The sequence below is a fragment of the Heloderma suspectum genome, chromosome 10 (assembly GCF_057233095.1).
Source record: "Heloderma suspectum isolate Gila_16-S chromosome 10, 16-S_ref, whole genome shotgun sequence".
Lineage (NCBI taxonomy): Eukaryota > Metazoa > Chordata > Lepidosauria > Squamata > Helodermatidae > Heloderma > Heloderma suspectum.
This window is the reverse complement of record NC_139467.1, coordinates 18,063,049-18,126,503: the sequence shown is the minus strand read 5'-3', so window position 1 is coordinate 18,126,503 and position 63,455 is coordinate 18,063,049. Positions and strand designations below refer to the sequence as shown.

General features: G+C 45.9%; 1 protein-coding gene and 1 pseudogene across 1 annotated transcript; both read left to right on the top strand.

The window, feature by feature from the left end:
- The first annotated feature begins 5,504 nt into the window (after nucleotides 1-5,504).
- Nucleotides 5,505-6,218, top strand: LOC146337852 (eukaryotic translation initiation factor 4 gamma 2 pseudogene; annotated as a pseudogene).
- A 7,269-nt stretch (nucleotides 6,219-13,487) lies between these two features.
- Nucleotides 13,488-58,236, top strand: LOC146337851 (B-cell receptor CD22-like). The gene is made up of 12 exons (XM_084815354.1): nucleotides 13,488-13,586; nucleotides 17,351-17,764; nucleotides 22,224-22,520; nucleotides 24,225-24,497; nucleotides 25,562-25,831; nucleotides 27,536-27,946; nucleotides 36,505-36,795; nucleotides 42,371-42,643; nucleotides 43,362-43,625; nucleotides 53,711-53,987; nucleotides 56,106-56,163; nucleotides 57,824-58,236. The coding sequence occupies exons 2-11, from the start codon at nucleotides 17,647-17,649 to the stop codon at nucleotides 56,155-56,157; spliced, it is 2,526 nt and encodes an 841-aa protein (XP_084671480.1). The 5' UTR covers nucleotides 13,488-13,586; nucleotides 17,351-17,646; the 3' UTR covers nucleotides 56,158-56,163; nucleotides 57,824-58,236.
- Nucleotides 58,237-63,455: the final 5,219 nt, after the last annotated feature.

Below are 63,455 nucleotides of genomic sequence, written 5' to 3'. Positions count from 1 at the left end.
GGCACAGATAGAGGTGGTGGTAAGAAAGAGGAACAGTAGATTCTTATTTGCTCATTGGCTCTCATCCTGGCAAGCAAGCAATTGTACAATGTACAAGCAAGCAAATGTAGCAATGATGAGAAAAAAGGATGAGGAGCAATAGCAGCTGATGACAATGGTGGTGAGAAGGAGGACTTACTGAGGGAGGGGGCCTATTGAGGGGGCCTTGCCCAAGGGCCCTCCAAAACTTGGAGCTGGTATTGTATGTCCAAGCTGGAGTTCTCACCTGAGAAAGGACAGCAGCCTAATACTGATGTGAAAGGATTACAATTCCAGCACCTCATTCCCTGGTAAGCACTGCAGAAATGATTAACCAAGAGGTGATGTTCCCTATTGTATATTTTTATTTTAAAACCTTATATCACATTTTATTTCCAGGAGGAACTCAAGATGGCTAACATGTTTTTTTTAATCATTTAATATATAAAAGCATATCTAGCACTCTCCATTCCTAATCAGAACAATCATAAAGCCACAACATTAATATGAAAGACAGAGACCAATAATAATTCAATTGCCAAAAAGAGGACAAAGAGGGTGCCAATTTGCATAACATTTGCCTCTGCTCCTTTATATGTTTAGATGCAAATTTAGAAATAATAAATATGATTTCAATAGAAATATGACACATCTCACCATAGTGGGAAAGACTGTGCCCAGGTGACCTTTGAGACTGCTCAGTCTGCCATCCAGGTGCTAATTGCTAAAGGGCAAACTCAAGACCACCTCTCGTGCTCTCCCTCCTTTTGACTTTAAACTGCATTTGGGTTGGACAGGTCATCAAACAGAGGACAGCATCAAATGGAGGGCTGTCCTCTATAAAGTATGACATCTGGCCACCCTAGGTCACATGACATCCAACATTCTATGCTCCTTGGGGTGGAGATGATGTTGAGCATACATGGGGTCGTGACATCATACTGCATAAATAAAGACGCTCTGGGATTCCCTGATGTAAGCTGTGCTACAGGCGACAAAGGCAGGGGCATCCCAGAAGCATCCCCCTGCTGGCCCAGAAAGCATAGTCACCAATAAACTGGTTCTGTCCTTATCCACTTTCAATCACAAAGCACAATATATTGAAGGAAAGTTCTCTCTCTCTCTCTCTCTCTCTCTCAATCATTTGTCTACCAGAATGCGTTAATGTAACACTTATTCCTAGAGATCTACTAGACCGATTTTGCTCATTTTTTAAAAACTGACATTTGAGCAGTGTAGACGTGCAGAAAATTCTGAAACTTCAAAAAACTGTATGTTTATTTGCTCTATGCCAAGCAGTCTCCTATTTCTCTATGGTTCAGTGCCAGTTTATTTGCTCCGTGCCAAACAGTGTCTGATCTGACATCACGTGTTTGTCGCAAAGGAAACGGACAGTTGTATGTTGCTTTCTCGAGAGTTCGTCATCTCTCCGACATCAAAGTTCAAGTTATTGACCCTAACACCAAGGATGAAATAAACATGGCTTCACATTTACCCCCAACGTTGTCTTCCCAGAAGTATTATAGTGGATTTATTTTAAAATTGTATTTTCAGATTAATAAGTCAGTTTATTAAAAAAAAATTACACCTGCAGATCCCATGTAAAGTTGTTCCAGTTGCAAGGGAAATGGTCAAACATATTTTCATCCAATCATTCTCAGACTAGTAGCCCAGTGGCAACACTGGGTTTACACTGATGTATGTGTGTGTGCATTTAAATACCAATATCTCACACAAAATTAAAACAATTCATGAGCAGTCAAAAAATGTCCATCTACACATCACATACATATAGGCTGTGATAGTCACAATACTAATGTCCAAATCCCAGGTTGGACAAGTACACAATACCAATATCCCAAATGCGTTTTGACCAATCTGATCCTCTTCAGCAGAGAAAATAGAAACAATCATTACAGCCCTTACTGAAACAAAATTACCACGATGTTTGAATTCCTACATGGAACCCCCAAAACAAAATAGACAAGCTTAGAGATACCGGAGATAATATGTCACACCCACATAATCAGATAAATATAGACTAATAAAAAAAATCAATTTACCAGTAATTGTTATATATCCAAAATCTGAGATCCACACCATGTGACTGATAACTGGGGATGCAGGAGACATTTGAGATGGACTAAAATGTGCTTGGAGTTCTAAGAATCTAACCTGTGGAATCAGCTGTGGAGCGACCCTCTCAGGCTAGGGATGTTAGAGAAATGTTAGCTGGGAGACCTAATGTTTTGTGGCAGAGCCCTTCTTTGATCCAGGCCAGGATTTCAGAATGCCTTCCTAAGTTAACAGTAGTCCACCCCAGGACTTCCACTAGACTAGAGAGGCAAGGAGGCTTTGGGAAGGAAGAATCAGAGTCTGCTTGTGGCTGTATGCAAAGAAGGAAATGTAAAATGAAACCCTAAAGCTTAGCCTGAACCTAGGTTCTTATTCCTAAGAGTCCCAGGCCTCTGCACACAACATTTGCTTGCAATTGCAAGGAGGATGCCCATCCATTTATTCTGGGAGCTCGCTGAGAGGATACACGATGTCTCTTCTGTGTTAATTCTGGAAAAGAACAACAAATGAGATCATTGTGCCCCAGGTATCAAAAGTCCAGGATACGCTGGGTAACAAAAGTCCAGGATACTGCGTCATGCAGCTTTCCCCCGAATGCCCTTATTAGGTGCTGCTGGAATGCAAATAGCGCCACCTATTGTGCAACATATGGAAAGGAAGACCAGCAGCAGAGGCAGCAGCTAATGGAGGTTCATGGTTTTCATAGGATCTACAAGAAGAGCAGACCCATCTTCTTAAACCTGAGGATATATTTTTCTTCTGCTTTTCCAGAGGAGCTGTTTGGCAAAGTGCTTGTTGAGACCAGGGCTGGGCATTGTTAGGCTCTTGCCAAGGCCCACAAACCTGCAGGGGGCCAACTGTCACGCCCTGGAGCCGCCTGTTCCTCCTTTTCATCATCCTCTTCCTTGCTGTCATTGCTTGTTCACCAGCCCTCCCTGAGCATCTGACCAATGACAATAATTAGGAGATGAAGCAGCAGCCTGCCTTCTGGGCAGTGGTGTGGATTGATCCCAAAGGGAGAGGGCAAGAGAGTGGGCAGCAGTGCCCTGGAGAGGAGGGCCCCCACTGAGGGCATCTTGCCCAAGGGCCTCTCAAAAACTGGATCTGGCACTAGTCAGGATTCAAGCTTGCTTGGGATACTGAACCTGAGGAACTAACTAAGGGATATGAGACGGGCTCTTGGCCTATGTGTCACCACTAGGGATGTCGGAGAAATCTGCAATGGAACCAAATGAGTTCAGATTTTTATGAATCTGACCTGTGGATTCTGCAGCAGACCGGCTTTTCCTCTGCTGGGCAGATCCCACAGACTTGTGGGCCATTTTGTAATCTTTGGGAATTTTGAGCAAATTTCATTCTAGAAAAATAAGCAAAAATAACAAAAAAATGCCCCCCCCCCGGCTAAAGTGTGAAAATGTGCATTTTGGGAAGAATTTCCACATTTGGGGGAATTTGCGCATTTTTGCACATGCGGATTTGTGCAAATTCAGAAACTAAAAAACCCAGATTCCATCAATGGGCAGACGTTGGAACGAAAGGTGCCTGACAACCTGTGAAACACAGATGGAGCTGATTTTACAAAAGCTGTACATCCCTAGTCACCACCACCCACCAAAAGGCTACACAGAAACATGTCAGTACATCAAGGAAACACTTTACCAATGATGTGCCATAGCAGGCCATGTCCCTATGAAAGCTTCAGGCTTGCTGATGAAACTGAGGAACAAGAAACTGAGGTGGGCTGTGGGAGAGGACACAGCTCTGTTCCTTCCCAGTGAGAGAAACACTCTGATCTGCCCTTGTCCCCATGGGAGACTCCAGAAAAAAACCAAGTCTGCTGGAGTGAACGGGCAGCCAAAGCCATTTTTAGGGAAGCAAAGGTTTCACCCATGGCTTATGGGACCTTAAATAGGCTGTGTGAGGAAACTGGGGGATCAAATGGACCAGTAGGAAATATTGGGGTGGTGGTGGGCAGCATCTGCTACCCCTTGTGACTAGTGGCACCATCAGGGCTGGACTTAGGGGCAGAGGTTCAGGGGCTCTTTTTGAGTAGAGCGAGAAGAATGCTCTTCCCAAGCTGGCCAAGCAATGGTTGCATGTAGCTGAATTAGCGGTACCACCATGGAAGCCTTTGGGCACAATCCCATGCATGTTTAGCTAGAAAAAAAAGTGGTTAGAAGCAGTGACGAGTCAGTCTGATCTCTATGGAGGTGACAAAGGGAAGTGTTAGGTGGCTGCTGTGGTGATTCGGAGACCTGTCCTGCCATTCACGCATTCCCCTGCTCCGTACCCCAGCCCCGATCCCCAGCTCCCTCTCCCCCTCCCTTTTCCCCCTCTCCCCAACTTTCACCTGGGGATGTATGAAAGTCACTTACCTTTTCGACGGGGTGATTCGCGGTGGGGGGGAGGCGCTCCGCACCTCCTCCCGAAATCCTAATCTGGCTGGCTTCGCTCCGCAGAGATTCCACGGGGCTGCCGGCCAGGGCCGCCCGCAGCCAGACATCCGGCCGCTGGGCAGCCTGCAGGAAAAACAAACGAACAGCGTACGCAAGTGGCGACGGCTACGGCGGCACCATTTGCGTTCCTTTTTTCCGCTGTTTTAGCCTACGTATATATTTTCATAAGCTATTACGGTGAAAAAAAGGGGAACGCAAATAGCGTAGTGGGTGCTATTTGCATTCCTTCTTTTCCCCGCCGTTTTTGCCTACGTAAATATTTACGTAAGCTATTACAGCAAAAAAAAAGGAACGGAAATAGCGCCCACTACGCTATTTGCGTTCCCTTTTTTTTCCCACCGTAATAGCTTACGTAAATATTTACGTAGGCTAAAACGGCAGGAAAAAAAAGGAACGCAAGTGGCAGCCGCCATAGCCACCGCCATTTGCGTATGCTTTTTTTTTTAGCTTGCTGTGACAGGCTATGTAATTATTTACATAGCCTATCACAGCTATGATGAGGAAGCGAATGGCGGCCGCAGTGCGGCCGCCATTCGCAAGTCAGCGTGTACGGCAGCAGGTAAGTGCTCCGTTTCACGCGCCTTTCGTGGGGTGGGGGGCGGGGGCTTCGTTCCTCCACGGATTACAGGGGGCCGAATGCACTGGCTTTCAGCCTCACTGAGATCCATGGCAGAATTCTCTGACATCCCTACTCTCACCACTGCTGGTCCTGAGGATGCTGACGAGGCTCTAGGGAAAGTGTTGTTTCCCCCTATCCTGTCAATTTATTATTCTTTTGAGGATTCTTCACTGTCAAGCTGCCAAAGTGGAGAGTGCGATTGCAGAAGGGGGTGCTTCTCATTTCAGTGCTTCTTCAGGTGGTGGAAGAGGTAAGGGTGAACCTCAGCACTGTCGCAAGACTGCCAGCAGCAACAGGAAGTTCCTGGGGAAAACCCCAGGGCAAAATGATCAGAAATGGATTCACAAAGCACTAGACGAGATGACAACTCTGCAAATGACAAAGAACAACATGATGCAATCTTCAGGAAAGTGAGAGGCATATTAAATAAGCTTCCTCCTGAAAAGTTTAACAAGCTATGCCTTGAGCTCCTCGATGTGGGTGTAAGCTCATCCTAAAGGGGATCATACTGCTGATTGTAGATAAAGCCCCTGAAGAGCCAAAATATATATGCTCAACTATGTCTGCAACTGGTGGAAGATGCACCCAACTTTGATGGCCCATCAGCAGAGTGTCATCCAGGACAGAAGCAAAGCACAGCATTCAGATACCTTTTAATTTCTAAACTTCAAGATGAATTTGAAAACCGCACCAGAAATGTTGATATCTATGATAAGCATGACAGCCCCCTCCTCCCCGAGGAGGAGGACCAGAGAGCCATTGCTAAGATCAAGATGCTGGGAAACATCAAATTCATTGGAGAACTTGGCATGCTTGATCTTATTCATGAATCTGTCCTTCATAAGTGCATCAAAATACTTTTGGAAAAGAAGAACAGAGTCCAACTTAAGGATATGGGAGAGGATTTGGAGTGCCTCTGTCAGATAATGAGGACAGTAGGACCTAGACTAGACCGTGCAAAAGCCAAGTCCTTAATAGATCAGTAGTTTGCCTGTATGCACTCCTTGGTGATGAGTAAGGAATTGCCAGCAAGGACAAAAAAAGCCTGACAACTCTCAGCATTCCCCAGCCAACAAGTAGGACTTTTTTCTGTCTAAGCATGCACAGGATTGTACCCTTATTCCAACAAATGTTTGACACGGAGAGCTCTTGCTGCACCTCAACATTGTTCTTCTCACCCAGCTGAAGACTCCTTGCCTCTTCTCCTCTCCTCTTGTGTCCTCCTGCAGGGTTGAGATGAGCATTTGTTTGGCCTCCAACCAAATCATTGCCATATTCATGTAATGGTGCTGCATCCAAAGCTAAACAAATGCTCAGCTTACGCCTGGAAAAGGAAGACTTAAGAGGAGATGAGTACTCAGTTTCAGCAGCACAGGCATAATGTTGGTGTTCTCATCCATCTACTTCAAGGCTGCTGCAGCTTTTGCTGGGGATGTATGAGAATTTCAGTTTTGCTCGCAAAACATAGAATCATAGAATCATAGAATAGTAGGGTTGGAAGGCGCCTACAAGGCCATCGAGTCCAACCCCCTGCTCAATGCAGGAATCCAAGTCAGAGCATCTCTGACAGATGGCTGTCCAGCCTCGTCTTGAACGCCTCCAGTGTGGGAGAGCCCACCACCTCCCTAGGTAATAGGTTCCATTGTCATATTGCTCTAACAGTCAGGACGTTTTTCCTGATGTTCAGCTGGAATCTGGTTTCCTGTAACTTGAACCCATGATTCCGTGTCCTGCACTCTGGGATGATTGAGAAGAGATTCTGGCCTTCCTCTCTGTGACAACCTTTCAAGTCCTTGAAGAGTGCTATCCTATCTCCCCTCAGTCTTCTCTTCTCAAGGCTAAACATGCCCAGTTCTTTCAGTTTCTCCTCATAGGGCTTTGTTTCCAGTGTGTCCTGTTCAAAGCCCTGAATGAGATTGCAAGTTCATGCACGTGCCCACCAAAAATGTTCGCAAATTGCTGGCATTTGCTCACATTCAATCTGCATAAATTTCCCAGTTTGATTTTGTGCAAATTTCCTGATTTCCCCAAATTTCCCTGTCCACTGAACTGGCCCCGCTTTAGCCTATGTAAGAAAGCTGTGCAAGTTAGGACATTTGAATAAATTTGGAGAAATTTGTGCAAATTCCACATTTGATCGCTGCACGATGTGTGCAATTTTCCTGTTCGTGCAAAGTGAGCAGCCATCGCAAACACGAACACAAAACCGCCATGAGACAAGTGGCAAGACGATGTTTGGAGAATCATAGCAATCTCGAATGTTGCGCATTCACCTAACCCTAGCTTTCCCCTCTTGTGGTTATTTATCTTAAAACTGGACTGGGACTGGACAGTCCTTCAAACAGGGGTTGCCTTCCGATAGAAGACTGTCCTCTGATAGCCTTTCAAATAGAGCAGGAGTGGGGAACCTTTGGGGTCAGGAGGCTACATTGCCCCCCAGAACCCACTGCAGGGGTGCACCCCTCTGCCACTGCTGAAATGGTCACCACTGAATTTGCTGCTGGATGGCAAGCTCCCTGGCATTTTTGCAAGAAAACATGGCACACAGGGAGAGCGTGCCTTGTTTACAAGCAGATTCGCTCTCCTGGGAAGCTTCAGGGAGCATGATTCTGCTTCAGAAAACCACTGTTTCCTTTTCTTGCAAAATGGCTGCTTTTTTTTTTTTGCCACCACTGCCCTGGCAAATTCGGCGGCGGTGACAGGGAACAGGGTTGTGCAAAAATGGCCATGTGCAGCTGCATCTGGGCTGTGAGCCACATGTTGCCCATCCCTAAAATAGAGGACCATCATCTGTAAAGTAGGACATACAACCACCCTAAAAAGGACTGAAGGTCCTGTAAGATCTCCTTGGAAAACCTAAGAGATGAGCTTTCCAGGACCTCAGGTTGAATGAAGTGCATCTTAATTTGAAATGGAGTTTTGCCAGGAGCTCTGTGTTCATTAAGGCTCCATCAATTCACGTCTTGGAAAACTGAGTTTCAATCCAGTGCTCCTGGGAAGCAGCATGCAAAGAGGAGGACCTTGATGGCTGTGGCAGTGACGGCAGCAGCTGCTTCCTTCGATACAGCGAAGGGGGGCAGCCAGCCACTAGTATTCCAGGTTTTCCAAGTTCAGTGGCAGTGGATCAGTCTTATGCTCAAACCTTATGCAGGCACAGTAAAATCGAAAGCATGGAGACAAGATTGCCCACACTGGGGACATGGAGACACAGAGACCTCTGTATGGATGCATGAGAATTTTGTTTCTGCTCACAAAACATAAACACGTGAGCACAGCCTGTTCAAAGCCCTGAATGCAATTGCGAGTGCAAGCACGTGTCCACTGAAAATATTCATAAATCTCTGAACACATGCGCACGTTCGATTTGTGCGACTTTCTCAGTTTGATTTGCACAAATCTCCTAAGTTGTGCAAATTTCTCCAATAATCAGCCCCACTTTGGTCTATGGGGGAAAGTTGCGCAAATTAGGAAAAGTGCACAAATTTGGGGGAACTTGGGGACATCTTCCATTGGATCACTGGTCGATTTCCACAGTTTCCCTTTTCATGCAGAGGGAGCAGCAATCGTGAACGTGAACAGGAATCGGGCACAAGAGGAGGTGTGGGATTATATTCAGAGCATGCTGGCCATCTCAAACAGCTGTTGTTCGCCCATCCCTGGGCTGCTCCCTCCACTCCTTCCCTCTTTGTGTTGACTAGGAGAGACTGTAACCATGTTTGGCTGAATGCGGTTACAGTTTTCCGTGTGATCGGGAATCCTGATTGCACGTAGTATCTGCATTAGTCTTCAGTCAGACCAACGATCTGCTACGGTATTGCCTATCCTGGTTAGTGACAGAGATATGTCAGGAGATGATTGCAATGAGCATTCTGGGCTGGGCGCCCCCTCCCCCCCGTCTGGGTTCTCCTGGTGCCCGCCAAGCCCCTGCCTGCGTAACTTTGCATATATTGGCCGTTCGCAGCACCATTTTTCAGAAGAGCCCCATATCTGCACCTGCCATTTTTTCCCCACAAAATGGCGGGTGCAGAGATGGCAAGATGGGCCCAGGATGGGTGTGGATGACTCGGCGAGTGAGGGCAGGGTAGTTGGGCAGGGCAAGGGGCTTGGCCGGCATGGTTTGGGACAGCAGGCAGAGGTGTATGTGCTGGATTCCTGGACACGATTGGGCACCCACACCATCCTTAATTCTGAGAGAGGGTGGCACGGTACCTCTACTGTCTTAACTGAAGATGCCAAAGATGGAGGCCACTGTGTTATATGGGCAAGGCTCCCATTCTTACCACTGAGATATACTGCCTCCCCCAGAATTGTCTTGCTCTTACCATCCTCTACTACACCTCAACGCTGCGCCAACTAAAGACCATAATCAAAACCGTAATCTTTGTAAACAGCCCAGAGAGCTTTGGCTATTGGGCAGTATAGAAATGTAATAAAACAACAACAACAACAACAACAATTTGTCCACAGATGCATGCCCTGTCACCAGCCTCACAAGGCCAGTGTATAAGCATATACGTACACACACACAAAAGTACACACCAGTCAGCAACTGAACCTCATGCTGGCCATTTGAGGTCAACCTCTGCCCATCTGACTCTAGATTTTGTTAATGATAAGTTCTTCGTTTGCTTTGTCAGGAATCCAAAGAGTTTTGTACTGAACGAGGGAGGGATTGCTGCAGGGTTGGTGGGTGGCAAGATGGCAGATGAAGTTCTGGGAGGAAGTGGTGACGATTAAAGTTGGCTGTGGAAGCTAAACTTAGGCCATGGTGAATATGAATAGCAGTGATAGGTGCAAGGTAGACCATGGCACATCAGTGAACCTCTGGCCAATTTCCGGTGGACTAGCTGCAGGTTTCTGGGATTCTTGCAAGGAATTTGGGCCTATTTCAAACTTTCTCTTATCTTTTTCTTAAGTAAGAGCACATATCCCTGATTGCTTAACCAGGATTAGGTATGCCTTAAAGGGGTGTTGAACCTCAGGCCTGCAGGCCCCGACTGGCTGACCTGCAGTCCCAGGCAAGCCCTCTGAAGTTCCTCAGAAGGTCCCACCCCTTTCCCCTGGCTCGCTCCACTGACTGACAATCACTTGATGGTTTCCCAGTCTTTGCACAGTTTTCTTCCCCAGTTTAAAAAGGTGGAAATGCCTCTCCCAAGGCTTAATTAGTTACTGGCAGGAAGAGCTTTAAGCAAAAATATGCTTATTGCTTTGTTATTTCTAGCCGCATCCCCTTTTGTCATCATTGCTGCCCACCACTGAAATATGGCCCCCAGGAGCTTCTCTGGAATTGAACTGAAATTGAACTGAAATTGAACTGAAATTGAACTGGAATTGAACTGGAATTGAACTTGGACTGAAATATGGCCCCCAGGAGCTTCTCTGGAATTGAATTCACCCCTTGGGTTGAAAGTGGTTCAACACCCTTACCTGGCTAAGAGACCCAAAGCATGCAGATGGAGCTTTCATTTTCATGGGCAGTGTGCCCATATGTGCGAAACAGTATGGGGTGGGCCACCAGCATAGGGCACAATCCTATGCTGGCTGGGGAACGCTGGGAGTTGTAGGACATTTGTCTATCTAAATATGCGTAGGATTGTGCCCTTAAAGGGCTTTTGAAACAGGAGTTTAGATGCATTTGCAGGATGCATCATGGTGGAGAGTGAGAGAGGGGGACTACACAAACAGAGTGTAGACCTGATGGTGCCATGATGACTTCAACAAGTTTAAAAAGTGGAACTCTGAACATGGTCAGAGGCTTTCTTTTTTATCAAGTTTGCTGTTGGTTTTGACCTAATGCATCAGGAACGTAGCAGTTGTAAAGCATGTTGTAAAGCACAGGATGGTGGTGGTGGGAAGATTAGCAATCCTACTGTTGAATATTCATTGTGCAGGTTACATTTAAAGTAAAGTAAGTAGTACACATAACCGTCTAAAGCAGCCTTCCCCAACCTGGTGCCCTACAGAAGTTTTTGGACTTTGACTCCCATCAACCTCAGCCAGCATGGCCAATGGCCAGGAATGCTGGGAGCCATAGTCCAAAACACGGGGAGTGCACCAGGTTGGGGGAAGACTGATCTTATGGGTAAGACCGTCTCTGCTTGTATCCCTCCTGTGAGGTGCTGGGCCACATAGCAGTTTGCGTTATTCCCACCAGTTCAGCTCTTGGAAAGCTTTTTTGCACTGTCAATTAAAGCCAAGGAAGCCTTGGAAAAATTGTGTGGGTAGCCAAATCAAAAGCAAATTTGGTACATTCCGAGTGGCCATGCTCAGGGAAGGCTGGTGACTCCTATTTCAGTGGGGCAGTGAATCCACTCTGGGTTTCAGACAGAACCAGTCAGCTACCCAAGGTATTTGGATACTCATTTCAGAGATAGGGTGCAGCACTTTGGACATCTCCTTTAGAGTTCTGACTGGTTCTGACTGAAACCCAGAGTGAATTTACCACCCCACTGAAATAGAAGCCACCAGCCATCCCCACACTATGCTCACAATATGACCTCTTTCCCCACCTGGGAAAGATCATCTGCCCTTTATCACCAACATCCTTTTTGCTGTTAAAATAACCCATCCTGGCCTGTATATTATTGGGGCAGATCCATGTTTAAAACACATAAACACCTCCTTCCAGTACATCTGCTTTGGCCATACGTGTGAAATTTTTACTTAATCTTCGTCAGTTCTTCTTAACATAATGTCTCCCAGAGAACATCTTATTTTATTCATTCCTCTTGTCTTAGGTCTCACAATGATCCTTTGGCTTGTCCTCTCATAACCATCAATGGCAGAGTTTCATGTTCCGTTTGCCATTTACCAAGTTAGATGGTTTGCTGGCATCTAACATGAACCTACCCATATGCTACGCTCAACATCTAAGGCCCTCCTCCAGCTGCCTACTCCGAGGGAAGCTTGGAAGACGGTGACAAGGGAGAGGGCCTTCTTGGTGGTGGCCCCCCAATTGTGGAATGATCTCCCCAATGAGGCCCACCTGGCACCAACATTGTTATCTTTTGGGCGCCAGGTTAAGACCTTTCTTCTTCCAGGCATTTGGCAGCATATGATAAGTTTTAATTGATCCTGGAATGGGTTATGGTAAGGGTTTTCTGTTTAGAGATTGCTTGTTTGAAGTTTTTTTAGATGTATGTTCTTGTGTATATTGTCTGTTCATGTGTTTTTTTTTAATGGAATTGGCTTTAAAATCTGTATATTGTATTTTTATAAAATAATTTAACAACATATTTTAAATGTTTTTAGTCTTTGTAAACTTCCCAGAGAGGTTTGACCATTGGGCAGTATAGAAATGTAATAAATGAATAAATAAAATAAACTCAAGCAAAATACGGTTTCGCTACTGGGTGGTGTCACTCTGGATGGGAGGATATTCTGTGCATTCAGAGCAAGTGTTTGTGTAACTTTCTCCAACACAATTGGGAAACAAACAACATTTCTGCAAATCAGATTCATTCATTCATTCATTCATTCATTCATTCATTCAAAGTATTTTTATTCTGCCCCTCAGCCCAAAGGGTTCCCAAAGTGGCTTACATGCCATCAGTTAAACAAGACTGCCCCTGCCTGCAGGCTACAACCCAACACACAAGGAAAAGGGGATGGGGAGGGAAGAGGAAAAACATCCCCTCCCCGGTAGTCTTTCAGCAGGGCTGGTGGAATAGCAGGCAGTAGGTATCTGCAAACAGAAAGCCAAAGCACCTGGCTATTCTCTCTGTAGCTGCTGTAGTGTCAAGGCAGAGCTTTAGGCAGCTGACAGACGGGAACCAGGAGCTATGCTAGGGGACCAGAGCCGGAAAGAACATTGTTGATCAGGTGAAGTCCTGGCCCAAACAGAATCCACGCTGTCTAGAAGGGCCCAATGGCCAGCCACAGTAGGTGGGGGGCCAATCAAATGCCTGGGAATATTACACTATCAGGAGGAGGCTCCAAACTGCAGTTCTGTCAGTTCACCACATGGGGGCAGCTCTACAGAGAGCTGAAAGTTCCCGGTGGTTCCACGTCCCAACACAGAGATCAGGGGCAGGACAGGCAGCTCCTTGCCATATGTAGCTTAAATCTCCAAAACTGTACATAATCTTTGTCCCTTGGCTCTCCAGTTCCTTGTCGCACCCCATAAATCAAGTGCGATCCTACAGGTGTGGATGTTGCTTGTTACAGAAGGGGAAAATAAGAATGTTTGGCCATGCAATTAATGCAAACTATTCCGGTGCCAATAACCGTCCTTGACCTCCTCCTGTGCCAGTTGTAACTCCCCCCACCCCCACCCCAGACATATACAAACATTTGGTCTGGGGAATAAAATACCAAAGGGACAAACGGCTTTTCCCTCCATCTGAGGCACCTCAAATTAGCAGCGTCTTCAGTTCCAGAAAAGAAGAGCTGTCAGATCTGAAATCCCACATTGGCAGGTGAGTGTGCCACCCCCGACTGATCTAGATGGCTGGTTTTCCTCCTCTCAACTTCATTCTGAGCCCCTAGAGATGAAACAGTGATGATAGGAATAACACATTGCTTTTTAAGGACTAAGTTTATCTCAATTTCCGGAATGTGGCTGCCAACTTATTTTTACTGGCCCTGCTCCTATGCCTTTATCAGCAACTTGATCGGTAGGCTTCAGCAGATGATCATGCTTCTCTCCATGCTGTGAAAAGCTTTATATCCTGGTTCCTGCAAAACAAGCTGCTGATAAAAATGCAGGAGCAGGTTAAGCTGCGTTTCTCTGGTTCGTTAGCAAGCCCCATTTGGAATGGATGTACAGATAACACATGGAAGGCACAATCCTATAGCTGGCTGGGGAATGCTGGGAGTTGTATGGTTTTTTTCTGTCTAAACATGCATAGCATGATGCCTTCAACTAACCAGGACCTTCACCCCAGACTGCACAGTTAGGAAAATGCCTGGCTTATTCCTAGGAAACAATTCACTCAAAAGAGCTTCTGTTTTTTGTTTGTATTAGATTCTAAAAAGAATTCACAGGGTCATGTGACACTGGCTTTTGTAAATCTGGTGTCCCAACAGCTTATCCATGTTCCTCCCCCATTGAACTGCCTACCTTTCTGCACTATCAATAACATACTCTGTTCTATTTTTTTAAAATCATCTTCCTTTTCTTTCTTTTCAATTTTTATTGTAGGACCTTTTCCTGTCTAAATATGTGTAGGATGGTGCCATTAATTTGTTATCCATTCACTCATTCTAGATGAGGGGTTCCCCTCTTTCTTTCTCTCTCTCTCTCTCCCCCCCTTCCTTCCTTCCTTCCTTCCTTCCTTCCTTCCTTCCTTCCTTCCTTCAATACCACACCATAATAGGCAAATTAGCTGATGTGAAAGTGACAATTGTAAATGGTTTGATATGTAAGGGGGATTTAAACTTTCTCCCCTCCTATATTCATGCCAAACTCTCCTCCCAGGCATCTCTGAAGCCCTATCAAACAGGCCATGCAGAAACCACGCTGCTGGGTTCTCATGTCACAACAAGCTACCCTGAAAACAAGCCAGCTTGAACAACCCAACAACAAGCTATGGGTTCTCATGGGGGCTTATGCATGATTAACAATTCACTTATGCCATTGTGCTGGGTTTGGACACAACATGACAAGCCACTCTGAAACAAGCAAGGGGGACAACCCACCATGGGTTGTATTGTGATAACTAGGTCATAGGCTGATTTATCCATTCCTAAGTGTGGAGTGCTCCTATTCAATGTTCCAGCCATGTTCTCCTCCAGTGTGAAATCCATTCCATCTGTGTTTCACAGGTTGTCAGGTGCATTTCATGTTGTCATCTGCCCATTGATGGAATTGGATTCATTTTAGCTTCCAAATTTATGCAAATTTGCATGTGCAAAAATGCACAAATTCTCACAAAATGTGCAAACACCCCCCCATGCACATTTTCACGCATCAGCCTATGGGACAAATGTGCATTTTTTGCCGTTTTTTTTAAAAAAATCTTTTTGTGTATTCGTCTACAACAAAATTTGAACAACTTTCCTGCAGGTTAGAAAAATGGTCCAGAAGTCTGTGGAATTTGCCCAACAGGGGGAAAGCCAGTCCGCTGCAGAATCCATGGGTCGGATTCATAAAAATCCGAACTCATTTGGTTCCACTGTAGATTTCTCTGACATCCTTAGTCCTTATAAGTACATATGAGGTGAAGGCTCAAAACTATGAACCACTTTTTTCTTTCCTAGATTGGGCAATTGCATTGCCCCACAATGAGGCATTACGTTTGGCTGCTCTTCCTTCAGGGTAATATATGCACAAAACAGGTTTGGTTTGTGTCAGTCAAGGTGTGCACTCTTTGATCTATGGTGGTGGTGGGGGGAATCAATGTCACATCCTGCAGACCGCAACTTCCATCAGCCCTAGCTGGCATAGCCAATGGTGAAGTATGGCAGGACTACCCATCCAACAATGTCTGGAGGGCTACATGTTCCTTATCCCTGATCTATCGGTAAACATGGGGAGGAGGGATCTAAGATCATCAGTGTTAGGCAAGCTAGCACCCTCCAGATGTTTTGGACTACAACCCCCATAAACCTCAGCCAGCAATATCCCATGGCCAGGGTTTATGGGAGTTATAGTCTAAAAAACTAGAGGGCACCACTTTACCTACCTCTGCTCTATGTCTTATGGAACAAAGACCTGCAATCCTCCCATGCATTTACTCTGGAGTAATTCAGAAATTAGAGCTGTGTGCAAACAGCTTCTTAAAATTCTCCTGCCTATTGTAGGCAGGAAAACTGCCTACAATAGAGTCATAAAGGAATAAAGGAATAAAGCCTTGGAGAGAATCCTCATCGTCTGTGTCCTGAGTTGGCTATTGGAGGGGACTGCAAGAGGCAGCTAGGGCTCTCCTGACAACAGTCTGGTAGGGATGTCAGAGAATTCCGCCACGGATCTTGGTGAGGCCGAATGCCAGTGCATTCGGCCCCCCAAAATCTGTGGCGGAACGGCCTGCCACCCCCCACCCCCCCGCGGATGCCCCCCGGGACGAAACATACCTGGGGCGGATGTTCTGGGCAGCGGCGGCTACAGCGGCGGCTTCGGCGGTGGCGGCTATGGCGGCTGGTCTTCCGACCGGCTGCCGCCACCGCCATTTGCAGTCTGGAGGTTTTTTTTTATTTTTTACAGAGACGTGATAGGCTATGTAAAGATTTACGTAGCCTATCACGGCTGGGTTAAAAACAACAACACCACGTACGCAAATGGCGGCGGCTATGGCCGCCACCATTTGCATTCCTTATTTTTCGCCGTCTTAGTCTACGTAAATATTTACGTAGACGATTATGGTGAAAATAAAGGGGAACGCAAATAGCATAGCGGGCGCTATTTGCGCCCTTTTTGATTTGCCATTTTAGCCTACGTAAATATTTATTTGTGCTTGTGAGAGATGAGCGAGCTCCTCTCCCACGGATTGCTGTTCCTCCTCAGAATCAGAACTGCTCTGGGGCTCTATGGGCTCAGTTTCCACCCTGACAGTTGTTTGCTTCCCTGTGAGCTGGCCTGACTCAATCTACATTGAGTTGGGCCAGTTTGTGGATTTTCCTCCCCGCCCCATTAACAGAAAGTTGTGCAAATTGCAGCTACACAATTTGCATAAGTTTACAAATTCTAGCTGGAATTTGCTCAAATACTCAATTTGCAGCTGCAATTTTGAAACCTTCTATTTATGACCCCCCCATTCCCAGATTTCCAGAAAAAAATGCGGCTCAGCTTGTGAATGAAAGTCAAGCCGAGTGGGCAGCGGGAATCGGGTGGGCTCCCAAAGGGCCAGATTTGCAAATGACAGACATCCCTGATGTCATATTATTACAAAATCTGGATGTTAGTCCATCTATTAACGTAATGCAAGCATAGGGGAACTGATGTGCCTTCCAGATGTTTTGCATTACAACTCCCATAAGATCCAGCCAGCACGGCCGATGGTCAAGCATTATGTGGGTTGTAATCCAAAACATCTGGAGTGCACCACCAAGTTGCCTACCCCTGCCAAAAGGATAGAGAGATGAGGATACATCCTGGCTCTGACATCCATTGCTTAGCCCCGGGAGGCAAAGGGAGTCAATCAGGGAGTTAATCAGGGAGTCAATCAATCAGTCAATCATCTTCATGATTTTGAGGAGACAGAGAGGAGCTGACCAACATCTCCCATATGTTTCCCCATTCCAGGTTTCCTGTGCAATGACAGCCCACTGAGCATAAGCCCCAATTACTTGATTGCCTGGAAAGGATCCTGTGTTTTGATTCCATGCCGGATCAATGAAACATATTATTCTAATAAAGTCAATGCCATTGAAGTGGCTTGGTATTTTGAACCACAGTGGGATGAAGTTCTCCATGAGTTTACTGGTCACCTGTTGTACAACAGCTCCAAAACCTCACAGGACCACAGGACCCTAACAAGTCCTGCCTTTCGGAGCCAGGTAAGGTTTGTAGGGGATTTAAGCAACAGAGACTGCAGCTTGATGATCACACAACTCCAGACAACGGACAGCGGCATCTATGGGGCAACGGTAGCGGCTTCAGTTGGAAGCTACCCTTGGCGACAGATGTTGTTTGAAAGAGCTACAGTTCATATTAGTGGTAAGAACTTTGCAGAGCTGTTCTCATTTCTCCCCCATCTCATAGAAAGATTGTCCCTTAGTTGGGACTAGGGATGGGTGAGCATTTCATTACAGTTTATTTCTTTTTTGACAAGTTACCAATGTTCACAAATGTCTTCATATTCAGAATGGAACTTCAGGAAAAAAAATTCAACTCTGGGAAAAACCAAAACTGACAGATTCATCAATTGAAGACCAGGGCTTTGAGTGCTTATGTGGCAGATCAAGAAATCTTTCATATGTACATGATCTTACCCCTGCTTCTCAATTAGGAAATTCTATAATCAAATGCCTCCAAGAGAATTCCGGAATTAAAAAGGCGATTCCAATGCCTAATACCACCCAGTATGGGCTTCTCACCCAAGAGTGATTAAAATGTCTTATCTCTGAGGTTTGCCAGATGAGAGACAATTGTACCAGGCCATTAGAATAGATCATTAGATCCATTTACTGTTTAGAAAGGAATCCAGATAAGGAGGTGTCAATGTTAAATTTAGTTTTACAACTTCCACTTAATAAAGTATTGTAAAATGTAAAGTTATTAGGCCAGATGGGCCATCAGATAAGTGACCAAGAGGCCTCACTGTAGACTGTAAATATGTAAGAAAAACAAACCCACAAGACAGGATGATGTCAAGTAAATATGTTTGTGTCAAAAACATACTTGTAACATGTCAAAGAAAGTGAAAATGTTTAGATAAGTATGCTTGTACGTACATTAATCTCGATAAGAAACTTCAAAATTCAATAATCTTATTTAGACATATGAAGATTTAGAGTAGAAAGGTTATATTTGGAATTCTTGGATAAGAAATATGAACTGTAGTAAAAATAGTTTGGACGTATTTTATAGCATCCAAAACGTATATAAAGGAGACTCAGAACATGCAATAGGGGAAGCTATCCCTTAGGCTCAGCTTTCCTTAACATGTTGCCTGTAGAATCAACCTGGTAAGCTTGATACTGATTATCACCGAGAACTAGCAAATGTATCTGAGTCTGCTTAGAAGCCTTATTTAAGTTAGATGTTTCACGTGTTTGAATTTATGCATGCATAAGCTCTTGTATTTAGTACTGTTATGCTAATACTTCGTAGTAAAAGACAAAAAGACAAATCTTGACTGAGAGAGCATTTTTTAAGAACTAGACTTCTGTATTAGTATTACCCATATCAGAGTAAAGTAGTGAACTGGATCTTGATGGTATCTGGTTGTAAGAGAAATCTGACTGTATACAAGTAGACAGGTGATCAGTAGTTGCCAATGTACTGACAATATAGTTTGAGAGTATCTCTGAACCAGGGCATATGCCACACTTAGGTCTAAAAAGTCTGGGTTTGAATCCCTGTGTATTCAACCATATTAGTAACTGAATTAGGGCTGTAGGCTTTTTTTTTTTCTGACAGGCTCATCATCTTCATCAGGTATAGAGCAAGCTGGTAGGAACAACATTGTCCTCTCCATGCTGGGAATAGCTGTGCATATTGAATTATGAATTTAGGGATGGCACTAGAGTCGGAAAAAGGAGTAGAGTCTGATGGACTCCCCCCCATCCCGTCTGGCCTCTTGGATGCCACTTGTTGAGCCCTGGGGCACTGCAGGACCCAGCCGCTGAGTGGCCCTGAGTTTGGTGGCACCCCAGTACTCTCTCCCTGGCCTCCTCTTAAGCAGACCAGGTTGAGAGAGCTGGGAGCTGGCTGTGCCAGGACCCATCCCCCCATGCCGGCTGTTAAGGAAGCCCTTGACAACTGGCTCAAGGTGAGAGTGCTGTGGGCTGGCTGTGTCGAGGACCCGGCAGTCAAGCCCCTGTGCACATAAAGCACAAGGGCTGGATGGAGTCCTTGGCGTGGAGAGGAGGGGCAGCTTGCTGAGCATGCCTGGGCTGCGTAAGCTGGTGGGGGGGGGGATCTCATCAAGCTCCCCCTGCCCCAGACAGACATGGGTCCATCCATCCCTAATTGAATTTGGCCATTCCAAGTGATGAGAATTTCATTTCAGTTTGGCTTTGATAAACATTTGCCAGCATTCCCAAAGTTCTGCATATTTGGGATGAAAGTGTTTAAAAGACTCAAACGAGGGAGAAAGCGAAGCTGATAGATTCATGCAGGCCTCCTTGGGACACAAGCCCGCCCGCCTGCCCCCCTTTCAGAGCTTCATCTGCAAGGATTCAATTGGCAATGTTTAGCCAAGAAATGAATCCAGGTCATCAGTGCTGATAGAAATCTTCCAAATTCTAGTAGCAGACTAGAGGGTTTCCCACATAAGAGATAAGACAAGTCTGCTGGTCCAGCTCTTCTGCTGCAGACTAATGGGAACATAGGAAGCTGCCTTCTTCTACTGAATCACGCCATTCGTCCATCTACCCGGGTACCGTCAACACTGACTGGCAGCAGTTCGCCAGATTTTCAGGCAGTAATTTTTTCCAGTCCTACCTGGAGATGCCGGGGATTGAACCTGGGGCCTTCAGTATGCAAAACAAGTGCTCTACCACTGAACCATGACCCCATCCCAAGTATGGGGTATACACACTAGAGACAGTCCATTGATTGGTGACTGAAGAACATCTGAGGGGACAGTTCTGCAAAAGCTTATGCCATGGTACATTTGCTAGTCGTTAAGAACATAAGAAGAGAGCCCTGCTGGATCAGTCCAAGAGTCCATCTAGTCCAGCCTTCTGTGCACACAGTGGCCAACCAGCTGTCTTTAAGGTGCCACAAGACTCTTTGTTGTTTTTGCTGCCACATATTAACACAGCGATCCTTCTGGAAATTCCTCCTACCCTGTGACCACTTTGTTCAAAACCGCTCACGTATGTAGTAGGATTTTTTTTTTAAAAAAAACCCACATATATTTATTATCGCATTTTTAGCCCACCATTACTCCTCTCACAAGGAACCCAAAACGGCTCACACACTCCTCCTCCTCTTCGTATTAGCCTCACAACAACCCTGTGAGGTAGGTTCGGCTGAGAGTCAGTGATTGGCCCAAAGTCACCCAATGAGCTTCCTGGCTGAGCAGGGACTAGAACCCAGTTCTCCCGAGTCCCAGTCCAACACTTTTAACTGCTGCATCGCATTGGCCCTCAAGGATGTCTTGTATTGTTGCATCTTTCTAGCCCATTCATCCTGCTGCAGCATTCCACTGCATTAATTCACCATTTACTACCTTGCATCCTACAGTGTGATCTTATTGACCTTGCCAGCTTTTCTGACTGTCATTGTTCTGGCACTTTTAATAGGAGCTTGACATACAGAAATGTAGTAGGTGAAGCTTTTTTTTTCTTCTTGCATGGAGATAAAGGATGCCTTTACCGTAGCAGGAGAAGGAACAGTAAACCTCCACACTCCTCTTGCTTGACAGTGCTGCCAGATGGGCCCAGATGGTGAGGTGAGCAAATGGGCCAGCACCAACAGCAGTGGGGGGGGGGGACTCAGGGAGCCACAGAGAGCATTTTGCACAGAACTCCCTCCCCCAAACTGAAACAAGTACTGTCTATACCAGGGGTGCAGAACCTCAGGCCTGGGGATCAAATTCAGCCCTCCAAAGTTCCCCAGATGTCTATACCCACTTCCACTGCCCCCACCCTCTTTCCCCTGTTCCCAGACAAAGGCCTCTAATTGGATTTGCAGCTTTTAAGCAGTCCCCCCCCTCTAAAAGGTTGAAATGCCTCTCCTAGTGCTTAGTTGAAGGTAGTAAGAGCTCTAAGCTAAAATGTGCTGGTAGTTCTGGTGTTTTCTAGTGCTGTGCCAAGAATTTCAATTCTTCTATTTTTGGCATGGGGAGGGCAAAAACTCTGGTGAAAGAGGCTGGGAGAAGTGAGAACGTCAGAAAATTTTCTCCTTGGGGAAGGGGACAGGGTTTCCACATACCTTTTAACATGTAGGCAGTTATTGAGGGGTGTTCTTTTTTTCTTTTAGAAACACTCCCTGCATTTGCAGGAGCCCAGGACTCCTTTCCAGCCCAGCAGTTCTTTCTGAACTCCCAGGAGACCATGTGACCTCCCCCTCTCCAATAGGCATTCAGGAAGTACTCACCACTGGAGAAGAGTCCTGGGCTCCTGCAAAGACAGTTTTTTTTTAAAAAAATAAATTTTAAAAGGATGCCTCAAAAATAAAGGACCCCTCAAGAATCAGCTACACTTAAAAAGGTATGTGGAAACCCTGTCCCCTGCCCCAAGGAGAAAATTCTCCAAAATTCTCCCCCTCCCTGCAAAAGAGGCAGAAAAAACATTGCCTCTTTCGCAGAGAGAGAAAAAGTTCCTGAAAATAGGGGGAAGGATTCAGCAGAGCATTAGTATTTTGGTCCTGCCCCTTTTGCCTTTGGCCCTACACTCCTAGAATGCAGCCCCAGAGAGCTTCTCGGATATGGATTTCATTCCTCAGGCTGAAAGAGGTTCAATGCTTGTAGTCTAGTGTTCTCCCTTTCATTTTCTGGATGCAGAATCACCTCCAGAACCTAAGATGGAAATCATCCATGTGAAAACCCAAGAATGGTGGACTGTGAAAGTTAACTGTTCAGTGCCTTACTATTGCTCCAATGAACCAATAATGCTGACTCTCAGGGGCATAGAGAAGCATCATTTGTCTCCTCAAAGAACAACCATTGAAGGTGGAATGATACAGACGACGGTGAGTTTTGAACCAACTTGGGAGGAAGACAGGAAAGTTATGACATGTCAACTGAGTGGCAAGCATGGCTCACCACTATCCAAGAGTACTATGGAGCTGACTGTGAAACGTGAGTGTGCAATGGGGAAGGAATGAGGAGTTTTGGGTGGGGTTCTCTAAAAACAAGATTCTGCCTGACAAGAGCCATATGCAATTCTGATGAGCCATATCATAGTGATTGGGGTAGATTTGTTCAGTTACCTTTTAATGTGAACTTACCTAATATCACACTTTTGAACCAATCTGTGAACCAAAACTCAGTTGTCCTTTGAAATTCATATTTCTCAAAATTTTGCACTTGAGTTCTCCATTCAAAAAATGCATACAAAAATGAGCACACGGAAATGCATATATGTGTGTAAATACCATTAAAATACATTGGACCAAAAAACAATGCTTCCAACTATTAGGGATGTCGAAGAAATCTGAAACAGAACCAAATGAGTTCAGATTTTTATGAATCTGACCCACAGATTCCACAGCAGACTGGCTTTTCCCGCTAAGTGGATTCCTCAGACTTATGGAGCATTTTTCTAACCTTTGGGCAAATTTACTCACAGAAAAGTATGCAATTTTTTTACACACACACACACACACACACACACCCAATACTGTATTGTTGGGAAACTGTAGTTATTGATTAGGTTGTTGGTACTGTTTATTTCATTTAAAAAGATAAAAATAGAATAAAAAGTCTTAAAAAAATCAAAACAAAAACACATCCAAAAATGTGCATTTCCCCCATAGACATGTGCACTTTGGGGGGGATTTGTGCATTTTGGAGGAATTTGCACATTTTCTGCAAGTGCAAATTTGTGCAAATTTGGGAACTAAAAAACCCCATCCAATTCCATTGATGAGCAGACGACAGAATGAAAAGTGCCTGATAATCTGCAAAACATGGACAGAACAAATTTTACACAACCTTGTAATGATGTGTATATTATGCAACATTGTGTACAAAAATGTATTAGGAGAAATGTACACACAAATGTGTATAGATTTTCATGCCCACTTTTTTTTCCTGAAAGTTCAGGATCAACTGAAATTAAGATTGTAAAAAATGAGAAAGAGCGAGAAACTGAAACTGACAGATTTGTCCATCCTCACCTAATCCTCACAACATCTGGATGTTTGGGTTTCCTGGTTGCTTGCTTTGCTGTAGTAGGACAGTGTTCAGTTGCAGTTCAGTTCCTTCCAAATTGGGATGGGAAACTACATCTGAAAAGGGGCTTGAAGTGCACCCATTTTATCTCCTTCAGGCATCCTATGTTTCCAACCAGTTCTTCTTCTTTTAACTCTTACACCTCCTTTCATATCGATGTATCTAGCATATGGCCATTCCTCACCTAGTCTATGAACTGGCAGTGATCTACTTAGTCATAGGAATTTCTCAGCAATTCTCACTAGGATCATTTAACCTGACATGCTAAGGATTGATCCTGGATCTTTCTGCATGCAAAGCATAGGTTCTACCACTGAGCAATGCCTTTTCCCCAGCCATTGTCCATATTTGTCTCTAGTCTTGGGAACTAGGCATAGATATAGAAAAAAAGGCTAGTATTTAGACAACAATTAGCAGTGGTGCACATTAGCTGAAAATGTCCCAATGCGCATAATCTCCTGTTCTAATAGGCACGTGTGTGCATTTCATCCCTATTTTTCTTGACTGGTTCTTAGGGACATTCCCCTATTCTTTTGTGTATGCATATTCACTGTAATATTGTCATCATCTATTTCCTCCACAAAGAGACCTATTGATCTGATTTTCCAGATGCTCCCAAGGAAGTCCAGGTTCACATTTTAAATGATCTGCCCATAAAGGAAGGAGACACTGTCACACTGAACTGCTCTGTGGGCAGCAGTTTCCCTGAAGAGAACTGGTACAAATGGCTTAAGTCAGATCTCCATACAGTTGAAATGACGTATAGTGGTTCAAAGCTATTGACCTTCCTTGCAACGCCAGAACCAGGCACTTCTTACAAATGTGAAGTGTGCAACAGTATTGGCTGTACTTCATCCCCAGAAGTCACTTTGGATGTTCACTGTGAGTAAGACTGTAATTTTCTACATACCCTGGAAGTCCAGAAGCATCCATCACTGGCAAACAGAGCATGTTCACAGGAAGAGGGAGGAGTTATGAGTGTGTGTGTGTGCATTTATTCCACAACCCTGATCCATCCAAGCTATGTGGCCCAAGTGCACAGCACATGTATCTCCTCTACCTGTTTACATGACAAATGCAGGGCTTGCAAGCTGAATACAAGCAGCATTGGCTCACTCACTTATGACTCAGGGGATGATGCCATGTTGTTGTAGGCAGAGCCTTTTGCAGCATCAGCCCATTTGTGGCTGGAAGATACACTGTGGATTTCAAATGTTTGGTACCATTGTGTTTCACAAAAACTTGGAACATTGTAGAAATTGTGGGCCATTGTCAGTTACAGCTTATGCAAGAAGACCAATTGAAGCAAAAACTAGGGATGTCTGTCACTTGGACATCCAGCCCTTTTTGGGCTCAACGGCTTTCCACTGCCCACCTGACTCAGCTTACATTTGCTAGCCGAGCCACAGGTTTTTCCTGAACTCCAGGGGAGGATTGTTGTCACTCGGTTTTTTTGGATATCATCCACAATTTGCATGATTTGCACAAATTGTGGCTGAGATTTGCATACTTTGTAGCTGTACTTTGCACAATTTGCAGAAATTAAGCAAATCTGCACAAATTAAAACAAAACAAAACGTGGAAAATCTGCTAACTGGCCCAACTTGGTGCAGACTGAGTTAGCAGAGGATGGATTGAAGTCTGTAAAAGCTGAGTTGTCATCGAGCTCCACCCCTCAAGCAGATTCCTTTGGATAATGTTTTTGATGCTATTAGACTTTAAGGGTGAGAGAAGAAGGAAGGGGGTGCTGGGAACAGGGCTACCAAGTGCAATATGCATGTGTCTTTGAAGCTGATAAGTGGGATGCCTATTTTGTCACCATGGCTCTCTTGCTGTGGAATCAGCATGCAGAAAATCCCTCAGTGGTGCCAGGTTCCTGCAATCAATTGCCTGGATCATGAGGCTGCCTCCATGTGGTGCTTTGTCTTTGTTTTCTCTTCCTGCAGTTGCCCCCAGGGTAGTAAAAATTTGGCAAGAGCCAACAGGGCAGATCAAAGAAGGCACCCATGTTAAATTGAGGTGTGAAGTGGGAAGGCCAGTCCCGCAGAATATCACTTACACATGGCATCACAATGGAAAACAGCTTCAGCTGAACTCTGCAGATAAAATGTTGATCATTACAGAAGTGGTTTTAGGACACTCTGGCTACTACTCATGTGAAGTCAGCAACATTGTGGGAACATTGCAATCCTCAACTATCATGCTGCGTGTTAACTGTGAGTTATTGAGAGAGGTATTGGGAAATTAACTCATGAAAAAACCTATGATCCTGATTCCTTTGTTCTAACCCCTAGGCAACAGTCCTTTCCCATCCCAGAACCGAGTACAAACCCCCAACATCTTGGCCTCCATGTCTCTTTTCTAACCACCAGTGGATATTTTTATGCAGCAATTCAGAGCTGAGGCTGCTCTCTTCAACCCCCTCACCCACTCATAGAAACCCCCTCCCTTGGAAGCACAGCTCTGTGAGTTAAAAGCCGACTTCATCCATTGATAAGATCATTGTACGTACCAAAATGAAAACTTGCACAAATCAGAGGTCGGATATACAGATGTATAATTTGGCATTTCAAAGTCTTTGTCATTTTTCTTTGGAAGATTCACCTTGGAATTTCAAAAGGCACAGACCTCAACAAAAACTAAGAATGAGCCCAGGAGCCTGCACTGTACCAGGGTATTTTAGTGCTCACTTTCAAGTCATGCAAGGATCAACACTAACCACACCAGAAGCAACATGTACAGGAGATTCCACTTGGCCTGGGGATGTCTTGTATGTTCTAAGGGTGGAGCAGGGTTGGCCCAAGACATTTGATGCCTGAGGTGAAGAACAGGGTAACCCCACCCCCTTCCATATACAGAAGCTGACTGGACTGGCAGCTGAATTTTACTTCAACACTGGAAATGAGATAGCATCCTCCACTATATCTGAGGGCATCATGCTAGTTTAAGGAGTGCACATCAGGCCCAAATGGCACACATAGCTCTGTTCTCAAAAACCAGGAATATATGAAAATACCTTTTTGGGGGGTGAAATCTTGGTGGATTTTACTGGTATGGACCTGGAAGATTTCATTCCTTTCCCCACACTGGTGTTAACTCGATATGTAGCAAGTCAATCTGATACACAGATTCTGGGTTTTTTAAAATTAATGGTGGCATTTTTTTCAGGTCTTTAAATGGGGTCATTTTTTAAAAATATATATATTTTTTTCTCAGCCACCTTGCACACATGCAGACAATTGCAAGTCCACCTATATTCTACAATAGACCTAAAGAGGCATATTCCCCTCTTGTAAATATCCTCGTCAGTTTCATCCTTTCCATACACTATTTGGTTGAGCCCAGCAGAGCCATATTCCTGCTTGTCAAAGAACGTGTCAATTTCGTCCTCCCCTTAGGAGGTTCCCCCCTTCACTTGGGAATTGACAAGTTCTGACACAAGTCTTACTCATAAGGAGGCATTTACTCTCCAGGAACGTTCTTCTGCAAGCAGGCACTCCTTCAGCTGACTGCTGTCCTAGCCCGAATCTTTAGGCACCAGCATTCTGAGGAGCTAGGTGATGGCTCATCATCCCCCTCAGAAGCAGACCACCTCTTAAGGGGCCAGATCTGAAGCCATACCCTCCAAGGGCCCAGGACATTCTTTAACAGCCTGGCATCCTCTGAAGTGGCCTGTTCCCTGAGACATCTGGCTCCAAGGTTCTTAGATCTTCGTCTGATGAGAAATCCCTCGGAGGATCATGACATCCTCTCAGATTCCAAATATTTGGCCATGTGGTATTGGGGCAAGGTGGGGAGGGATAGCTATATGAAGAAATGGAGTCTAGTGCTACATCAGGGATCTGGATGCACATCTTCATCATCTTTGGTGGACCGTGGGGAGCTGACCAGCATCTCCCAATGTGTTTTTCCCATTTCAGGTTTCCTATGTGGTGAAAGCCCACTGAGCATAAACCCCAATTCCCTGATTGCCTGGAAAGGATCCTGTGTGTTGATTCCATGCCAGATCACTGAAATGAGTAATTCTGGGGTAGTCAATGCCACTTCTTTGGCTTGGTATTTTGAGCCTGTTTGGGATGTCTGGAATCACTATTATGGCCGCCTATTGTACAACAGCTCCAAAACCTCAGTGGAACACATGAAACTTGCAAGTCCCGCCTTTCGGGGTCGGGTAAAGTTTGTAGGAGATTTAAGCAACAGAGACTGCAGCTTGATGATTACTCAACTCCAGACAAAGGACAGAGGCATGTACGGGGCAAGAGTCGTTGCTTCAGTTGGAAACTATCCTTGGAGTCTCAAGCGGTTTCTTAATGCTACAGTCCATATTACAGGTGAGAACTCTGCAGAACAGTTTTTGTTTCCTCCTAGGGATGGGGGAGAATTTCTCCCCAAAACTTCGGGGGGCCGAGTGCCAATGCATTCAGTCCTCCAAAGGTTGTTCGGGGAGAAATTCTCTGCTCCCCCACCCCCCGCCCCCCCCGGGATGGGACTTACCTTTCACGAATGTCCCTCCCGGTGGCGGGTCCCGGCGGTGGTTTGGCAGGTCTTCATCAGGGGCAGGGTTGGCAGCCGGTCTTTTGACTGGCTGCCGCCACCGCCATTACAAGAAAAGTAAAAAAAAAACAAAAATGCCCCTGTGATAGGCTACGTAATGATTAACGTAGCCTATCACGGCTAGATTTGCAAAGTCAGCCGTGATAGGCTACGTTAATCGTCACGTAGCCTATCACGGGTGACTTAAAAAAAAAAAAGCGCGTACGACTAATGGCAGCCCCCATAGGGAGCCGCCATTCATGTTCCTTATTTGGTCCCTGTAGTCTATGTAAAGATTTACGTAGACTACGGCGAAAATAAGGGCAACGCTATTTGCGTTGCCCTTATTTTCGCCGTAGTCTACGTAAATCTTTATGTAGACTACAGGGACCAAATAAGGAACGCGAATGGCGGCTCCCTATGGGGGCCGCCATTTGCGTACGTGCTTTTTTTTTTTTTCAAAGTCACCCGTGATAGGCTACGTGACGATTAACGTAGCCTATCACAGCTGACTTTGCAGATCTAGCCGTGATAGGCTACGTTAATCGTTACGTAGCCTATCACAGGGGCATTATTTTTCTTTTTTTCTTTTGAAGTTCGCGGCCGGGGAGACAGGGCGCTTCTCCCCGGCCTGAATTTCGGCCGGGTGAGGCGGGAAGCCTCCCCCCCGGCCTGAATTTTGGCCGGGCGAGGCGGGAAGCCTCCCCCCCCGGCCTGAACTTCGGGGGGAGCAGCGAAGCATCTCCCCCCCACCGCGAAGCAAGCTGCGAGACCAGGTAAGTGACTTTCGTGCATCCCTATTTCCTCCTCCTCCCATATAAAACCTGTCCTTCAGTTGAGATACAAACCCTTCTCTTTTAAAGTATCATCTGCCAAGGTTCGAATTGGCAGCTTTCAAGTCCAAAAATGATGGCTGGTTGTTATTGCTAATATAGCTGAATTATTCCTTTCTATCTTTGAAGTTCAGAGGTGAGTGCTGGCCTTTATGTTGCCAAAATGACACCTTCCTTTTGTGTATTGATGGTATCAGCAAACTGGGGAAACCCCAAGTTTTATATAGGTACAAAAATAATCTTTACCAAAAACATGAAAAAATAAAATAATAATCACTAAAAGTGGGGGATGTCAGAAAGGGTTGCCAATGCCCTGCCTGGCCCTTTAAAACTTTCCTAGTCCAAGAATTCAATTCCTTCAAGACTGAGCCAGTACCTTTCAGTTGGAATCCATATAGTGAGGTTTTGATGCTGAATAGAAGTATCTAGCATGACAGCCAGGGAATGGATTCTCTTCTTGTCTCTTCCCCTACCTAGGCAAAGTGATAATTCCCCAGGCAACTGTACATGTCCACAGGTTTTCGTGCATATGTGACCTTCCACATGCTGGCTCAGGTTACCTTCCCATTGGTTGAGCTCTCTTGAGTGGCCAGTCATTCACCTAGGTATGGGCAATGGGTAATGTTCAAGATCACTAGGATTCTCCGAACCTCATCTTGTTGCTTGTCTTGTGCCAGATTCCTGTTTGCATTTGCAGTCACCACTCACTCTGCATGAAGAGGAAACTTGTGCAAATTGAGCAGTGATCAAACATGACACTTGCGTAAATTTCCCCCAATCTGCACAGCTTTCTTCCATAGACTAATGTGGGGCTGATTCAGTCTACAGGGGGAATTTGCGTAAATTAGGACATTTGCCCAAAATCAAACTAGGAAAGTTGGGCAAATCAAATGCAAGCACATGTCCAGCAATTTGCAAACATTTTGGTGGACATGTGCTCACACTTGCGATTGTGTTCGGGGCTTTGAACAAGGCATGCTCTCACATCCCTACAGCCACCCTCTTCTCTCCCAAAATAAAGACAGGGTGCTTCCCCAATGGTATTTCCTCCATCTAAATCATCATGAAAAATCATGCTCTTCCTGTCATGTAAGTGTGCAACTTTCATTGGCTCAAGTGTAGGCTAGCTAGATACCAAATTGGGGTTTTTTTTACCCTGTGCTCTGCTTTCCTCTCTCAATCATATTTTTGCCTTATCTTTTTAAATTAACATTTCAATTGCAAAAGACTGTTCTTGCCACCTCAACATAAGAATTGAGATGGCATGAACAGCATTTGTTAAAATGAAGCAATTATTATGTAATTGGGACCTTAATCTTGCATTAAAGATTCAGATGGTATGATGGAGGCTTGGACACTTAAGAAGAACAATCAGATGAAAATTAAATCCTTTGAAATTTGGATATACTGATGCATGTTGAAGATATCATACAGTGATAGAGTAACAAATGAGAATGTACTATGCAGAGTAAGCAAACAAACAGAACTAATAAATATCATCAAGAGAAGAAAATTCCAATACCTTGGTCATATTATCCGAGGTGAAAAATATGGCATACTCCAACTTATGATGCAAGGGAAAATGGAAGGAAAATGATGCAATGGGAAGAAGATGAACATCATGGTTAAAGAATGTGAAGGAATGGTTTAGCTGTACTTCTAGTCAATTACTCAGAGCAGTGGTGTCAAAAATGAAAATAGCTGTAATGATAGCTAACCTCCGATAGGAGATGGCACCTTAAGAAGAAGAAGGGGGTTTGGCTGGTTACTTTAGACCACTTATTTTATCTCTTATAAGTCAGGCTGCTCTTGCAACATGCTCCAAGGTTTGGAGAAACAGGGAATCAGGAGTGGACAGAGACTTTTCCTTCCAGTGGTGACTGGAGAGAGTCTGCTGGCATAAGACTAAGAATCCAAGGACTGTGTCTTACTCTGCAATCTGCTATCCAAGAGGCCTGTATGGAGTGTGATGTCAGAGTTCTGTGTGGCATGTAGCTCACCCCATAAGGTCAGTACTCACAGTGGGCTCTGGAAAGGGGGTGGGGTAATGAAATGCCAAAGAACAGTCCAGTGAGGGCTGAGTGTGCTCAGTGGCCACAGAATATTGACCAGCTGTTGTGGGAAATAACGGAAAACTAGATGAGAGGGGGAATGGCATGGAGGAGAGCATAGCTGGGTGACTGGAAAAATAAACAGAAGCACGCCACACTGCAAAATTTTGTTATAGACATTCCAGAAAGGGAACAGAGGGCTTCCCATCTAAAAGCAATTTACTGATCCAAGTCTCCTGATGCAAACTAACAGAAGGATGTGGTCTGTGGACTGACAAATGTCTGTAGCCTAATGATTGAAGAACAGCCAATGAGACTTTTCTGTCTGCCTTATGACCAGCTCATTCAAATCCAGTCAAGTACATACTAGGATGTGCTGGTTTATTGCCATAGCATCTTTCCAGCCCATTCATCTTGGCTACACCATCTAGGGATGTACGCACTGTGTAAAATCCGCTCCGTCTGTGTTTCGTGGATTGTCAGGTGCCTTTTGTTTCATTGTCCGCTCACAGGCGGGTGAGAATATTTTTTTTTCATCATGTAGAAAAATACGTAAATAATTATATAAGGATTTATGTAGGGATGTACATAATTTACCTTAGTACATCACATTTAGCATATTTTCCCCCATTCCATTCAACGTTTCCTCAGCAGAAGCGTATGTATTTTCTTATGAATTTATATGCGTACATTTCGGGAAAGTAAAAAAAATCATCTGGAAGTCCACAGACTCTGCATGGCCTGAGGGTGTTGCTCCACACTGGATTCCACAGGTTGAATTCTTAGAAATCTGAGCTCATTTTAGTCCATCTTGAATTTCTCCAGCATCCCTAACACCATCCCATTTCATTAATGATATGCCATTACTGTCTTGCAGCCAATGGCGTGATCTTACTGACCTCGCCACCTTTTCCAGCTGTCAATGTTCGTGCACTTTAAAGAGTAGCTTGATGTACAGAAATGTAGCAGGTGAAGCTTCTTTCTGGCATGGAGATAAAGGGCTCTTTCATACTAGCAGTAGGGATTTATGGTAATTTTGTTGTCATTCATTTCTAACTCACATTTGCCCCATTTGCAACTGTGAACCTGAATGGGAGGGTGATTTTGAGAAGAAGCTTGAACATTCCTGAGCTTGTTATCATATTAGCAAAATGCATGCTTTAGAAACCCCTTCATGGATCACTGCCTTGTTGTGGCGAAGGGGCTTGCGTAACTCAGTGAAGCCATAAGCTATGCCGTGCAGGGCCACCCAAGACGGACAGGTCATGGCAGAGAGTTCTGACAAAATGTGGTCCACTGGAGAAGGAAATGGCAACCCACTCCAGTATTCTTGCCAAGAAAACCCCATGGAACGTATCACAAGGCTAAAAGATATGACGCCGGAAGATGAGCCCCTCAGGTCGGAAGGTGTCCAATATGTTACTGGGGAAGAGCAGAGGGTATTTCCAAGTAGCGCCAGAAAGAGTGAAGCGGCTGGGCCAAAGCCGAAAGGACACTCAGCTGTGGATGTGTCTGGTGGTGAAAAGAAAATCCGATGCTGTAAAGAACAATATTGTTTAGGAACCTGGAATGTCAGATCAATGAATCAAGGTAAGCTGGAGGTGGTCAAACATGAGATGGCAAGATTGAACATCGACATCTTGGGAATCAGCGAACTCAAATGGACAGGCATGGGCGAATTTAATTCAGGTGACCATCATATCTACTATTGTGGGCAAGAATCCCTTAGAAGAAATGGAGTAGCACTCATAGTCAACAAAAGGGTGGGAAAAGCAGTACTGGGGTACAATCTTAAAAATGATAGAATGATCTCAGTACGAATCCAAGGCAAACCATTCAACATCACAGTAATTCAAGTCTATGCCCCAACCACTGAGGCCGAAGAAGCTGAGGTTGATCGGTTCTATGAAGACCTACAACACCTTCTAGAACTAACACCAAAAAAAGATGTCCTCTTCATCATAGGGGATTGGAATGCCAAAGTAGGAAGTCAAGAAATCACCGGGATAACAGGCAGGCATGGCCTTGGTGTACAAAATGAAGCAGGACAAAAGCTAATAGAGTTTTGCCAAGAGAACATGCTGATCATAGCAAACACTCTTTTCCAACAGCACAAGAGGCGACTCTACACATGGACGTCACCAGATGGTCAATATCGAAATCAGATTGATTATGTCCTTTGCAGCCAAAGATGGAGAAGCTCTATACAGTCAGTCAAAACAAGACCTGGAGCTGACTGTGGCTCAGATCATGAGCTGCTTCTTGCAAAATTTCGGCTTAAATTGAAGAACGTAGGGAAAACCACTAAACCGTTCAGGTATGACCTAAATCATATCCCTGATGAATATACAGCGGAGGTGAGGAATAGATTTCAGGGATTAGACCTGATAGACAGAGTGCCTGAGGAACTATGGACGGAGGTCCGTAACATTGTTCAGGAGGCAGCAACGAAATCCATCCCAAAGAAAAAGAAATGCAAGAAAGCCAAGTGGCTGTCTGATGAGGCTTTACAAGTAGCTCACGAAAGAAGGGAAGCGAAAAGCAAGGGAGAAAGGGGAAGATATACCCAACTGAATGCAGAGTTCCAGAGAATAGCAAGGAGAGACAAGAAGGCCTTCTTAAATGAACAATGCAAAGAAATCGAAGAAAACAACAGAATGGGAAAGACTAGAGATCTCTTCAAGAAAATTGGAGATCTCAAGGGAACGTTTTGTGCAAAGACGGGCATGATAAAGGACAAAGAAGGCAGGGACCTAACAGAAGCAGATGAGATTAAGAAGAGGTGGCAAGAATACACAGAAGAACTATACAGGAAAGATCTGAATGTCCCTGATAGCCATGATAGTGCGGTCACTGAACTTGAGCCGGACATCCTAGAGAGTGAAGTCAAGTGGGCCTTAGGAAGCATTAGTAACAACAAAGCTAGCGGAGATGACAGTATTCCAGCCGAGCTATTTAAAATCCTAAAAGATGATGCTGTTAAAGTGCTGCATTCAATATGCCAACAAATCTGGAACACTCAACAGTGGCCGCAAGACTGGAAAAGGTCAGTTTACATTCCAATTCCAAAGAAGGGCAACGCCAAAGAGTGTTCAAACTACCACACAATTGCGCTCATTTCACATGCCAGCAAGGTGATGCTCAAAATCCTACAAGCTAGGCTTCAGCAGTATGCGAACCGAGAACTACCAGAAGTACAAGCTGGGTTTCGAAGAGGCAGAGGAACTAGAGATCAAATCGCCAACATTCGCTGCATCATGGAGAAAGCAAGAGAATTCCAGAAAAACGTCTATTTCTGCTTCATTGACTACGCTAAAGCCTTTGATTGTGTGGATTACAACAAACTGTGGCAAATTCTTAAAGAGATGGGAGTACCAGACCACCTTACCTGTCTCCTGAGAAACCTGTACGAGGGTCAAGAAGCAAAAGTAAGAACCAGACATGGAACAACCGATTGGTTCAAAATTGGGAAAGGAGTACGACAAGGCTGCATATTGTCACCCTGCTTATTTAACTTATATGCAGAGTACATCATGAGAAATGCCGGGTTGGATGAATCAGAGGTCGGAATTAAGATTGCTGGGAGAATTATCAATAACCTCCGATATGCAGATGATACCACCCTAATGGCAGAAAGCGAAGAGGATCTAAAGAGCCTCTTGTTGAGGGTGAAAGAGGAGAGTGCAAAAGCTGGTTTGAAACTCAACATTAAAAAAACGAAGATCATGGCATCTGGCCCCATCACTTCCTGGCATATCGAAGGGGAAGAAATGGAAGCAGTGACAGATTTTACTTTCTTGGGCTCCAAGATCACTGCAGACGGTGACTGTAGCCATGAAATTAAAAGATGCTTGCTCCTTGGGAGGAAAGCTATGGCCAACCTAGACAGCATAGTAAGAAGCAGAGACATCACCTTGCCGACAAAGGTCCGTCTAATCAAAGCGATGGTTTTCCCAGTAGTAATGTATGGCTGTGAGAGCTGGACTATAAAGAAGGCTGAGCGCCGAAGAATTGATGCTTTCGAACTGTGGTGCTGGAGAAGACTCTTACGAGTCCCCTGGACTGCAAGGAGGTCAAATCAGTCCATCCTAAAGGAAATCAACCCTTAGTGCTCATTGGAAGGACAGATAATGAAGCTGAAGCTCCAATATTTTGGCCACCTAATGCGAAGAGAAAACTCCCTGGAAAAGACCCTGATGCTGGGAAAGACTGAAGGCAAAAGGAGAAGGGGACAGCAGAGGATGAGATGGCTAGATAGCATCACGTATGCAATGAATATGAACTTGAGCATGCTCCGGGAGAGAGCGCAGGACAGGAAGGCCTGGCGTGCTATGGTCCATGGGGTCACGAAGAGTCGGACACGACTGAACGACTGAACAACAACAACAAATGCTTTAGAAAAATGAACACTCTAAAAATGGGCATTAATTTTTTTTTAACACATTTTCACACTGTAGTCTATGAGAGTAAAATTTGTATTTGGGTTCACACTTTAAAAAAATGCATACCAAATTGCACACTTCTCCACTCAAACTAAAATAATAACAGATCACAAAAGAAAATGGGAGTGATGTGGACTGAGCTTCAAGGTGGAGCCCGGAAAACCTCAGTGCCCTTGAACATTGCTGATTCTCCCATCCTTAACTAGCAGTGATGGTGATGATGATTAAAATGGATTTGTAACCTCTGTATGCTTTCTCCTTTTGCTTGGGGAAGGTGCTGAAAGTACTCAGATGGAGTGGGAAGCAAACTGACAGCAGCAACAGCAGTGAGGAAGTGGGCCCACTGAGGGAGCTCCCCAAAACCTGGAATCAGCATTGGCTACACTAAAATGCATCACATGTGAGAGTATTCTGGTCTCTCTGACATTTTGACTTTTTGGTCACGGCTTCTGGTTCTGGGCCAAATCAAGCAGAACAGGCCCACATTTATTCAATGGCTTCTCACTCTCCCCAAAACACCTTCTGGTATTTCCCCTTTCATTCTCTGGAAACAGGGTCACGTCCAAAACCCAAGATTGAAATCACCCCACTTAGTGGCCCACTGCCAGTCCCAGAAGCTTCTTGGCCCTGCTGCTTCACTGTTTTCTTGGTGCTGCCTGTTCACATGTACTCTCTGAAAGAATGAGCAGTGAGTAGTGACAAGCTGCAGTAACTTCCATATAACTTGTCCTTCTCTCATGGCTGGTGCTGATGGGGCCCAGAGGGAAAGGCAAGCAAACAGGCAGTGTCAACATCAATGGAGGTGAGTCCACAGAAAGCATCTTGCCCACCTCAAACCTGGCACTGTATAAACAGTGCTGCTAAAAGGCATGTCTGCACAGTGTGGTCTCTCTGACATTTTGGATTTTTGGTCAAGGCTTTTGCTTCTGGGCAGAATCAAGCAGAAGTGGCCCACATTTATTCAATGGCTTCTTTTATCACTCTCCCCCAAACACTGACTGGTATTTTTCCTTTCATTCTCTGGAAACAGAGTCGCCTCCAAAGCCCAATATTAAAATCATCCCTGCGGAAATCCGAGAACGGAGGACAACTAAAGTGATCTGTTCGGTGCCTTATGATTGCCGCAATGAGTCAATAACATTGACTATCAGTGACTTAAAGGGGAATCGTTTGTCTTCAAAAAACACAACCATTGAGAACAGAATGCTCCAGACTGTGCTGAGTTTTGAACCAACTAGGGGGGATCATGGGAAAAAGCTGCGTTGCTCCCTGAGTGGCAAAGGTTGGACAAAGACAACCCAGACTACTCTGGATGTGAAATGTGAGTGTGCAGTGGGGAAGGAACTAGGCACTTTGGAGAGTGGTGCCATCAGAGTAGGACCTTGGGGCAAAGGTCCATGGTCCAACTCAGCAGAATGAACAGGAGGGCCCCCAAACACAGCAGGGCTGGCTTATCACATTTTGAAGTAAGTGAAGTAATGCACATTGCCATCTAAACAGGGGCTGGGGGGTGGCGCTCAGTTAAGAAGAGAAGGCTACTCATCCTGAAGGCTATGTGCTACCTCCAGTACCAGAGGCAGTATGCCTATGTACACCAGTTGCAGGGGAACATGGGTGGGAGGGTGCTGTGCTCATGTGCTGCTTGTGGGTTTTCCATGGGTTGGCCACCATGTGAACAGAATGCTGGACTAGATGGACCCTCAGTCTGATCCAGCATGGCTCTTCTTATGTTCTTATGCAAATTAATGCCCTCTTTTTTGGTGATGCATTTCCTCTTTTTCAGTGTTGCCTAAGTGGCCACCCTAGCATAGGCCTTGGCAGCTGCTCAAGAATGCATGGAACCTTGGTGTGATTCAGCACAGCACTTCTTATGTTCTTATGATCTTAAGACCATTAAATCCAGAGTTTAAAATCACCTAACTATACCACAACGAAGTTTATGTCTGATGTGAGCAAAACACAATAACTGTGATAAGCCACATCATTACAGAGGCTACAGCCTTAAAGCTGGTGAGCGTTCTGTTGCAGTTTGGTTTCTGAGATGGGAAAACACTGGAATACAGGCTTGGTTCGAGTGCACCCACTTCTGTCTTTTAGGCAGCCTATGTTTCCAGAAGGGATGGGGGAGCAATTTGTGGAATGTTTGCATTTTAATGTGAACTTACCTAATTTGCACTTCCCAAACTAACACGCAAACCTACATGCAGTCATACTTGGATATTCACACTCGCCCAAATGTTGTGACGCAGTTCTTTTTGTGACGCAGTTCTTTTTGTGATGCAGTCTTCTTTCAAAAAATATAGCACATCAAACAAGCAAGCAAACAAGCAGATGAAAAATGTGTATACTAGTGAAAAAATGACACTAAAATGCAGATATTATTTATTATTACATTTATATTTCCCCTTGTTCCTTCTTACAAGAAACCCAAGGCAGCTTACATGGTCCTCCTCCTCCCCTCCATTTTATCCTCACAATAACCCTGTGAGGTAGGATAGGCTGAGAATCAGTGATTGGCCCCAAGGGAGCTTCATGCCTGAATGCGGACTAGAGCCCAGATTTCCCAAGTCCCAGTCGAACACTCTAACCACCATGCCAACCTTTCTCTTATCACTGTTAGTGAAAATAACATTGTTGTTGTTGTTGTTCAGTCGTTCAGTCGTGTCCGACTCTTCGTGACCCCATGGACCATAGCACGCCAGGCCTTCCTGTCCTGCACTCTCTCCTGGAGCGTGCTCAAGTTCATATTCATTGCATCCGTGATGCTATCTAGCCATCTCATCCTCTGCCGTCCCCTTCTCCTTTGGCCTTCAGTCTTTCCCAGCATCAGGGTCTTTTCCAGGGAGTTTTCTCTTCGCATTAGGTGGCCAAAATATTGGAGCTTCAGCTTCATTATCTGTCCTTCCAATGAGCACTCAGGGTTGATTTCCTTAGGATGGACTGATTTGACCTCCTTGCAGTCCAGGGGACTCGTAAGAGTCTTCTCCAGCACCACAGTTCGAAAGCATCAATTCTTTGGCGCTCAGCCTTCCTGATAGTACAGCTCTCACAGCCATACATTACTACTGGGAAAACCATAGCTTTGATTAGACGGACCTTTGTCGGCAAGGTGATGTCTCTGCTTCTTACTATGCTGTCTAGGTTGGCCATAGCTTTCCTCCCAAGGAGCAAGCGTCTTTTAATTTCATGGCTACAGTCACCGTCTGCGGTGATCTTGGAGCCCAAGAAAGTAAAATCTGTCACTGCTTCCATTTCTTCCCCTTCGATATGCCAGGAAGTGATGGGGCCAGATGCCATGATCTTCGTTTTTTTAATGTTGAGTTTCAAACCAGCTTTTGCACTCTCCTCTTTCACCCTCAACAAGAGGCTCTTGAGATCCTCTTCGTTTTCTGCCATTAGGGTGGTATCATCTGCATATCGGAGGTTGTTGATAATTCTCCCAGCAATCTTAATTCCGACCTCTGATTCATCCAACCCGGCATTTCTCATGATGTACTCTGCATATAAGTTAAATAAGCAGGGTGACAATATGCAGCCTTGTCGTACTCCTTTCCCAATTTTGAACCAATCGGTTGTTCCATGTCTGGATCTTACTGTTGCTTCTTGACCCTCGTACAGGTTTCTCAGGAGACAGGTAAGGTGGTCTGGTACTCCCATCACTTTAAGAATTTGCCACAGTTTGTTGTGATCCACACAATCAAAGGCTTTAGTGTAGTCAATGAAGCAGAAATAGACGTTTTTCTGGAATTCTCTTGCTTTCTCCATGATCCAGAGAACGTTGGCGATTTGATCTCTAGTTCCTCTGCCTCTTCGAAACCCAGCTTGTACTTCCGGTAGTTCTCGGTTCGCATACTGCTGAAGCCTAGCTTGTAGGATTTTGAGCATCACCTTGCTGGCATGTGAAATGAGCGCAATTGTGCGGTAGTTTGAACACTCTTTGGCGTTGCCCTTCTTTGGAATTGGAATGTAAACTGACCTTTTCCAGTCTTCTGGCCACTATTGAGTGTTCCAGATTTGTTGGCATATTGAATGCAGCACTTTAACAGCATCATCTTTTAGGATTTTAAATAGCTCGGCTGGAATACTGTCATCTCCGCTAGCTTTGTTGTTACTAATGCTTCCTAAGGCCCACTTGACTTCACTCTCTAGGATGTCCGGCTCAAGTTCAGTGACCGCACTATCATGGCTATCAGGGACATTCAGATCTTTCCTGTATAGTTCTTCTGTGTATTCTTGCCACCTCTTCTTAATCTCATCTGCTTCTGTTAGGTCCCTGCCTTCTTTGTCCTTTATCATGCCCATCTTTGCACAAAATGTTCCCTTGAGATCTCCAATTTTCTTGAAGAGATCTCTAGTCTTTCCCATTCTGTTGTTTTCTTCGATTTCTTTGCATTGTTCATTTAAGAAGGCCTTCTTGTCTCTCCTTGCTATTCTCTGGAACTCTGCATTCAGTTGGGTATATCTTCCCCTTTCTCCCTTGCTTTTCGCTTCCCTTCTTTCGTGAGCTACTTGTAGAGCCTCATCAGACAGCCACTTTGCTTTCTTGCATTTCTTTTTCTTTGGGATGGATTTCGTTGCTGCCTCCTGAACAATGTTACGGACCTCCGTCCATAGTTCCTCAGGCACTCTGTCTATCAGGTCTAATCCCTGAAATCTATTCCTCACCTCCACTGTATATTCATCAGGGATATAATTTAAGTCATACCTGAACGGTTTAGTGGTTTTACCGACGTTCTTCAATTTAAGCCGAAATTTTGCAAGAAGCAGCTCATGATCTGAGCCACAGTCAGCTCCAGGTCTTGTTTTTACTGACTGTATGGAGCTTCTCCATCTTTGGCTGCAAAGGACATAATCAATCTGATTTCGATATTGACCATCTGGTGACGTCCATGTGTAGAGTCGCCTCTTGTGCTGTTGGAAAAAAGTGTTTGCTATGATCAGCATGTTCTCTTGGCAAAACTCTATTAGCTTTTGTCCTGCTTCATTTTGTACACCAAGGCCATGCCTGCCTGTTATCCCGGTGATTTCTTGACTTCCTACTTTAGCATTCCAATCCCCTATGATGAAGAGGACATCTTTTTTTGGTGTTAGTTCTAGAAGGTGTTGTAGGTCTTCATAGAACCGATCAACCTCAGCTTCTTCGGCCTCAGTGGTTGAGGCATAGACTTGAATTACTGTAATGTTGAATGGTTTGCCTTGGATTCGTACTGAGATCATTCTATCATTTTTAAGATTGTACCCCAGTACTGCTTTTCCCACCCTTTTGTTGACTATGAGTGCTACTCCATTTCTTCTAAGGGATTCTTGCCCACAATAGTAGATATGATGGTCACCTGAATTAAATTCACCCATGCCTGTCCATTTTAGTTCGCTGATTCCCAAGATGTCAATGTTCAATCTTGCCATCTCATGTTTGACCACCTCCAGCTTACCTTGATTCATTGATCTGACATTCCAGGTTCCTAAACAATATTGTTCTTTACAGCATCGGATTTTCTTTTCACCACCAGACACATCCACAGCTGAGTGTCCTTTCGGCTTTGGCCCAGCCACCTCACTCTTTCTGGCGCTACTTGGAAATACCCTCTGCTCTTCCCCAGTAGCATATTGGACACCTTCCGACCTGAGGGGCTCATCTTCTGGCATCATCTCTTTTAGCCTTGTGATACGTTCCATGGGGTTTTCTTGGCAAGAATACTGGAGTGGGTTGCCATTTCCTTCTCCAGTGGACCACATTTTGTCAGAACTCTCTGCCATGACCTGTCCGTCTTGGGTGGCCCTGCACGGCATAGCTTATGGCTTCACTGAGTTACACAAGCCCCTTCGCCACAACAAGGCAGTGATCCATGAAGGGGGAAAATAACATACAAACCCACATTATGAGAGCCAGTGTGGTGTAGTGGCAAGAGTGACGGACTGGGAGCCGGGAGATCCGGGTTCTAGTCCCCACTTGGCCATGGAAGCTCACTGGGTGACTTTGGGCCAGTCACACACTCTCAGCCCAACCTACCTCACAGGGTTGTTGTTGTGAGGATAAAATGGAGAGGAGGAGGATAATGTAAGCCGCCTTGGGTTCCTTGCAAGAGGAAAAGAGGTGGGATATAAATGCAATAATAAATAAAAATTATATTAGGGAGAATTGTTTGCAAAAATGATACCATAGGGAAAATTGCATACAAATAAGTGTATTTTAGGAAAAATGTGCAGGAAAATCTATATGAATCTTGGAGAGGATGTAGAATAATATATTGATGAGGAAATTGGCCAAAACAAACATGGCTGGAAAATGCCAAATTTGGCAAAACCAAAATTGATAGATTTTAGTCCATCCTTTTATCTTGCCTATAAAATCTCCCCTCCTATTTATTTGCATAGCATGGGGTCAGTCCTGCATCTGGTCCATTCATATCTGCATCTGGTCCATTCATATCTGTTCATAAGAGAACTCTGCATGGTTCTCTTATGCAGAGGGATTTCTCAGCCTGGCTAACCCAAGATCTATTAAACTGAGATGTTGAAAATTGCTCTTGAACCTTTCTGCATGCATAACATGCACTCTAGCACTGAAAAATGGCCTTTTCCCAGCCACTGTGCATATTAATGTCTAGACTTTGGAAGTGTGCACAGATAAGAAAAAATCTCATAGTACGTTTGGTGAAGACCAGCAGCAGTGCAGATAGTAACTTTGGGACTATTTTGATTATTTCATATAGACCGGAGAATGCATATAATCCTCATTTCTAATAGGAATTTATGTGCATTCCATCCCACACCACAGCTGGTTTTCTTGACTGGTTCTTAGGCACATTCCCCTATTCTCTTCCATACGCACATTCACTATGATATTGTCATCATCTATTTCCTCCACAAAGAGACCTATTGATCTGATTTTCCAGATGCTCCCAAGGAAGTCCAGGTTCACATTTTAAATGATCTGCCTATAATGGAAGGAGACTTTGTCAGGCTGCGCTGTCATATGGGCAGAAGTAACCCTGAAGACAATTGGTACAAATGGCTTAAGTCAGATCTCCATACAGTTGAAATGACGTATAGTGGTTCAAAGCTATTGACCTTCCCTGCAGCACTACAAGCAGACACTTCGTACAAATGTGAAGCATGCAACAATATTGGCTGTACTTCATCTCCAGCAGTCACTTTGGATGTTCACTGTAAGTAATGCCCTTAATTTACTACCCAACCTGGAAGTCCAGAAGTACCCATCACTGGCAAACAGAGCATGTTCACAGGAAGAGGCAGAGATTGTGTGTGTGTGTATGTGTGTGTGTGTGCGTGCGCATATTTATTCCACATTCCTGTTCCATCCAAGCTATGTGGCCCCAGTATGGAGCCCATGTATCTCCCCTACCAGTTCACACACCAAGTGCAGGAGTTGAATACAAGTAGCATAGTCTCACTTAGGACTTTGGCGATGATGCCCTGTTGGTGGAGGCAGAGCCTTTTGCAGTATCAGCCCATTTGGGGCTAGAAGATACACTGTGGATTTCAAATGTTTGGTACCATTGTGTTTCACAAAATCTTGGAACATTGTAGAAATTGTGGGCCATTGTCAGTTACAACTTACACAAGAAGACCAACTGAGGCAAAAATACTTTGGAGTATGTTTTTGGTGGTATTAGAAGTAAAGCCTGATGTAATCAATAAGCATCCAGCAGTGGTACAAGAAGAAAGGTGGTGCTTGCAACGGGGCTGTCAAGTGGATCAGTCATATGTCTCTGAATGATAAGTGAGATTCCTATCTAGACAACTAAACTTGGCTTTCCTCCAGTGGAATCAGCATGCAGCAGATTCCCCCAGTGGCTCCACTTATCAGCAGTCGTCTGGGGTGTGAGGTTGTCTCCATGTGATCTTTGTTTTCTTTTCCTGCAGTTGCCCCCAAGGAGATAAAAATTCAGCAAAAGCCAACAGGGAAGATCCATGAAGGCATCTGTGTTAATCTGACATGTGAAGTGGGAATGGCAAACCCACAAAATATCACCTATACGTGGTTCCATGATGGGCAACAGCTGGACTCTGCATCTGAAACATTGATAATCCCATCTGTGCTTTCAGCAAATTCTGGCAGCTACTGGTGTGAAGCCAGCAACAGTGTGGGAACATCACGCTCCTCCGCAGTCATACTGAATGTTTTTTGTGAGTAATAGGGGTGTACTAGTCACTTACTCCATTCTGCTGGGGCCATCTGCAGTGGTGGGGAGGTGCTCCGTCCCTCCCCCAGAATCCTCCCCAGCTGGCTCCACTCCACGGCGACTCTGCTGAGCTGCCGGCCGGGGCCGGCTGCAGCCGGACTTCTGGCCACTGCCGGGCTGCGGCTGCAAATTTGCATCCCTGCCAAGCCATGATACGCTACATAAGTATCTACGTAGCCTAGGGGTGTACGAAACCCCGCTTACCTGGTTCCGCCAGGGTCTGCAGGTGGGGGGAGGCGATGCATTCCTCCCCCACGGAATCCTGCCCAGCTGGCTCCGCTCCGTGTCCAGGCCAACCCGCAGCGAGGCCTCCAGCCACTGCCGGGCTGGTGCGGATGCAAATGGCATCCTGAGTAGGGGATGCCATTTGCGTAGGGATGTTTGAGTATTCCGCCACGGGCCGAAATGGGATCGAATTCCCTTCAGTCTGTGCCACGGAATCCTCTGCGGAACGGCACCACGAGGTCCTGCGGAGCCAGCAGTCATGCGGCTTTGTTTTGGTCATCCGCACAGAGTTGTGAAATTTTCGTAAATAAAAACTCAAGGTAGTATATTCCGATAATAAATAGGTAAGTTTTTTTTTTTTAATGAATTGTGCTCACCGCCTTGTTTGTGGGTGTTCTTTTTCAGTTGAAATCCTCCGTCTCCGTTTACTTTCAGCCAAAACACTTCCTCCTCCTCGGGGCTTCCCAAAACAAGGCTGCCCTAGGTGTGCCTGAGCGATGCACTCTTTGTTTAAAGCAACACTGTTAGAAAGAAAGAAAGGAAGGAAGGAAGGAAGGAAGGAAGGAAGGAAGGAAGGAAGGACCTTTTAAAATGACCATACCGGTCTGGAGCCCTGCACAAGTATTATTCCCCCTGCTAGGCTTTCTTCCACATCCAGCCTTGTTGGTGACATGGTGAGGCTAAAATGGAGAGGAGAACCAACACTGTGCATGTCTACTCAGAAGTAAGTCTGAGTGTGCTTTTTATTCAAACAAAGAGAAGGTTGCTGATCTTTCCCTTCATGCTGCATTTGTACAAGTGAAGTGTGACTGCTTCAGAAAGAACTTTCCATTATACTGTCTCTTTTTCTTCATGAGTTTCATATAACAGAAGTATGATGTAGTGGTTAGAGTCCAGCCCAAAGTCACCCAGTGAGATAACTAACAGGTTTGATAATGAGCTGGATGTGGAAATACAAAGCTGAGCTGGAGGCAAGTGGGGTGCTGACATGTGTAGGAGTAAGTTGCATTGAACTCAGTAAGACTTACTTCTGAGTAGACATGCACAGAGTTGGTTCTCCTCTCTGCTCAGCTTTGTATTTCCACATCCAGTTCATTATCAGACCTCCTGTTAGTTATCTCAGAAGACCCTTGGGTGAATGGGGGGGAGGGTTTCCAGGGAACAGCTGGATTGAGGGAGATTCCACACACACACACACACACACACACACACACACACTGGAAGAATATAGTTCTTCATATTCCCTGGTATGTTTATTCCTCATTTTGTCCATTCCCTGAGCATGTGCAGAGTGTGTTTTTTATTCAAACAAAGAGAAGGTTGCTGATCTTTCCCTTCATGCTGCATTTGTACAAGTGAAGTGTGACTGCTTCAGAAAGAACTAGGGATGTACGGAAGTCACTTACCTTTCATGGATTATGTTGATGGTGGTGGGGGGAGGCGCTCCGTTCCTCCCCCCCCCCCAGAATCCTGGCTGGCTGGCTGTGCTCTGCAGGGATTCTGCGGAGCCACCGGCCGGCTCCGCCAGCAGTCAGACATCTGGCCGCTGGCTAGCAGGGACACAAATGGTGGCGGCTGTAGCCGCCGCCGTTTGCATCCCTGCAGTCAGCCATGATAGGCTACGTAAATGTTTACATAGTCTATCACGGCTGGCTTAAAACAACAACAACAACAACAACAACACGTGTACGCAAAAAAGATTTACGTAGACTAAGACAGCGAAAATAAGGGGGAATGCAAATAGCTACGCTATTTGCGTTCCCCTTATTTTCTCCTTCTTAGTCTACGTAAATCTTGACGTAGACTAAGACGTGCCAAAATAAGAAACGCAAATGGCGGCGTGTTTTTGGCGTACATGCGTGTTTTTTTTTTTAAGTCATCCGTGATAGGCTATGTAAACATTTACGTAGCCTATCATGTCTTTTTTTTTTTTTAAACTGGAAATGGCAGCGGCGGCAGCCGGTCGGAAGATCCGCCGCCGCAGCCGCCAGTGCCGAACCGCCGCTGGAGCCGCCGCAGCCGTCGCCGGAGCCACTGCCGCCAGGAAGATCCGCCCTAGGTAAGTCTCATCCCGGGGGGGGGGGCGGGGGGGCAGACCACGCTGGCATTTGGCCTCCCCGAGATCTGTGGCAGAATTCTCTGACATTCCTAGAAAGAACTTTCTATTATACTGTCTCTTTTTTTTCATGAGTTTCATATAACAGAAGTATGATGTAGTGGCTAGAGCCCAGCCCAAAGTCACCCAGTGAGATAACTAACAGGTTTGCTAGCGAGCTGGATGTGGAAATACAAAGCTGAGCTGGAGGCAAGTGGGGTGCTGACATGTGTAGGAGCAAGTTGCATTGAACTCAATAAGACTTACTTCTGAGTAGACATGCACAGAGTTGGTTCTTCTCTCCATTTTAGCCTCACAACGTCAACAACAATGCTGGATGTGGAAATAGAAAGCCTAGCAGGGGGAATAATACCTCGTGCAGGGCTCCAGACCAGCATGGTCATTTTGAAAGGTTCTTTCTTTCAAACAGCGTTGCTTTAAACGAAGAGTGCATCGCTCAGGCACACCTAGGGCAACCTTGTTTTGGGAAGCCCCGAGGAGGAGGAAGTGTTTTGGCTGAAAGTAATTGCGGCATGTCTCAGGGCAGGGGGAAAAAATATGTAAATGTCTACAAAAAATAGCCTTTCTTACAGAAGTTATGCAGACTCACAGAGATGGTTGGGCACCAGAATTATGGCTGTCAGTATGGATTTTTCCTTATAATTCTTGGAGCGTAAAAAAAAAGAGGAGAATTCCGGGGGCTTGCGAACGACGGTACAGAGCACTGACCGCAAACTGCGGAAGTCAAGTGGCACGGAAGGTACACAATTCGTACATCCCTACATTTGCGTCCCTATGGTAGCCCGTGATAGGCTACATAAATATTTACGTAAATATTTACGTAGTCTATGATGGCTAAAGCAGGGACGCAAATGGCATCCCCTACTCAGGACGCCATTTGCGTCCGCACCAGCCCGGCAGCAGCTGGAGCCGCTGCCTCTGCTGCTGCCGCCACCACCGGATCCGCAGCCGCAGCCAGGTAGGCTCCATTTCGCGGGGCTTTCGCGAGGTGGAGGGGCGGGGGGTCCATTCTGCCACAGATTCCGGGGGGCCAAATTCATTGGAATTCGGCCCCCCTGGGATCCGTGGCAGAATTCTCTAACATCCCTAATGTAGCCTATCACGGCAAAAGGCAGGGACGCCTACATCATTTGTGTCCCTCTCTTTTGCCGTGATAGGCTATATAGGTACTTACATAGCCTATTACGGCAAAGAGCAGGGGCATAAATGGCATAGCGGCCGCCATTTGTGTCTCTGCCTTTTGCCGTGATAGGCTACGTAAATATATACGTAGCCTATCATGGCCTCTGCAGGGATGCAAATGGCGGCTGCTATGGCAGCCACCATTTGCGGCCACAGCCCGGCAGCGGCCGGAAGATGACCTGGAGCCGGAGCCAGAGCCAGGTAGGCTCTGTCCCGGGAAGATTCCGCAGTGTGGTGGGGGGGATTGCTCCATTCTGCCATGGGCTCAGGGGGGCTTGATTCTTTAGAATACGGCCTCACTGAAGTCTGTGGAGAAATTCTCCAACATCCCTAGTGAGTAAGAGAATATGAGATGCATTTGTATTTGAAATGCCTTACATTTGTGGAACATTTTGGAGTGGAGAGTAAGGATGGTCTCTTAACCCTCAGAGTATGGAAACCTCATCCCTTGAAGTAGAAGATCCTACCACCTTTTAGAAAAAGGTGACTCCATCCACTAATACAAACATTTTGCAGATATCAAACATTTCTATACTTACATTTATACTTTTGAATTTCAGCTTTTCCTTTAAATTTTGCTTTTCAAAATCCACCTTGGAATTTAAGAAGGCACAGGACCCCACACAAATTAAGAACGAGCACCACAGTCTACATCATCACAAGGCACCGAAACTGGTCCAGGGATTGGCACTAACCTTTACAGAAGCAACATGCTCAGGAATTCCTCAGGTTGTGTCTAGGCATGTCTGTCCCGGTGAAGTTCAGCCCTTTTTGGGCTCAACAGACTCCCACTAAGCACCCAACTCGGCTCGCATCTGGGAACTTTTCAATTTTTAAAAAATGCATAAAAAGAAATCTGAGCAAATCGCAGCTGCAATTTGTGCATTTTAAGCAAATTTCAGCAAGCATTTGTGTAATTTATGCAAATTGCAAGTGCAATTTATGTAAATTTCTTTTTGCACAAATTAAAAAAACCTTTGAAAATCCGTAAACTGGCTCAACTTGATGAAGATCGAGTCAGGGTAGTTCACAGGGAAACAAGCTGAAGTCTCGGGGGCCGAACTGATGAAAGTAGGGATGGCGGAGAATTTCTCCATGAATCTCCAGAAGGCCGAATGCCAACGCATTCGGCTCCCCGAAATTGGTGGTGAAATTCTCCGCCAGCCCCCCGCCCCCCCCGGGATGGGACTTACCTCGTGCGAATGTCCCTCTTGGCGGCGGCGTTTCGGCGGTGTTTCGGCATGGGCGGCGGCCGGTCTTCTGACTGGCCGCCGCTGCTGCCATTGCAAAATAAAAAAGGAAAGTAAAAACAAAACAAAACACACCCATGATAGGCTACGTAATGATTTACGTAGCCTATCACGGCTAGATTTCCAAAGTCAGCCGTGATAGGCTACGTAAATCGTCATGTAGCCTATCACGGGTGACTTTGAAAAAAAAAAAATGCGTATGCAAATGGTGGCACCCATGGGGCGCCGCCATTTGTGTTCCTTAGTTTGGCACGTCTAGTCTACGTAAAGATTTACATAGACTATGGCGAAAATAAGGGCAATTCAAATAGCATTCCCTTATTTTTGCCGTAGTCTACGTAGACTAGACATGCCAAACTAAGGAACGCAAATGGCGGTGCCCCATGGGCGCCGCCATTTGCGTATGCACTTTTTTGTTTTTTCAAAGTCACCTGTGATAGGCTACGTGACGATTTACATAGCCTATCACGGCTGACTTTGGAAATCTAGCCGTGATAGGCTACGTAAATCGTTACGTAGCCTATCACGGTTTTTTTTTTTTTTACTTTACTTTTTTTTTCGTGGCTGGGTAGACGGGGCGCTCCTCCCCGGCCTGAATTTCTGTGGCGAGGGATGGGGCGCCTTCCCCCCGGCCTGAATTTTGGCCGGGCGAGGCGGGGCGCCTCCCTCCCCTCGCCTGAACTTGGGGGGGAGAACCGAAGCGCCTCCCCCCCCACCGCAAAGCAAGCTGCGGGACCAGGTAAGTCCCTTTCGTCCATCCCTAGATGAAAGCTCCCTGGATTGATTCCTCCAACATCCCTATCTGTGTCTGGAATAGGTAGGGCCTGTAAGATGTAAGAGGGTGGGGTGCACAACTTCCTGTGGGGTCAGGGGGTGGGGCACATAACTTCCCAGAATGATGCAGATGACTCTGGGGTGCACTTTCATTGTGTACTGGAGCAACACTGATGGGTATGAACGGCTCTGGCTTCTTCCTACTGAATCGAGCATTGTAGGCAATCCTTAATCTCCATTCACTCTGGCTGGGGATGTACGAATCCCCTACCTGCCAGTCCAGAGGGGGGGTCCACGGGGGGGAGCCAATCCATTCCTCCCCCCCGGAATCCTTGCTGGCCGGCTCTACTCCATGGTGATTCTGCGGAGCTGCTGGCCGGCTCCATACAGCAAGTGATATGGCTGCCATTGCTGTGCCGTATTGCTGAGCACTCACTGCAGGAAGGGATCCAGATGCAAATGGTGTCCACTATGCCATTTGTGTCCCTGTTTTTTCACGCAATAAGCTACGCAAATATCTATGTAAATATAAATGCGTAGCCTATCGCGTGAAAAAACAGGGACGCAAATGGCGTGGCAGACGCCATTTGCAGCCATAAAGGTCGTGATTTAAGCTAAACGCAGCCATTAACGGCTGCATTGACCTTAATCTAAGATGTTTACAGCCGCAAATGGTGTACTGGATACCATTTGCGTCTGGAGACAGTCCCCCTCAGTCAGCAATATGGCAATGGCGGCTTTATCACTGGCACTCTGGAGCCGGCCGGCGGCTCCACAGGATTGCTGCGAGGAGGATCCAGCTCCGGATGGGTCCTCAGGGAGGTGGAGGTGAGTGGTGCCATTCTGCCATGGACTCGGGGGGGGGCAGATTCTTTAGAATCCATCCTCATTGGGGTGCGTGGCGGAATTTTCCGCCATCCCTAACTCTGGCCAACAGATTTTGCTGGGCCTTCTTTCAAACAAGGATGTGGAGGGTTGCAGTCTAGGAATGAAAGAGGGAATAAAAGAATGAGCAAGATGGAGAAGTAAAATTTGCACACACACAAAAGAAAAGGCATTACATAGGCTTGCCTCTAATAAATACAAGTTGCAGGAATAGAAGACACCTAATGGGACTGCTGACCTATTTTTTGGCTTTGAACAATATCCCTGCCCATAACAGAATCCATAACAGAAGCAACTTTTGAAAATCCTCTCAGATTCCAAAATATCTGGTAGGGATGTCAGAGAAATCCGCTGTGGATTCAAATGAGGCCAGATTCTTTGGAATCTGGCCTCAGGAATCCGCAGTGGATTGGGGCCACTTACCTCCGCTCCAGGAGGACTGGAGGTGGAACAGTAGCGGGCTGCTTCTTGCCATCCAGAGCCGTTCACCTCCTCCCTGTCCCTGCTGATTGCTTTTTTTTTTTTTTTAAGACATGGCAATCAGGAGGATGTGCCCATAGACCTAGATGCAAAACAGAGCCATGAATCTTGCATATAAGCCTATGGGCACATAGACTTAGACACAAGATTCATGACTTTATTTGCATCTAAGTCTATGGGCACATCCTCCCGATCGCCTTTTTTTTTTTTAAAGACATGGCAATAGGCAGGGACAGGGAGGAGGCAAATGGCTCTGGCTGGCAGGAGGGGGAGGTAAGTGTGGCCCCCAAGCCAGTCCCCGCCCCCTGGAATCGGAGCGGAGCCGCTCTGGAGGATTCCAGGGGGAGGAACGGATCGCCTCCCCCCTCCAGGGATTCCCCACCGGAACAGACAATGGGGAATCCATACACCCCTAATATCTGGCCATGTGGCAAGGTGTTGAGGAACTGCTATTTGAAGAATGGAAATCTAATGCCTGCTTGGACAAGTAGAACTCATTGACCTGGTTAGTAAGCCACCGTGGGTTAATTAATCCATGACGCTACATGTAGACTGACATTTTGAATATGCCAGCAGCAGCATCCACATGCTGTGGCTTGTCATGTCATGCGAATCCAGGCAGTGTGGGCTATTTGAAGGTTAAACAACCCTCAGATAACCCTTTGAGGGTTAAACAACCCTTGGATAACCCTAGAACAGGTTGTTGTAGGGTTATCTTATGGTTTTTTAACCCTGAAATAATCCACACTGCCTGGATTTGCATGACATGACAAGCCACGGTGTGTGCCGTGGCTTGTGACATGCATACAGGCCCAGCGTGTGGTTCTTTGGATCCGGACCAATGCATTTATATACACTATATAAAGGTTCATATGACATATATATAGTATATTGTATACTATTACTAGGGATGTGTGAAAGTCACTTACCTTTTTGAAGGGGTGATCCGCAACTCCCCCCAAAGTCCTAACCTGGCTGGCTCCGCTCCGCAGCAACTCTGCGGAGCCGCCAGCCAGGTGCATTCGCAGGCGTGCGGAGCCTGTGGATGCAAATGGAGGCGGCTACGGCGGCCGCCATTTGTGTTCCCTTTTTTTGCTGTGATAGGCTACGTAAATATTTACGTAGCCTATCACAGCCTCCGCAGGGATGCAAATGGCATCCCTGCGTTAGCCGTGATAGACTATGTAAGTATTTATGTAGCCTATCACGGCAAAACTGGGGAAGCATTCACAAAGCATTCACAAATGGGGAAGCATTCACAAAGCAGCGTGAACAGCACCAGGTAAGTGCTCTGTTTCGTGCGCCTTTCGCGGGGTGATGGGGCGGGGAGGCTTTGTTCCGCCATGGATTTCGGGGGGCTGAATGCACTTCATTCTGCCCCGCCACCCCGCGAAAACCCTGCGAAACGGAGCCTACCTGGCTGTGGCTCCGGCAGCGGCAGTGGCTCCGGCAGCGGCTCCAGCGGCGGAGCCATTTGCATCCCTGGCAAGCCGTGATAGGCTACGTAAGTATGTATGTAGTCTATCACGGCTCAGGGCAGGGACGCAAATGGCGCAGCCTTTTGCTGTGATAGGCTACGTAAATATATACATAGCCTATCACGGCAATAGGAAGGAACGCAAATGGTGGCCACTGTAGCCATCGCCATTTGCGTCCGTCTCTTTAGCCATGATAGGCTATGCATATATTTACGTAGGCTAAAGACACGGACGCAAATGGCGGCAGCTATGGCCGCTGCCATTTGTGTCCCTGTGCAGCCCAGTGGCCGGATGTCCAGCTGCGGGCGGCTCTGGCGGCTCTGCGGAGTCGCCGTGGAGCAGAGCCAGCTGGGGAGGATTCTGGGGGGAGGGACGGAGCACCTCCCCCCCCATGGATTGCCCGGCGCAGAGCCAGGTATGAGTTTTGTACATCCCTATTCTTTCACTCTTGTGTGTCTGTGTCCATGTGTGTGTGTGTGTGTGTGCTTGGTTGTTGTTCCACCAACACTATATGTCCAGATTTCAAGGCAGTGTTGAAAAAGTACGAGACACATAGTATTTATATTAATTACCTTCTTATTCCAATAACAGTCCACTGTGTGGCAAAGCAATCCAGTGCAATATGAGGCATTTTTGGGGTGTTGGCAGGGATAGAGGTGGGGAGAAGTTACGGCTCCTTGCTCTGGGAGTTTTCCTGGAAAAACTCAGATTTCACCTGCACCTAGCACACAAGCCAGTGGGCCAAACTGCCTTGGTTTTGGGGGGTGCAATGCCCTCAAGGGGGGCTGGGAGAGGCCAAGGTGTCTTGTGCATGTGTGGAAACAGGGTGAAGTTACAGCTCTTTGCTTTGAGAGTTTCTGTGGAAAACATCAGATTTTAACTCCATGTAGCACAAAAAGCTCTTGGCCAAACTGTCTCAATTTTTTCAGGTGGTTTCCTCTCCAAGGGGGTGGAGGGATCTCCAAATCTCATGCCTGTATCGTAAAAACTTAAAATATTATGACCGTTTGTGTTTTCCCATGGAAGTCAATGGGAAAACGCCAAAAATGGGCAATCCAGATATCCGAATCTCGCTTCAGATTCAGATCCGAATCAGAGCGGGGGATGTCTGAATACATCCGAGGTAGATAGGGGTCACTTCTGAGGATCTGAAGCAGCATCTGAACCAGATTGGGGGGTCCGTGCACAGACCTACAAATAATTATGTAAGAAGATTTGTAACAATTTACATAATTTGTCTTAGTACCTAACATTTAGCATATTGTCCCCCATTCCATTCAACTTTTCCTCAGCAGAAATGTGCATATTTTCTTATGAATAAATATGTGTAAATTTTGGGAAAGTAAAAAACGAACAAAATGGAAGTCCATTGATTCCTCCTACACAGGAGATTCCGTAGGTCGGATTCTTAGAAATGCGAGCTCATTTTAGTCTGTCTCAAATTTCTCCCTCATCCCTAATTCATACAATTAATGTCACAGCTAGTTTAGCCCTAAGATTGCTATACTGGGCAACTTAGCTTTACCACAGTGGAGTACCATAATGCAGATCTCTTGCTGGTTTGGCCTTTGGGGGTTTGAATGTTCTGAAAGGGGTGGGCCTGCATGCAATGTTTCTTGCTTGTTCTGTCTTCCTGCAGTTGCCCCCAAGGACGTGATAGTTGTGCAAGAGCCAGATGAGCAGAAGGTTGTGGTAGGCCAACCTCTTAAGCTGAGATGCGAAGCGGGAAAGGCAAACCCCCAGAACCTCACCTACGCGTGGTACAAGGATGGGCAACGGCTGAGGCTCGACTCTGCAGCTGCCACACTGACCATCCAGGAAGTGAGATTAGAGGATGCTGCTGCTTACCACTGTGAAGTCAACAACACTGTGGGAGCATCACGATCCTCACAAGTTGAGGTGAATTCATCGTGCAAGTAAGAAAATGAGAGCACCGTGAAAATGGACTCATGATTAGGGGTGTACGAAACCCAGCTTACCTGGCTCCGCCGGGCTCCACAGGTGGGGGGAGGTGCTCTGTCCCTCCCCCCGGAATCCTCGCTGGGGGGGAGGCGCTCCGTGCCTCCCCCCCGGAATCCTGGCCGCCCGCCCGCAGATGGACATCCGGCCGCTGGGCAGCCCTGCAGGGACGCAAATGGCGGCTGTCGTAGCTGCTGTCATTTGCATCCCTGCAGTGAGCCGTGATAGGCTACGTAAATATTTAAGTAGCCTATCATGGCAGGGGGAAAACCCCAGCATATGCAAATGGCTGTAGCCACTGCCATTTGCGTACGCTGGTTTTTTTTCCCTCTGCCGTGATAGGCTACGTAAATATTTACGTAGCCTATGATGGCAGGGGGAAAAAAACCCCAGCGTACACAAACGGTGGTAGCCACCACCATTTGTGTACGCTGGGTTCCCCCCCCCCACCGTGATAGGCTACGTGAATACTTACGTAGCCTATCACAGCCTCCGCAGGGATGCAAATGGCGTCCCTGTGTTAGCCGTGATAGACTACATAAGTATTTATGTAGCCTATCACGGCTGAAGAAGGAGGAAGTGAATGGCAGTTGCAGGATGGCCCCCATTCGCACAGCAGTGCGGACGGGAGCAGGTAAGTGCTCTGTTTTGCACGCCTTTCGTGGGGTGGGGGTGGCGGGCACTTCGTCCCGTGCGCCTTTCATGGGTTGAGGGGGCGGGGGCTTTGTTCCACGATGGTTTTCGGGGGGCCGAATGCACTGGCATTCGGCCTCACCGAGATCCGTCGCAGAATTCTCTGACATCCCTACTCATGATAACACCCACACGTCTGATTCCTTTGCTCTAACTCCTCTACGCATGGGTCATATTCCTTCCCACAACTGAGCAAACCCCCCCACCTGGTCAGCATGCATGTCTTCTGTTTACCAGCCACTGGTGGTACACATTTGTGCTACATTTTGAGGCAGAGAGTAGGGATGCTGTCTCCACACCTCAGCTCAGACAAAACCCTGCCCCCTTGAGTTGGAGGACCATACCTCCCTGAGGAAAAGCAGAGTGGCCTTCTCCACACATAGGGTAGCAGAACTAAAACGAACCTTGACTGTGATAAACTCCCTTCCTGACAAGACCTTGTAGAGTCAGTTTAGCATCTCTGCATTCCCTGAGAGAGCTAATCGCTCCCAGCCTTGACCTCACTTTAGGGAGAGCTAACTCATCACAGAGGTCAAAGGTTTTGTTTTTTGTTTTTACTATACCTTCTCACCAGCTCAATAAATCTGTCACCTATCACTGCAACCTCCATCAATCCCTGGAAAACAAATTTTGGCAGGGATATATGAGAATTTCATTTTTGCTCGCGAAACATGCAAGCATGCCCTGTTTGAAGCTCTGAACACGAGTGCAAAGGTGAGCATGGATCAGCCAAAAATATTTGCAAATTGTCAGACATGTACCGGGGTTTGTCTTGTTCCTGATTCCTAGTTCAATTTGCACAAATTTCCTCAGTAGACTGAATCAGTCCCGCTTCAGTCAATGGAGAAAATTTGTGCAAATTTGGGGAGATATGCGCAATTCTCCTGTTTGATTGCTGCTCAATTTGTGCAAGTTTTGCATTTGTGCAGAGAGAGCAGTGACTACAAATGCAAATGGGAATCAGGCACAAGACAAATGGCAAGAAAATGTTCGGGGGATCCTAGAGATCTCGGACATCACTCGTTCGACCATCCCTATGTAATCACCACTCTCCACCACTTGGACCTCCAGCTCTCGCTCTTCCATGCCTCTTCCCTGTCTATCTCTCCCCCAATTTTTATATACAGCCTCTACAGCTTGAACTCCCTACTCATCCCTGGTGTCCCATCCTCACCCATTTCTGGCCTCCACCCTGCAAAATCATTCACATTGGCAAAGTTAGACATTGCCACATTTAAACTTTTGGATTAAAAAAAAAATCAACCTTTTGCTTTTGAAATTCAGGTTGGATTTTTGAAGAGCCTATAGAGCCAGGGATGGGCTGTAAGAGCAGGGGTGAGTTGTAAGACAAATGACTGACAGTGTCATTTTCTTTTTTCTAGCTCTCCATCTGAAGATGTTGCCTTATGCTACATCTGGGCAACGATTCCATAGCTTAGGGTAGTATTTATTTTATTTATTTATTCATGGCATTTATATATTGCTGAATATAATAAAAATCTCTCAGTGTTTCACAATATTAAGCAGTAAGCAGTAGTAGTCTGAATATATTTCTTTCTTAGACTTTAAAATTGGAGGGGTGTGTGTGTGTGTGTATGTATGTGCGTGCATATATTGTAAGATGCCTTTTTATTGAATTTCTCAAAGTAACTATGAACTGTAACAAATCAAAATACATCACATGTGAATCAATTTCTTTACAGTCTTTCTGATGACTCAGGATCTCTATTTGGTTCAAGCAAGATTGTCTGATAAAGTCATCACTCATCATCCTAAAAGATCATGCCATAGCGTTCCATGTGTCTTCTTAGGAAGATGTTGTGTATTCTTCTCCATATTGGCAAATTGACTGAATGGATACATGTTCCATAAAAAGTGCCAGTTTCTACTTGGCCTCTTTGTATCTGAAGCTGTTAGTGAGTTTCTCCATTAGCGCAAGTTCCCAAATGTTGTTTCCCAATGATAAGAGAAAGTTCATTTGCTGATTTCCAGTTAGCAGCTATGACCAAGCTGGCTGCTGTCCAGAAAAAAAATCAGGAGGTCTTTATGTCTTATTTGTGTGTTACAGTCCATATAAAGAGATAGGAGTCCCAGTTTTGCAGATAGTGTTATATTTTCTTGTAAGATGCTTTGTGGTCATAGTCTCTCTGTGTCTCTCTACACTTCAGCCCCTGAGATATCTGCTGCTTGCCTTTAACTGCCCATGATTCTCCACACTTTTAAATCCCCAGTTCTTCCTCTTCTTCCTTTTCCCTCATCTTTGTTGACTTTCCAGCATCAGATACCTTTTAAAAAAAAATTGTTTCAGGCCCCTTAATTTTTAGCTGCTGCCTGGTTTACGTTTAACAATATATTAAAAGCTACATTTTAAAAGGGTCCTTCTCCATGCTTTAATTGCTTTGATATTTATCTCTCCCTTTAGAATAATGTTTTAAATTATTGTTGTTGCTGCTTTGACATTCTTTGACATTCTTTTTCTTTTAAATGATGTTGATTATGTTATTGGCTTTATTATTGGTTTTACTGTGTTTGATTTTCTTATGTATCAAAGCCCTGAGAGCTTTGGCTAGAGGGTGACTCATAAACTGAATAAAAATAAATAAATCTTCCCAGACACTCAGTGATGTCAGAGCCACCTGGGAAGATTTGTGTTCCCTTGAGAAATTAGAAGCCCAGGCCCTACAGGATCATATGATCTTCCTCTCCCAGAAGACAGCCCATGGTTGCTTTTCCTGCAGTGCAAAAGTGGTTAGGCTTTTTTAAACAAACAAACAAACAAAACAAAACTGTGAATAGTGTAATGTCTTGTTCGGTGCTTGAGCAATCTGTTACAGTACTGATAGAGATGACACAATATGTTTTGGTGTCTGAGACAGAAGAGCTAAATGGGACCTCTTCCCCCCTGCCACTAAATAGTGGTAAAATATAATAATCCGAATAATTGACAATTTGTTACTCTTTAATGGTACTCCAAAATATGTTATCGGAGGTGGGCTGCCTTGTCTTAATGTCTTATGTTAGGGCTGGTCCAGACTATTAACAGCCATGTCTTATTTCTTTCCCCTTTCCCCTGAACATGTGGTTTTAACTGGCTTCAAAGAATTAACCTCTATAGTTGGCAAGTTCATCGACCAGCTTCTGAGAGAAAAGCACCCTGAAGCAGATCCTGGCTGTGTCTGACAGGAGTAGTCAGAAGAAGCAGTAAAGGAGGAAGCAACATTCGAACTCCTTTCACAGCAGTTTTGATTTTTCTGCCTTACTTTCCATTCTTGTTTCAAAACATTACTTTGTGTTAACATCTGTCCTTTTTTCTTTAAAAAAAAATAATTATTCATTGCTAAAAATTTCATTCAAGAACACCTTGCTTTAAAAACTGACTCAGAGCAGAGATGAATATTCACATTAAAAAAAAAATTGCCTTGAAATATACACTTTTGAGGGCGTGACTTTTTGAGTTAAGTAATCAGAACTCAGACTCTTGAAAAAGCAATTAAAATATATATATTTATATGGAGATGTTTCATGTCTCTTCCGCAAATAACTTTTCTGTTGGTATTATCAACTGTGATGTCCTCAGATATGATCATATAGGCCTACATATCCAATCAGATACATGTTACCTCAAAAGTGCTGGGGGGGTTGTCTGATTCCATATTCAGACAATATAGCCACAAAGTTAGCACCTCGATGTGATCTTAGTCAAAAGGAGGGAGTTTATCAGCTCATAACAAATTACTAAATGTCTCCTAATTCCTCAACCTAGTAATAGTCAAGTGAGGTGTCCCCCAGTTACCAAAACCTGGAAGATACTATTGAGTGCTGAAGACAGTGTGTCTTCAGAATTAGATATATCTCTCCCCAAGCTCTACATATAGGGAAAATACAAGAGTGGGGAGAGGACGGGTGCAGTTTTGTGAAAGGCAGCTCTTGCTTCTAATCACAGTGCATGGTTTTACCTGGGGGTGTCGCCACAAGCGATTTACTGTGAGTTGGCTACATTTGGAGGTTGTTCAGGGCACATGATGTTATTTATTTATTTATTTATTTATTTATTTATTTCTATACCGCCCAATAGCCGAAGCTCTCTGGGCGGTTCACAAAAATTAAAACCAAACAACACACAATAAAACAATTTAAAATATATAGAATATTAAAACCACAATATAACAATACAACCACAATAAAACCTAGCAGCAGTGCAGGAGTTTAAAATACAGATTTAAAACGGCAAAGCTAAAAATTTAGAAAGCTAAAATGCTAAAATGCCTGGGAAAATAAAATGGTCTTCACCTGGTGCCGAAAGGAATACAATGTAGATGCCAGGCGAACCTCACTAGGGAGCTCATTCCAGAGCCAGGGTGCCACAGCAGAAAAAGCCCTCCTCCTAGTAGCTACCTGCCTCACTTCCTTTGGCAGGGGCTCATGGAGAAGGGCCGCTGATGATGATCTTAAGGTCCGGGCAGGTACATATGGGAGGAGGCGATCCTTCAGGTAACCTGGCCCCAAGCCGTTAAGGGCTTTGAATGTTAACACCAGCACTTTGAATCCGGCCTGGAAATGGACTGGCAGCCAGCCAGTGCAGCTGGAAAAGTACTGGCATAATATGAGCTCACAGGCCAGTCCCTGTTAACAATCTTGCTGCCCTATTTTGGACCAGCTGAAGTTTCCGGACCGTTTTCAAAGGCAGCCCCACGTATAACGCATTGCAGTAATCCAGACGAGAAGTTATCAGAGCATGGAGAACTGTAGCTAGGCTATCTTTGTCCAGATAAGGGCGTAGTTGGTATACCAGCCTAAGCTGATAAGAAGTGCTCCGTGCCACTGAGTTCACCTGTGCCTCAAGTGACAGTTCTGGATCCAAGAGCACCCCCAAACTATGAACCTGATCCTTTAGGGGGAGTGCAACCCCCTCCAGAACAGGTTGAATATCACCTAGCCGGGCAGACGAACCACCCACTAACAGTACCTCCGTCTTGTCTGGATTAAGTTTCAGTTTATTGGCCCTCATCCAGTCCATTACCGTGCCCAGGCACTGATTCAGAACAGCCACTGCCTCACCTGGTTTTGATGAGAAAGAGAGGTAGAGCTGGGTGTCATCTGCATATTGATGGCACCTCAGCCCACACCTCCGGATAACCTCCCCCAGTAGTTTCATGTAGATGTTAAACAGCATAGGGGATAAAATAGAGCCCTGTGGAACCCCATGGCACAATTGCCATGGCACAGAGCAATAATCCCCCAGCACCACCTTCTGGAATCGGCCATCCAAGTAGGAGCGGAACCACTGTAGTGCAGTGCCTCCAACTCCTAACCCAGACAACCTATCCAGAAGGATACCATGGTTGATGGTATTGAAAGCCGCTGAGAGGTCCAGGAGAATCAACAAGGTCGCACTCCCCCTGTCCCTCTCCTGGCAGAGGTCATCCCACAGGGCGACCAAGGCAGTTTCTGCTCCAAAACCAGGCCTGAAGCCCGATTGAAATGGATCTAGATAATCCGTTTCATTCAACAGTGCCTGGAGCTGTCCTACAACCACCCGCTCAAGCACCTTGCCCAGGAAGGATGATGTTGGTCACTGGCCTATAATTGTTAACATCCTCTGGGTCCAGGTTAGGCTTTTTCAGGAGTGGTCTAATTACCGCCTCTTTTAAAGTGGCAGGCAGCACTCCCTCTCTCAAGGAGGAATTTACAACCTCCTGGACCCAGCCAGACATCCCCTCCTTGTTTGATTTAATAAGCCATGAAGGGCAAGGGTCAAGCACACAAGTGGTCGATCGGACTTGGCCAAGCACCTTGTCCGCATCCTCAGGCCTCACTAACTGAAACTCATCCAATAAAACTGGACCAGACGTTGCTCTGAACGCCTCTACCAATGGAACTGCATTAATGGTGGTGTCCAATTCATGACGAATCTGAGCGACTTTATCCTCAAAGTGCCGTGCAAACTCGTCACAGCGTGCTACTGAGGTTTCCACCGTCTCTCTCCCTGGCCCAGAATGTAACAGGCCTCGAACCACTCGGAAAAGCTCTGCTGGACGACACTGAGAAGATGCAATGCGGGTGGAAAAGAACTGTCTCTTTGCCATCCTCATCGCCACAGAGTAGGCTTGATAGTGGGCTCTTACCTGTGTTCGGTCAGACTCAGCACGAGTTTTCCTCCACCTGCGTTCTAGCCGTCTCCCCTCTTGCTTCATTGCCCTCAGCTCAGGTGTATACCAAGGAGCTGGCTGGGCTCTGCTCAAAGGGAGAGGGCGCTTGGGCGCGATCGTGTCAACCGCCCGAGTCATCTCTGCATTCCACAGAGCGACCTGGACTTCAACAGGAGCACCAGCCATACCAGCAGGAAAATCCCCCAGAGCCCTCTGGAATTCATCGGAATCCATTAATCTCCAGGGGAGGACCATTTTAATAGGTCCCCCACCCTTGCAGAGGGGGAAGGCTGCCAGGAATCTAAACCTCAGCAGGAAGTGATCTGTCCATGACAAAGGGACAGATGTTAATTCCTCCACTTTCAGATCACCATCCTCCTGCCCAGTCAAGAAAACCAGATCAAGCATGTGTCCTTTTATATGTGTTGGGCCGATGACATGTTGGGACAGCCCCATGGTTGTCATGGCAGCCATGAAGTCCTGAGCCACCCCGGATACAGCGGCCTCGGCATGGAAGTTGAGATCCCCCAGGACCATCATCCTAGGGGTCCTCAACACTGAGACCACCTCCATCAGCTCAGGCAGGGAGTATGATGGGCAGCGGGGTGGGCGGTACACCAACAGAATCCCTAATCTGTCCCGGGTACCCAACACAAGGTACAGACACTCAAGGTCTGCACTCGAATGAGCAGGAAGCCTGGAGAGGGAGATTGAATTCCTATAGACCATGGCAACCCCCCCCTCCCCGACCCTCAAGTCGGTGTTGGTGCTGCACCGAGCACCCAGGAGGGCACAGCTGGGAGAGAGTGACCCCTCCCAGTTCCCCCACCCAGGTCTCAGTAATACATGCCAGGTCAGCCCCCTCGTCCACAATCAAATCATGGATGAGGGAAATTTTATTTTGGGCCGACCTGGCATTCAGCAGCAGCACCACCAGACCCGAGGGCAGACTGGTAAGGCTGCCAGGAACCATCAGGTTGGGGGAAGAACCAGAAGAGGGGACAGCTGTAAGGTGTCTAGCCCCTCTTCTCCTCAGCTGGCCTGTTAATCCCCCAACGCCATACCTCCCCCTGCCCGTGAACACAGTTATGGTGGCACCTCCCTGACCCCCTGAGTTGCCCAATAGTCCTCCCAGGCACATATTAAAATGTTAGAGTATAAAATGATTCAACAGTGTAAAAGAATATAAAAAATAAAAGAGATAAAAGAGAACAGCAGCTAAGAAGGAGCAGATAAAGTCCATGTTTGCCCCTTTCCCCCTTGTCTTTAAAGCTGCTGCCCTCTGCTGCTGCTGCTATTTGCTGCTGGTATCTGTGGCTGCTGGTGTCTCTAGAGAGGCAGGTGGGTGGGTCTTCAGATCCTACGTGACTCCAAGTGCGACGGTAAGTGCGCACTTAGCGTCGCACTTGGTGCAACGCCGAGGCGCTGCCTCTGGCAGCCCCGCCTTAAGTACCTGTTGGCGGGGGCAGAAGCAGGCTCAGGATCCACCTGGTGCAGCTGCTGGCTGGTCCTCCTTCCCCCAGGCTCCTTCCCTGGCCATCCCATAGCCATCCTGCAGATTTTCGTGGAAAAAACTGGTTTTTCTGGCTACTTTTAGTTCAATTCTTTTCCTTAATTCAGCTTGTCTGCACTTCTGTTGTGGTGTGTCCAAGCCCCCCGCATTTACTTTGGCATGATAGCCCTGCCCAAGGGTGTGTCCTTCACCTGGCCATGACCTCATTGACCCTGGTCAAGGGGTGTTCCCCCAGTGTTTCCTGTCCCTGTTTTCCCAATGTTTCCACCATTTTGCAGCTGGCTGTTCAGGAGTTCTGAGCTACCTCGTGGTATTTATTTTGCCTTGTCTACCCACTAACCTCTGGCAGCCATCCCCCCAAAATATAGGTGTGCCATGCTTTGCAGCCTCTACCTTAAAAAAAATCCCCTTAAGTCGATACTGCATTAAAGCACAATGTCAGAATAGCGCATTCATGCTATATCGTGAACACAAAGTAGTCCCCACTTGGCCATGGAAGCTCACTGGGTGACTTTGGGCCAGTCACAGACTCTCAGCCCAACCTACCTCACAGGGTTGTTGTTGTGAGGATACAACGGTGAGGAGGAGGATAATGTAAGCCGCCTTGAGTTCCTTGCGAGAGGGAGAAAGGCGGGGTATAAATGCAATAAATAAATAAATAAAGTAAGCGGTCCAGTTCCAACTACCACAGCTGCCTGGGACCGGAAAGTGCATCGGATCATTGCTGCCTGTGCTCACAGTTTCTTGAAGGTAACTTATCACCATTTGGACATTTAAAGTCATTTTTGCGGGAACCCCTGGGTGGCTATCCCCCCAAACTTTTTTTAAAAAATCCCGTTAAATCGATACTGCATTGAAGTGCCATGTCAAAATAGCGCATTAGCACTATTGTGAACAGAGAGTAAGCACTCAAGTACCACAGCCATCTGGGACTGGAAAGTGTATCGTATTATTGCCTCCTGTGTTCTTAGTTGCCGGTTGGATCTTGACTGTCCATTTGCTCTTTAAAATTGTCATTTGGATGTTGAGACTCGTTATTGTGGGAGCCCGCTAAAGTGTGTTTAGCAGGC

Coding starts and splice junctions, on each gene's coding strand:
- LOC146337851 (XM_084815354.1), top strand. CDS start 17,647: ATGATCACACAACTCCAGACAACGGACAGCGGCATCTATGGGGCAACG. Junction 22,521..24,224: donor TATGGAGCTGACTGTGAAAC/GTGAGTGTGCAA, acceptor CTGATTTTCCAG/ATGCTCCCAAGGAAGTCCAG. Junction 24,498..25,561: donor AGTCACTTTGGATGTTCACT/GTGAGTAAGACT, acceptor CTCTTCCTGCAG/TTGCCCCCAGGGTAGTAAAA.